Genomic DNA, 72,089 nt, shown 5'->3' with positions numbered 1-72,089 from the left:
GCTTCACATCTGCTGCCCTACTCCCCCCATCACATTCCCTAATTATGTTTGGCAGACACATTCCCAACCCTTGAATTAGCTCCAACTTTACACACCAGAGCAGGTTATCTGGCTGTATGAGTGTGGCTGTGGTCACACTTGCCTCACCAGCCTGAAGACAGAAGGACAGGTGTCCACTCTGGTCTGTGATTCACACAGACCTCCAAGTCGAGACCCACGCAGACCCAGAAGCTACTGTGAGCTACAGGAAAGGGGAAGAGAGAGGTGGAAAGAGGTGGAAAGGAACATCTACTAAAACCTTCCCCAAACTATTCATGTAACGGTGAAGGAGAAAATAAAAATTGTGGCTGGGAGCATACATGGCATTGATGACAAAAGAACAATACACATACACAAAAATAAAATGCTTTCGCTCTTTTTAGACATGGTGACTTAAATATGTTTCCATTGTTTTCATCTCCCTGCTCTCCCAACATGCACAACATGCATTCGCACACACACACACACACACACACACACAAACACACAAAATCCAGACCAGTGACAGAAGACTGGTACATGCAGCACCTGAAATTTGCCAACTGATCGCTCACCTGAGCACAGTCATGCTGTACAAGTTGAAAGATGATCTCTCTCCCTCCCTCTCTCCCTCCATTTCTCTCTCTCTCTCTTTCTTTCTCTCTCATACACACACACACACACACACACACACACACACACAGACTCAGAACAGTGCCTCTCCTGAGTTTGTCAGTTCCTCATCTGGGACAATGTACAAGCTGGGGCATGGGGATCCCTTGTCAGAACCAGGGGATCCCACCAAAGGGGAGCACCACTCTAATAAAAAAGAACCACCCTGCCTCTCCCTTTCTCCAGGGTCAGAATCTTCCTCTTGAGAACAACAAACCTTAACTCCACATAAACCAAAACCCTAGGCCAGGATGCTGGATAGAGTGCTGAGACAGGTGGCTCCTCAGAGCCAGGACAGATAACAAGCAGGGGTTCATGGTTCCCCCAGAGGGGTGTCTGACCTGGGATGGGGGCGGTTTTGGGGAAATGGATGGGCTCCTAAATGTTACATACATGGATGGACTTCCTACTTCCAGCCTAGATGCTTCTGGGTGACTTGGTGCATTCTTGGGGAGGATGAGGAGACCAGATGGACCGGGAGCACCAGCAGATTCTGGCAGAGCTGGGAAATGTGATCACCCTGTGAGAACTGATGACAGCTGGGGTGGGGAGAATAGGCTGGGTGTGGGTGAGAGGGGGTGTGTTTCTCCCAGATATTCATCTTCTATCTGATCCCCAGTGTCCTCACCTCCCTAGTGGGCTTTTCTGGGACCCTCCTCAGGTGAAAGGGTGACCAAGCATAGAGGACAAGGGCTCACACAGCAAGGGGTCTATCTTCTGCATCCAACACCCCCACCCCCAGAAATAAAGGAAAAGACCTGAGAAGGCAGGTTTGGAGATGCTGCTCCCCACCTCTGACTGAAGCCACCAGGTTCAAACCAAGGTGAGGAAGGGTGCAGATGGGTGGCTGTGTGGCTCCATTACTACAGGCCAGGATCTCTCTGGTGCCCCCTCCTCACCCAACCCTGCATCTTCCCGTTTCCTGGGACACTGGCCACTAGGGACATGAGAGGGATCCTCGGGTTGCCACTCACCCCCACCCCCCACACCTGGGGTGCATTTGGGGCAGAGCCAGGGTGTACTATGGGATGCAGGGGAGGCACAGGTGGGACAGGAGAGGGGAGGCAGGAGGTACGGGTCGGATCCGGGTTCGCAGAATGGGGGAGACTGTGAGGGGGGGTCGAGGGGTTCACTGGGCAATGGGGTCCCAGGGTATGGGCCCACAGGGTGACCACTCACGTGTGCTGCTGGGAGAAGCTGTAGGCAGTGGCTCCAGGTGTGGCAGGCCCAGAATCCAAGGACCAGCGACCTGGACCGGGTCACTGAAACAAGCCAGCCAGGGGCACGTTATCTCAGCTGGGCAACTGAGAGAGGCTCACCGGGTCTAGGCTAGCAGTGCCATTTTTGAAACATGCCACCTTGGGGAGGGTCGGGGAGGGAGGGGCGGGATCTGAGGACTCATGGTATGGCAAGCATGGCCTCTCTTCCCCCTCAGCTGCAGACAACTCAGCTCCTGCCTCATCCACAGCCAGACCTGTTTCCGCCGATGCCGCCATCACCCCTGCCACTGCTGCCCCCAAGGCTGCCTCTTTAGCTACCTCCTCCTCAGTGGCCTCCTCCTCTGTGGCCACTGCCACCACCATGATAATTGGAACCTTGGACTTGGGACAGCCCATGGCCACCATGCCACCATGGGGCTGCTTGAGGTGATGTTTCTGCTGTGCTAGCTCCTCATGCTCTGCGCTCCCAGTCAGGAACTTCACTTCAATTGAGGCCTCAGCCAGCCACTGAAGCCACTTCCTCTCATGCATGTACTTACTCCTCTCTGCTCTCTCTCTCTCTCTCTGCTTCCACTCCTCTTGCGGGCCACTTCGACCCCTCCACGCATGCCTGCTTGCCACTGAGAGCCCCTGGCCACTGCTACCACCACAGTGAGCCCTCTGAGCCCTGCCTCCTCCTCCCCACTGCCCCACCCCCTCCTCTCCTCAACCCCCCCTACTCCCCTCATCCCCGCCCTCCACCCTTGCCTACAAGAGCAGCCCCGCCTGGGCCCTAAGGCTTCCAGGCCATGGGAATTGCAGCCTCACCTCAGCTCAGCACTCCCCGCCAACCCTAACACTTGCCCAGGGAATCAAATCTACCCTCAGCCCCACCACTGGAGGAGACTCTCCTCCATTCCTCTCCACTCCACACATCAAGCAGGTACACGGTGACCCCTGTGTGTGTGTATGTAGGTGTCTTTGTGTGTATGTGTTTGTGTGTGTGTGTGTGTGTGAGAGCGAGCAAGCGAGAGAGAGAGAGATTGTTGGGGATAACTACCTCAGAACAAAGCACCCTTTGGGATGACTCAGCACACAGAACACTTCAAAAAACAGCACAAAGCACCCTGTGTAAAAGACTCAACACAGTGTGCCCTTTGAAGCACTTAGCATATAGTAACCTTTGGGATAACTCAACATACAGCTCCCCTTAAAGGAGGAAGTCCATAGCATGCAGTGTATAGGACTCAGTTCATGGCAAGCTTTGAAAAACTCAGCACGTAGAACACTTTTCCAGGACTCAGCACATAGCACCCTGTGTTAAGGCTCCACACACACCACTCTTTGAAGGGCTGAGTATGTAGCACCCTGTGTAAAACATTCAGTGCACAGCACCCTTTACAAAACTCAGCACATAGCAGAGTTTTGAAGGACTCAGTATATACCACCCTGTGGAAGGGCTCAGCACACAGCACCATTTGAAGGACAGTACAGAGCACCCCGTATAAAGGACTCAGCACATAGCACTTGAAAAACTCACCTCATCCGATTCTTCTCAAGGATGCAGCACATTGCATCCATTGGGATGACTCAGCATACAACCCCCTTTGAAGGACTCAGCAAAATTACTCTGTGTAAAGGACTCGGCCCACAGCACCCATTGAAAAATTCACCTGTCCCTCCCTTCTCAAGGGCTCAGCACATAGCACCCTTTGGGATGAATTAGCACACTGCACCTTTTGAAGGACTCAGCATAAAGTACATTCTTTAATGGACTCAGCACACAGCACCCTTTGAAAAACCCAGTAAGGCCCACTCTTCTCAAGGACTCATAATATAGCACCCTTTGTGATGACTCAGCACACAAATGCTTTTGGAGGACTCAGCACAAAACCCCCATGTGGGAAGGACCCAGAAAATAGCACTCTGTGAAGGACTCAGCACATAGCTGTATGTCACAAGTTCAGCTGTCATTAGAATTAGGGTGCTTTCTTCTGTATCACCATTCTTCAGAAACACTTCACAAATCCTACTAGTTCACCTTTAGTTAACCTGTTTTATGGGGGAGGGTCAGCTGGGGGTCTTGAACTCACAGCGTGGGGGCCCTGTCTCTGAGCTCTTTGATTCAATGTTAGAGCTCAACCACTCTGAGACACGGCTCCAATTTTGTTTTTTTGGGGGGTGGGGGTTGTTCTTTGACAGGCCTTACAGTGATCAGGAAGGCCAAGTTGTGGTGTCCATGGACAAAGGCTCTTAGCTTGGCCTGGAGCTGACCTCTCCCTTCCTTGTGTCCCTGGAAGCTGGGCCTCCTGGAGCTCTCTTGGCATAAGATGGAACAGATCTGCTCTGGAATCAGCATTTAGGGTGGGCAAAAGTCAGCTTGGCCCTGGTCACTTCCCCCAATTGAACTCTACATGACGATAGTCCCCCATGATGACACGGGGCCACATGTCCCGCATCTGGCTACAAGGGGGCAGGAGTCACCCACCATAGGGATTGTACCTGGAAGTTGTGTTTACTCTTGCTTCCCTGGGCCCCTATCATGCTTCAAAGCCACCCTGGACAGGAATGTACTTGAGAGTCTTACCTACAATTAACCATCAAAAAGCAAGTGGGGCTGTGGCTCAAGTAGAAGAGCACTAGCCTTGAGCAAGAAAACTCTGGAATAGAGCCTAAGCCCTGAGTTCACACACACACACACACACACACACACACACACACACACACACACACACACACCACATGCATGCAAAATGAGAGATTTCTACACTGCAATCTTTGGGTATTCTCTACCTTTTCCCCACTAAGCCTGGTGGCTCTTGACCTAGGTATTTGATGCATTCAACACCAGCTGGCATCTTTTATTTTGGGGAACAGAATTGCTAGAATATCAGCCTTCCCACATCCCAGCTCCTTGACTGGGTCAAGGTCTATCCAGGCCCTTTGGGGCTCCTTTTACAGAATAGCCAAGATGCCTTCAAAAGGCATCACATGCTGGGCACTGGTGGCACATGCCTGTCATCCTAGCTACTCTGGAAGTTGAGATCTAGAGGACCTCGGTTCAAAGCCATCTTGGGCAGGAAAGTATGTGAGACTCTTATCCTCGATGAACCATCAGAAAACAAGAAGTGGCACTGTGGCTCAAGTGGTGGAGTGCTAGCCATGAGAAAAAGATCTCAAGGACAGTGGCCAGGCACTGAGTTCAAGCCCCAGGATGGGAAGAACAAATCTATCTTTGTTGGAGGCTTGTTTACCCTTTGAAAACTCTTCATTCTTTGCGATAAGCTTAACATGGGCCTCTTCCCTGGCCACGAATGGTCCATTAGATGTCCCTTGAATATGGGCCACCTCCCGGAAGCCTCTGCCCTACCTGACCCTCAGTTTCCCTTCCCATCACCTGGAGATGGAGGCCTGAGAGAAGGCCACCTGGCCACCTACTTGTGGTGGCTGCTGAGGCTTTTAAGAGTCAGTATGTCACATAGAGAGTCATCATCTGCATCAGTCTACAGAATAAAGGGAGGGAATACTCCTTGCCTGAGCCTGTGAGCTGTGGGTGATCTGCATCTGTGGCTTCTGCGGCAGGATTTGCTCCATGGGGGAGTCCTCTATGGGGTAGGGTACCCCGACCTGTCCTTTGGCAGTTTCCACACTGCTTTGAAGTGGCAATTCTTCCAAACCTTTCTGCTCCTCCCTCATTTTGACCACCGTGGAGTCAGAGGTGTCTGAAGCGGTGGTGGTGGCGGGGGACTCAGCCTGTGCTGGCATCTGGTGCCTGCTGTCCATGCCTTCCCCTGAGAGGAATCACAGGGGCTCCCACAGCTCTCTCCTCTTCATCTTCTCCTGGGACAGCCAGCACATGTGCTCAGCTTTCTCCTGGCACAGCTCACAGGACGAACATCTGCTATTTACACGCCACGAGGGAGTCCTCGATGATGCAGATGTGTGCCAACAGATGGCTGCATCCATGGTGGTGCCCATCCACTGGATTTCAGAAGTACACATCAATAGGCAGGTCATGGACAAAGCAGATTTTCTTCTCGGATGCCCACGTGTCCTGCTTCCCATCCTCACGTATGCTGTGGTGCCAGCTCGCAGGGTGGGGGGCCAGTGGCTCCAGTTTCTCTGGCACTGAGCTGCCAAGTGGACTTGGCACCCGCAGTGGGCCTGCAACTCTTGGTGCAGGAATTTCTCCCTGTGGATTTCAGCCATGGAGAGTGCCCCCAGATCCACATCCCTCTCGGTTTGGGGGATGTCTCCATCCTCTGCGATGGTCATGTCTGGGGGAGTTGCCTCCTCACCTTTTGCTTCTCCAGGGCTCTCAACTTTCCCTTCCCCATGGAAAGCCAGGAAGCTCAGCTGGGACTGCAGGCTCTCCTCTTGTGGTCTGGTCACTTCCAGGCATTTGAGGGTGTCCTGCCACTTTGGGGGCACCACCTGGTCCCGACAGTTGGTGGGGCCTGCACTTGTTTCAGCTGCTCCAGCAGCTGGTCTGCCTCTCTAGGTGCTGCTGCAGGGCCTCCTTCTCAGAGCTCAGCTGCTCATTGGAGGTGATGTGCAGCTCACAGGTGGCTCTGAGCTCCTGCATCTGGGCCAGGGACTGCTCCTGCCGCTCCTGCAGCTCCCAAGCTGCTTGACTCTCTCTCTCTCAGCCACCTCTTTCCATTCCTCTATCTTCTTCACTGTGTGGTCCAGCTGTTCTCACAGATGTTTCTTCACCTGCTGCTCTGAGTCTAAGATGCTGGCCAGCTTCTCCTTCTCACTGCTCATCATGTGGAGAGAGGCCCTCAGCAGTGCCAGCTGTTCTTCCATCTGTCCGTTGCACATATGCGCATCATGGGATCTTGCAGATCTTCTGCTGATCCTTGGCCTTCTCCAGTCTCCACAGCTGCTTCTCCTGCTCCGTGTTCTGGAAATGGAGCCTTTGGTTTTCCTGGACCTGGATGTGAAGTTGTTCCTCCAGGTTTTTCAACTCCATCTGTGTGCAATAGGCCTGGGCTTTCATCTGCTGCTTGACTGGAGATGGTCCCGAAGGGGGCCATGTCTCTGCCAGGTTCCTTCTCATTTCCCCCAGCTCCTTCTCTAGGTTAAACACCTGCCTTGCCCCTCGATTCTTCTCCTCTGGCAGTTGGTTCACCCAGTGGGTCAGCCGCCGGGCCTCCTCCTTATGCACAGACCTCTCAATGCTCAGGTCTTCTGTGAAGGTGTCTCTCTCTAGATTCGCTGCAGTCACCATCCAGCTCAGGTTGTCCAGTAGTCTCTTTAGTACCTCACGCCCTGCCAGCACTTGTTGGAACTTGCCGATTCTGCTCTTCATGTTGCTCCACTGTGTCCAGAGTGCTTCCAGCTTCTCTTGCAACTCAGTGTTCACTTGCTCCAAGTCATTGAAACTTCTGATCTTTTCCTTGAGCTGAAGGGTCACATCATTCAGCTGTTCAAAGAACATTTCGGTCTCATTCTGTGAGCAGTGACCACAGAAGCTGCCATCTCCAGCTCTGCCATGTGCTACTCTGCGGTCTGCAGGCAGCTGGTGAGAGCTTCATTGTCCCTTTCTCTATCATTGGTCGCCTGCTGCACGCGGGCTGGTTAACATTGTAAATCACTTTCTTCCCAAACCAACCTCTCTATGGGTGCCTTGTGGATCTCTAGCTCCCTTTTCATTGCTGTGTGCAGTTGGGCTATCTTCTCCTCTCTTACTCCCGTTCATCCTGCAAGTCTGTCTTTTCCTGCTTCAGTGGTTGGATCTTGGCACAGAGCTCCTCTTTTCTTCTTTTGCTGGGATCCAGGGTGGGCACCACATGTCAGTACACCTCTGTAGATCCTTGGTGTTATCGGGACCATTGACACTCTGGACCCTGGTAGCTGTGGCTGTGTCCAAAGGCAGGGGAGGCCCATGGTCAGCATCATATTTGGCTGGACTCTCCTTTGAGTCACACTCCCCAGTGGTGTTTGTCTTGGGGATCCTTCACTTTTTCATGTTCTTAGTTTTCTTGAATGTTGCAGATCTGTTGGGAGGATTCTTCTGCCAGTGTTCTTGTGGCAATTTCTTGCCCGCAGCTCTCTCATGGAATCCTGTTGTTTCAGACATCTGAGTGCTGGGAAAGATGGGCTGGCCACTTTCCCAAGGTATGGAAAATGCTCTATTCACCCACTCACTGTCTAGGACCTCAATTTCCTACTCTACTCCAATGTGGCCTCGAGTATCTTGCTCACCACTCAGCCACCTCTACCTTCCTCAATTGCTAGTAGTGGTGTCAACCAACTGAGGGAATCCAGGTGCTACTGGGCAGCATGGAATTTGGGCGTGTCCACCATTCTTGTTTCCCATTGGTCAGAGAGAAACATAAAAGAATGGGGGTGTGGATGGATACCTGTGATGCAGGCAGAATGGGCAGAGTCAAGATGACAGCACCCCTTTCATATGAAACTCTGTCCAGTCCAGTTGAGGACAAGAGAGTGACCTGCTTTAGCTGGATGGCTGCACAGATTGTTGTGTATGTCTGTTTGTTGCCAGTCCCTGACCTTGAACTCAGGATCTGGGCACAGCCCTTGAGCTGCTTTTGCTCAAGGCTAGCCCTCAACTAGTGAAGCCACATGGCTCTACTTCTGGCTTTGTTGGCGCTGAGGTTGGACAGGGGTCTCAAGGACTTTCCTGTCTAGGGTGACTTTTGACCATGATCCTCCTATCACAGCCTTGTAAGTATCAAGGAGGACTGCTGAGAGCCATTGGTGCCTGCCTAGTCATTGATGTTGCTGATGTTCTTGGACAGACCAGTGATTTCCTTATCCTCAGGTTTAAGTGGTGAGAGTTGGAGCCCACATCCTGGTCCTGCCACCTCCAAATGGCAGGTGATCCTAAAAAACTCAATCCTATCCATATAAATACCAATGGCATGTGATATATGTGATTGAATGGGCAGTTCTTGAATGATTCTAGGATAAAATTATACACAATTATATAATATATTATATTATAAACACAATATATATTATAATTAATATTATATTTATATTGTGTATAAAATTATACACAATTATATTATATTATAATTATATATTAATATAATTAATACTTTATCAAGCATTTAAACAATCACATTCATTAAATGGAGGCAGAATGAAATACCTAAGAATTGGACATCACATAGAACAATTGCCATTTTTTCTGTCAGGACTGGGATTGGAACGCATGGTCTGGGTCACTCTTTTGCACTGTGTGGAAAAGGGAAGCTCACCTCCTTGAAGTCATGAAATTCAAGTCTGTTCCTTAGACCTGAAATCAATCCCCAGCACTAGAAAATATCCTATTCATGTACATTTTAAATATTTGATGTATATTTATATACATAGGTTGACTCCATATAGCTTTCAGTGTTTTCGTTTTTATTTTTTGTTTTATTCATGTATTGGCCATTTATTTTATTGACTATTATGGCACATAGAACATTAATTCCATAGGATATAGGTCTGCATATATGTTCCACTTCATACCTGACTCCTAGGACTTTCACAAAAAAAGAAAACGTTTGTCACCATCAGTTTCTTACTCCACAATTCATTTATTGGAAGTGCTGGCATCTGAAGTATGGCCTACAAGGCCCAATTCATGAATGGGTGAGTGTCAACACGCCATCCTGGGGCAAATCGAGCTGACAGGCAATTCCAAGGACCTTAGATCGAGCCCCAGGGTTTTACAAAATAAGAACAGAGTGACACCCAGAGGTAGTATGCTAATAAATATATATCTTAATAGAGTGCCAGACATGTCTACACAATATTCAGTTATGTAGACTACATTTCTACCAAATTCTTGTGTAATTATTATGCCTCTATGTAATTAATGTTATTGTTTTCATCCTTAATAAACTATTAAGTAAATTAGTGTCCTGAAATTATTGCATCCCTGTGAGAAATAGTATTCTTTTAATGCTTCATAAGATAATTAAATAGAATCAATCAGCTGACTGAAATCATGAAGTCTAATTTTATTCAAGTATCATTCATGAACAACCTATTCAACCATGATATTGATAACATTCCATCGTTATTCCTGTGAATGTGAATGAGTCTCTTAGGATCTCCCACCATCCAGAAGTGGCATGACTGGGATTCGAACTGTAGGCCTATGTTGCCATGCGGGACTATGGCTTCCTCAAAAGCCCACAATTAAAAAAAAAATATTTAGCTCCCTGGTTCGCAATTCGAGCCATTTTTTCTGCCAGGCCAAGGATTTGTACTCAGGTCTGGGTTACCCGATAGTCTGCTAGCCACGGCCAATGCAAAGTGAGGTACCCTTTGTAGCCGTGTAATTTGGACCCAGGTTGGTCACCATGAAAAGGAAGAAAATGTAAAAAATCCATCCTGTGGCTATTTTTCTGTGTGGGGTTTTTTTTTTTTTACTCCTGCAAGGCTTCAGGGCCTAGGATCACAGGGTCGACTATGGGCCTATGGCAGCCCACCTGCCTAAAGTGATCGAAGCTGAGGCAGGGTTGCCATGAAGTGAGTTCAAATCCATTGGTTAGCAAAAAAAAAAAAAAAAAAAAAAACCCAAAAAACAAAAAAACCCTAAAAACTAATAAAGCACTCTAGTTCAGAATTCACACCATTTTTCTGCCACAGCTCAGATTCCAACTCAGGTCTAGGTAACACTATAGCACTGTGGGGGAAGGGGAAGCTTACCATCCTTGAAGACTACAAGGTCAGGCCTGCTCCCAGGGCCTAAACTGAACCCGCAGCACTGGCAAAAATCATATGCCCATCTATTTTAAACATAGGATCTCTATTCACATTCATTCATTCAGTACAATTATTCTTTTTATTGTGTGTCTTAGTCATGGATGCATTTTGTTTATTGAGCATGATGACAGATATAACTGTGCTATCATGGATGACAATCTATTCCCATGTCTATAGAGTTGCTTAAGTCTTCTCCATACTAGCTGAGACCCAGAACTTTCACAGGACAGGAAACAGGTGGATAGATTGGATTCTCATACCTGCATTCCTCTTTTGGCAGTGTTGGGATTTGAACTCAGAGCCTAGCAGGCCCAATTGGAGAAAGGTTCAAGGTCAGGACACCATGATGTGAGCATCTAAGGAACTAGGCTGTTCCCAGGACCTGAGATTGAGCCCTGAGGATAGGGCAGGTGGAGAGCACAATAGTCATCCATTCATAAGCTGAAGATAGTATGCATATTTGTTTAGAGTAGGAGAGATGCCGACCTGTGATGGAATCCAATCTACCTTGTGACTAATGATTCTTGGATCTTTCCCGATGCCTACATTTCATGACTGTGATGATTATGGTCATGTTTCATCAATTCTTCATTAAAAATAATCGATACCCCAGGAATCTTGCCTATCATTTAATACTCACATCCTGCAGGAACTACTCATTCAAGGATGAGATTGATCACATTCCACGACTCTTCCTAGGTCCGGAAACAAGTATCTCAGGATCTCACGCCAATCCTTCAATGTAGGGGGCTGACTGGGATTCGACCTCTGGGGCTCTTTGCCTGGATGGCCTGGGGCTTCCCCAACAGCTGCAGGCCTTCAGCCATTCCAGGTAAACTTCACTCTGTAGGTCGCCGGGTTCAGACCCACCATGGTCACGGTACAAAGGAAAATGAATGTAAAAGCACCAGGTGGAACTTCCCACTGCTTTTTTTTCCCTCGCAGCTTTCTTTTTTTCCTGCAAGCCCTGGGGTCCTAGGATTTGAGGATGGGCTATAGGCCCAGAGGCCACAGCATAGGATGATCAAAGCTGAGGCAGAGTTGCCACTACTTGAGTTCGAGCACGGGGTCTGGTAAAAAAAAAAAATATATACATATATATATATATATATGAAGGAAGGAAGCACCCTAGTGCAGAATTCGCGCCATTATCCTGCCAGAGCTGAGATTTCAGCTCAGGTCTGGGTAACTCTGTTGCACTGTTGGGGAAGGGTAAGCTAAACATCTTTGAAGACTACAAGGTCAGGACGGGTCCCAGGGCCTGAATTGAAGCCCCAGCACTGCCAAAAATCATATGTCCAACTATTTTACACATAGGTTCTCTATTTACATACATATGTGGAATGCATCATGCTTTCAGTGTAGTTATTCTTTTTATTGTGTGTCTTAGCCAGGGATGCATTTTGTATTTTATTGAGTATGATGACAGATATAACTGTGCTGACATGGATGACAACCTATTCCCATGTCCATGGAGTTGCCTATGTCTTCTCCACTCTAGCTGAGACCAAGGACATTCACAGGACAGGCAAACAGGTCAACCTATGGGTTCTCACATCAGGATTCTGCTTTTGGCAATGTTGGGATTTGAACTGAGATCCTAGCAGGCCCAATTGGTGAAAGAGTCAAGGTGAGGAAACCAGCATGTGAACAACTGAGGAGCTAGGCCATTCCCAGGACCTGACAATGAGCCCCAGGGAGGGCCAGGATAGGCATAAATTCATACTTGAAACATAGTATCTGTATTGACATATATGTGTGGGCAACATCTTGTGTTCGGTGCATTTCTTCTCCTTAATTTATGTCTAATTCATGATGGTATTGTGAACTTTACTGAGTATGGTGACAGATATAACTGTACTGACATGGATGATGACCTGTTCCCATGGTTATAAGGTTGCCTATGCATTCATTCTCCATCCTAGCTGAGACCCAGGACTTCCACATTCGAGGAAATCAGGCGCAATGACTGGCTTCTGACATCAGGATGAATCTTTTGTCAGGCCTGGGATTTGAACTCAGGTCTGGGTAACCCCGTTGCACTGGGGGAAGGGGAAGCTCATCATCCCTGAAGACTAGAATGTCAGGCCTGGTCCAGGGTCTTATTCGAAGCCCCAGCAGTGGACAAAATAACAAGCTTACCTTTTTTAAACATAGGATCTCTATTTACATACAGGTGTGGTATGCATCTTGCTTTCAATGTAGTTATTTTTTAAATTTTGAGTCTTATTCATGGATGTATTGTGTATTTTATTGAGTATGGTGACAGGTATATCTGTGCTGCTGTGGATGACAACCTATTCCCATGCCTATAGATTAGCCTATATAGCATTCTCCATCCTCAATGAGGCCCAGGACCTTCACAGGACAGGAAATCATGTGGATCCATTGGTTTCTCACATCAGGATGAATCTTTTGGCTGTCCTGGCGTTTGAACTCAGAGCTTAGCAGGCAGAATTGGGGAATGGGTCAAGGTGAGCACACCAGCATGTGAGCCACTAAGGTGCTAGGCCGTTCACAGGACCTGAGCTCATGCCCTGCTGGGGTCAATATACTCATGAAATCATAATTTAGGGAAAGGAGCTATATTTCCATACATGGGTCGGTGGCATCTTGCGTTCAGTGTACTCATTCTCTTGATTTCGTGTCTTATTCATAGATGCAATATGTATTTTACTGAGTGTGATAACAGTTATAACTATCCTGACACTGCTGGCAACCAATTCCCATGAGTATAGAGTTGCCTATATAGCATATTCCATTCTAGCTGAGACCCAGGACTTTCACATCATAGGAAAACTGGTGCAACTATTGGCTTCTCATATCAGGATGAATCTTTTGGTAGTGCTGGGATTTGAACTCAAGGCCTAGCAGGCTCAAGTGGTGGATGAGGCATGGTGAGCACACCAGCACGTGAGCCACTAAGCATCTAGGTCTTTCCTGGAACCTGAGATCAAGCCCCGGTGGACGCTATAGTAGTCATAAATTCAGAATTTAAACAGACGATCTCTATTTCCATACATGGGTGGGCGGCATCTTGGGTTCAGTGTAGTTATTGTCTTTATCTGGTGTCTTACTCATTGATGTATTGTGTATTTTCTTGAGCATAGGATGACAGATATAACTGTGGTGACCTGGATGACAAGCTATTCCCATGAGTATAGAGTTGCCTATACATTTTGCATCCTAATTGTGACCCAGAACTTGCACAGCACAGAACAGGTGCAACGAATGGTTTCTCACATCAGGGTGAATTTTTGGAAGTGCTGTGATTCGAACTAGGGGCCTAGGAGGCCCATCTGTCCAATGGGTCCACATGAGCAAACCAGCCTGTGAGCCACTAAGGAGCTGGGCTGTTCCCAGGAGCTGAGATCAAGCCCCAGGGAGGCCACAAGAGTCCTCAATCCATCATTGAAACATGGGATGTATATTCACTTCAGTGTGTGGACTTCCTCATGCATTGAGTGTAGTTATCTTCTCTATTTTGTATGCTATTCATGGATGTATTATGTATGTTCTTGAGTATATATGACAGGTGTAACTGGGCTGACATGGATGACAACCTTTTCCCATGGCCACAGGGTGGCCCATGCATTCTCCATCCTAGCTGAAACCCAGAACTCACACAGGAAAACAGGTGAAATGTCTGGCTTCTGACAGGATGAATATTTTGGCACTGTTGGGATCTGAACTCAGCACCTAGCAGGCCCAATAGGCGAATGGGTTCACATAAGCACACCAGCCTGTGAGCCACTAAGGAGCTCAGCCGTTCCCAGGACCTGAGATTGAGTCCCAGGGGAAAGGCAGGGGGAGCACAATAGTCATCTATTCATAAGCTGAAGGTAGTAAGCAAATAAGTACATATCTGTATAGAGTAGGAGATATGGAGACCTGTGTTTGAATCCAATCTACCCTGTGACTACCGATTCTTGGATTTTCCCTAATGCCTCCATTTAATGAGTGTGATGATTATGGTCATGCTTCATCAACTCTTCACTAAAAATAATCGATATCCCATGAGTCTTGACTTTCATTTCCTACTCGAATCCTCAGGAACTACTCATTCAAGGAAGAGATTTATCATATTTCATGGCTCTTCTTAGGTCCAGAATTGAGTATCTCAGGAACTCCTGCCATTCCCTCAATGTAGGATGGCTGACCAGGATTCGACCTCGGGGCCTCCATTGCCCGGTCATCCTGTGGCTCCCCCGACAGCCAGCAGGCCTTCAGCCACACCAGGTCACCTTCAATCTGCAGTCCACCGGGTTTGGTCTCACCATGGTCAACATTCAAATGAAAATAAACCTAAAAGCACCAGTTGGAACTTCCCGCCACTTTTTCTCCTCCGGCTTCTTATTTTTTCCTACAAACACTGGGGTCCTAGGATCCGAGGATGGGCTGTGGTTCCAGAGGCTGCAGCTTAGGATGATCGGACCTGAGGCAGAGTTGCCACAACTTGAGTTCAAGCCCCAGGTCTGGCAAAAAATATTAAAAAATTGAAAAATTATGAATGAAGCACCCTAGCTCAGAATTCGCGCCATTTTACTGCCAGAGCTGGAATGTGAAATCAGGTCTAGGTAACTCTTTTGCACTGTGGCGGAAGGAGAAGCTCACTATCATTGAAGACTGCAAGGTCAGGCCTGGTCCCATGGTCTGAATTGAAGCCCAAGCTCAGGCAAAAATCATATGCCCACTATGTTACACATAGGATCTCTATTTACATACATGTGTGGAATGCATAATGTTTTCAGTGTAGTTGTTCTTTTTATTGTGTGTCTTAGTCAAGGATGCATTTTATATTTTATTGCATATGATGACAGATATAACTGAGCTGACTTGGATGGCAACCTATGCCCATTCCTATAGAGTTTCCTACTCCTCCATCCTAGCTGAGACTCAGGACATTCTCAGGACAGGAAACCAGGTGGATCAATGGGCTTCTCACATCAGGATCCATGTTTTGGTAGAGTTGGGATTTGAACTGAGAGCCTAGCAGGCCCAATTGGCAAAAGAGTCAAGGTGAGGACACCAGCCTGTGAGCATCTAAGGAGCTAAGTCATTCTCAGGACCTGAGGTTGTGCCCCAGTGAAGGCCAGGATAGGCATAAATTCATAATAGAAACAGGATATGTATTGACATATATGTGTGTATAGCATCTTGCATTCAGTGCATTCCTCCTTATTTTGTGTCTAATACATGGAGGTATTGTGTATTTTACTGAGTATGGTGACAGGTATAACTCTGCTGACATGGATGATGACCTGTTACCATTGTTATGAGGTTGCCTATGCATTCATTCTCCATCCTAGCTGAGACCCAGGACTTCCATAGGAGAGGAAAACAGGTGTAAAGACTGGCTTCTAACATCAGGATGAATCTTTTGTCAGGCCTGGGATTTGAACTCAGATCTGGGTAACCCTGTTGCACTGTGGGGAAAGGGGAAGCTCATAATCCCTGAAGACTAGACTGTCAGGCCTGGTCCAGGGCCTGATTTGAAGTCCCAGCAGTGGACAAAATAACAAGCTTACCTTTTTTAAACATAGGATCTCTATTTACATACACGTGTGTTATGCATCTTGCTTTCAATGTAGTTATTTTTAAATTTGAGTCTTATTCATGGATGTATTTGTATTTTATTGAGTATGGTGGCAGGTATATCTGTGTTGCCATGGATAACAACCTATTCCCATGGCTATAGAGTTGCCTATATTGCATTCTCCATCCTCGATGAAGCCCAGGACTTTCACAAGACAGGAAAACAGCTGTAAAGATTGGTTTCTCACATCAGGATGAAACTTTTGGCATTGCTGGGAGTTGAACTCTGGGCCTATCAGGCCCAACTTTCTAATGGGTCCATATGAGCACAACAGCTTTTGAGTTCCTAAGGATCTAGGCCCTACCCAGGACCTGAGATTGAGCTCCGGGGTGGGGTTTGTGCACCATATTCATCCATTCATAAGCTGAAGCTAGTATGCTAATAAATACCTATTTGTATAGAGAAGATGTGGCAAGCTGTGTTGGAAACCTATCTACCATGTGACTACAAATTCTTGGATCTTTCCCAATTCCTCGATTTCCTGAATGTAATTATTATGGTCACATTTCGTGAAGTCTTAATTAAAAATAATTGTTGTGCCAGAGGTCTTGCCTAACATTTCCTATGTGAATCATGCATGAACTTCTCAACTCTTCCCTAGGCCTGAATTCAAGCACCAGCCCGAAAAATGTAACATTTATAGGCATTTTAAATATGTGATTTATATTTACATTTATATATTCAGGCTGTATCGTGTTTGTTCGAGTGATTCATTATATATTATTATTGATTGACTGAATTAACATTTATTTTATGGACTGTGAGTGCACCTATATCATTTATTACATTTATTCCAATCTATTCAGTAGCATGTAGCTTTGCACACATATTATGTACATCATACCTGACACCCAGCACTTGCACAGAAATGGAAAACAGGTGTCTCACTTGGAATCTTACTCCAAGATGAAATTTTTGGCAATGCTGGTACCTGAACTGAGGGCCTAGAAGTCCCAGTTCATGAATGGGTGAGTGTCAGCATGGCAGCCTCTAGCCCATTCAGCTACCAAGTGGATCCCAGGACCTAGGATGGAGCTACAGGTTTGGCCAAAATAGCAGTACCTTTCTATCTGGTATATATAACAGATATATATATATATATATATATATATATATATATATATATATATATATATGTGTGTGTGTGTGTGTGTGTGTGTGTGTGTGTGTGTGTGTGTGTGTGTGTGTGTGTGTGTGTGTGTGTGTGTGTGTGTGCATTTATCTGGTATACAGATAAATATATATTTAGATATTTTGATACTGCCAGTGATGTCTATGTGGAATTAAATGACACATACTACGTTCTTACAGATTCTCAGGTCTTTAGTGAGGACTCCATTTAATGAATAGTATTCTTTTAATGCATAATAAACTATGAATTAAAGTCAATCTGTGTTCTGTGATTATTGGGTCTAAATTTATACTAGACTGATTGATGAACTACTCATCCAACCATGACATTGATCATATTTCTCTGGCGTTCCTATGGACAAGCAATAGATTCTTAGGCTCTCCAGCCCCTTGTAAGTAGCATAACTGGGATTCAAACTCAGGACCTAGGTGTCCTGGTTGGCCTATGGCTTCGCTGACAGCCTGTCAGCCTTCAGCAATGCCAGGTGACCTACAGGTTGCAGCAGTGTTATTTGGACACGGGATGGTCACCATGCAAGGATGGAAAACCAAGAAACTGTCATCCATAGGTGGTTCCTGGCTTTTTTTTTTTTTGTTGCTGTTTTCATTTTTGTTTTCCTGTCAGCCCCCGAGGCCTAGTATCCCAGGATGGTCTGTGGGTCCAGAGGCTGCACCATCCCTGCCTAGGTTGATGTTAGCTGAGGCAGAGTTGCCACGATATGAGTTCAAGCCCCGTGCTGGGCAAAAAAATAAAAAAATAAAAAAAATAAATATTTTAAAAAATATTAAAAATAGCCTGGTGGCAGTTATGGTTCATGCCTGTAATCTTAGCTACTCAGGATGCTGAGATCTGAACATCACGGTTAAAAGTCAGCCAGGTCAGGAAGTCTGTGAGACACTTATCTCCAATAAACCACTAGAAAACCAGAAGTGGTGCTGTGTCTCAAGTATTATAGCACTCGCCTTGAGCTGAAGAGCACAAGGACAGCTCCCAAGGCCAGAGTTCAAGTCCCATGATATATATACATATATATATGTATGTATGTATGTATGTATATACATACATACATACATACATATATACAAACATACAATACTAATGAAGCTCCCTGGCTTGGAATTCATGTCCTTTTTTTCTGCCAGGCCTGGGAATTGAACTCAGAGTCTGGATAACTCTAATTCACTGGGGGGATGGGGAAACTCACCCTATTGGAAGACAAGCAATTCAGGCCTGTTCCCTCGGCCGGAATTCAATCCCCAGGCCTGTTAATGTAATATTCATCCACATTTGAAATAATGATTAATATCTACATACTTATGTTTATTGCAATTTTCTTTGAGTGTATTTATTTTATGTTTTGTATTATTCATTCATTATTTTATTGACTATTATTACACTTATAACATGTATTAAATTGATTACATCTTTTGAGAAATATACAGATTTGCATATGTATTATATATATTATTTCAGACCCAGGACATTCATTGAAATTTTTGAGTAGATCATCCCATGCTTAGAAAAACAGAAAGAATACATCAACCAAATTAATTTATCCCTAGGCACCCCAGTGGCTCACATCTGTAATCCCAGCTACTCAGGAGGTGAGAACTGGAAGATGAAGTTTCAAAGCAAATCCAGGCAGCAAAGCCTGAGAGATATCATCTCCAATTAACTAGCAAAAAGCCAGTCTATAGGTATGGCTGAAGTGGTAGAAAATCAGCTACGAACAACCAAGCCAAGAAAGAGCAAGCTGAGTTCAAGTGCGGGGAGAGGGGGGTAGGGGGATAAAGGGGAGGGAAATCCTCCAAAAACAGAGAACAAAAAAACAGTACACAAATCCCACTTAATTTATGGTACCAACAAACTGAAAGAAAATCAATCTTGTGCATTTGTATAATTTTACATGAGCCCATATGTTCTTAGGTACACTTCAAAGCTATGTTTTTAATAATATTTGTATATATAAATTAATAATGTATATATATATAAATAAACTAAGAAACCAGCCAATGAAAAAATACTTCTAAATTAGTGCCTTAACCATGGCATTATAAATTATTTGTACAAAAAGTATGTTCGAAGTTTCTTTCTTTAGAATCAATCTTAAAATGTTTGTTCATGTATCAGTCATCAGTGGCTCACACCTATAATCCTAGTTACTCAGGAGGCTGAGAGCTGAGGATGGCAGTTCAAGGCAAGCCCCGGGAGACTCTTTCCTCCAATAAACCAGTAGAAAACAGGAAGTGGCAATGTGGCTAAAGCTGTAGAGTGCTTGCAAAGAGCTGAAGAGCACAGGGATAATGTCCAATCCTTGAGTTCAAGCCCCACCACCGACAAAAAAAAAAAAAGGAAAGAAGTTTGTTCATACAAAACCCTAACATTCTGAGCCTTAGGAAACTTTTCTTCCAGGATCTTATGCTCTTTAGGCAACTATTCCACAACTGAGCTACATCTTAGTACCAATGTTTTTGTTTTTCATTTTAGAATCCATTCATTCCCAAAATGCTTACAAGTAACTACTGTCCTCACAGAAGTGAATGTTTATTCAGAAACTCAACCTTTGGTGGTATGAGGACTCCCCTAGTCTATTTCGTGGTAGGCACTGAGGAAAACTCACAGGACACAATTGCAGACATTTTATAATTACAAAAATTACTCTAAATAGAAATAACATCAACTGCCGGGCACAGGTGGCTTATGCCTATAATCCTAGCTACTCAGGAGGTTGAGATTTGAGGAAGGCGACTCAAGGCTAGCCAGGGAGAAAAGACTGTGAGACTCTTATCTCCAATAAACCTCTAGAAAACTGGAAGTGGTGCTGTGGCTCAAGTGCTTGAGCGTTTGCCTTGAGCATAGGGACAGCAACCAAGCCCAGAGTTCAAGCCCCACAACCGACAAATTAAAAAAAAATAGAAAAAATAAGAAATAACATCAACTGTCCCGAACTTCTAGGGAGAAATGATATCCTCATTTTCATTCTCACTCTTCATGGCAGATGGTCAAAAACACCAATGTGCTATGCTGAAATGTAAAAATTTCAACACGTTTTTTGAAAAAATCTCATGTTATAAAATCAAAATGTTTCAAATAAAGGCAAAGTGAACTTTAAAAAAATATTAAAAATGCTAATGAAACTCCTTAGCTTGGAATGTGTGATTTTTATCTGCAAGGCCTGGGATTTGAACTTAGGGACTGGGTAACTATGTTGCACTGTGGGGGAAGGGGAAGCTCACTGTGCTTGAAGACCAGAAATTCAGGCCTGTTCCATAGGCCTGAATTCATGCCCCAGTCATACTCCTTATATATGTTTTAAAGTTAGGATTGAACTTCCATATACATGTTCAGTCTATATCATGTTTGGTGTGGTTATTCATTGTATTTGTTGTTTTATTCATTTATTTACCATTTATTTTACCGATTGTAAGAACACGTAAACATATGTGACATTGTTTACATACTATCAAATTGCATCTAGATTTGTAAACTTGTTCTCCATCATGCCTGACACCCAGCACTCTCCCAGAAAAGGAAAACAGGTGTCACACTTGACTTCTTACTCGAGGATGAAATTCTTGGCAGGCACTGAGATCAAGCCCTAGAGGTATCCAAAATAGCCATACATGGATAGGCAAGTGGTACTATGCCAATAAATGCATATTAGTAGAGAGTGCCAAAGCCGTGTATCTAGTATTCAATGGTATCTACTATGTTCCTACGAAGTCTTAGGCATTTAGACAGCCAAGATATTATGGAGAAAGAACATATAACCGTCCAAGAAAAGTCCAAGAAATATGATAGATCTTTTCAACAGTTGGAAAACACCATCAGAAGGCTTAATCAGAGGATAATGTGTGTAGAGAAGCACCTAGAAACAGAAGTTAATGGTCTAGGAAATTTGTTTAACAGGATCCTAGCAGAGAACTTCCCAAACATGCAAAAAGATAGGCCTATTCAGATACAAGAAGCCTTTAGAACCCCAAATAGACCAGACCAGAATAGGACAACCCAGCATCACATTATAATCTTCACAGGATCAAATCAGACCAAGGAAAAGAACCATAAAGCTGTCAAGGAGAAAAGATCAATCACCTATAAAGGGAAACCAGTTAGGATCACCTCAGATTTCTCAGCAGTGACAAACAAAGCAAGAAGAGCCTGGAATGATGTATGCCATACCGTAAAGACAAACAACAATCAACCAAGAAAACTGTACTCAGCTAAACTCTCCTTCATAAACGAAGGTCAAATAAAAACCTTCCATAGCAAAGAAAAAATGAAACAATATATCTCCACAAAACCAGCCCTACCAAAGATTCTTAAAGATGTCTTACACATAGAAAACCAACAAGACCACAAAAAGGCCAAGAAAACGCAGCCAAACTGAGAATCCAAGAACCACAGAACGAACCCAGTTGCCACAGCCCCCAAGAAGGTGGATAAAATGGCAGAAACTCCCAAACACTTCTCAGTTCTATCTCTCAACATTAACGGACTTAACTCTCCAATTAAGAGACAGACTGTCTAGTTGGATTAAAAAGCAAGAACCTTCTATCTGCTGCCTTCAGGAGTCACATCTTGCCCATAAAAACAAACACATTTTCAATGTTAAAGGCTGGACCAAATTCTACCAGGCAAACGGCCTCCATAAAAAGGCATGAGTTGCAATCCTAATATCAGATAAAATAGAATTCAATTTAAAATAAGTGAGAAGAGTTAAAGAAGGTTGCTACATACTAATTAATGTCTCTCTCCTTCAGGAGGATATTACAATTCTAAATATCTATTCACCAAACGGAGCACCCAAATTTATCCAAGAAACCCAACTTTCCCTCAAATCCCACATAGATCCAAAGACATTAATTGTTTGGGACTTTAACACACCACTATCCCCACTAGATAGATCAACTTGGCAAAAACTCAACAAAGAACGTGCATATCTAAACAACTGCACAGATCAACTAGATTTAACAGACATCTTCCGAAGATTTCACCCAGCAGCACCAGAATACCCGTTTTTCTCAGCAGCATATGGAACATTTTCCAAAATAGACCACATTTTAGGCCACAAAGCAAACTTGTCCAAATTCAGAAACATTGAAGTTATACCTTGCATTCTCTCAGACCACAAGGGATTAAAAGTAGGACTCCACACCAAAAGCCACTAAAGAAAGTCCTGTAACACATGGAGGCTGAACAACACTCTGCTGATAATCATGAGTGCATCATGGAAGATATTAGAAATGAAATTCAAATATTCATGATATTCAACAAAAATGAGCACACAAATTACCAACTCCTCTGGGACACAGCACAGGTAGTACTCAGAGGCAAGTTTATAGCTCTGAGTTGCTACATCAACATATTGGAGAGATCTGAAACCAACAATTTAATGAGACATCTGAGCCTCCTTCAGAAAGAGCAGCAGAATAAACCCCAACCCAATGGACAGAGAGAAATAATTGAAATTAAATCAGAATTGAATGAATTAGAATCCAAAAGAGCCATATAAAGAATCAACAAAACAAACAGTTGGTTCTTCGAAAAAATTAACAAAATTGACAGACCCTTAGCAAATCTTATCAGAAAAAGAAAAGAACATACCCAAATAAATGAACTCAGAGATGAGAATAGAAACATCACCAGAGAAACCACCAAGATTCAGAACATTATAAGGAAATACTTCTCAAAACTTTATGCTAATAAGTTTGATAACTTGGCAGAAATGGACCTTTTCCTAGCAAATACTGACATGCCAAAACTAAACCAAGATGAGTTAAATCACCTTAAGAGACCCATATCAAGCACTGAAATATAAACAGTAATAAGAGATCTCTCATCTTAGAAAAGTCCAGGTCCAGATGGTTTCACAGCGGAATTCTACAAGGTCTTCAAAGCAGAGCTCACATTAATACCCCTCGAAATCTTCAATGAAAGTGAAAGACGAAGTTCACTACGGAACTCATTCTATGAAGTCATCATAACCCTCATCAAATCCAGGCAGGGTCTTATCAAAGAAAGGGAACCATAGACCCATTTCTAGGATGAACATTCATGAAAAACTTCTCAACAGAATTTTGGCCAATCGACTTCAACAATTCATCTGAAAAATCATACACCAAGATCAAACAGGATTCATTTCAGGGATGCAAAGCTGGTTCAATATACGCAAATCAATTAGTATAATTCATCACATCAACAGGAGCAGGGATAAGAACCACATGGTTATATCATTAGATGCAGAAAAAGCATTTGACAAGGTCCAACACCCCTTTATGATGAAGGTTCTGGAAAAATTAGGAATCCATGGAACATTCCTCAATACAATAAAGGCTGTATATGACAAACTTACAGCCAGCATTACAGTTAATGGTGAAAAACTAAAGCTATTTCCTCTTACCTCAGGAAAGAGACAAGGATGTCCACTCTCTCCACTTCTCTTCAATCTAGTATTAGAATGCCTAGCTACAAATAAGACGAGATGCAAACATAAAGGGGATCCAAATAGGGAAAGAAGAAGTAAAACTCTCCTTCTTTGCAGATGACATGATCTTGTGTTTAAAGAATCCCACAGACCCCACTCCCAAATTACTCAAGCTGTTTCAAAACTTTGGCAAAGTAGCAGGATATAAAATTAACCCTCAAAAATCAATGGCTTTTCTGTATGCCAACAAAGAAATAGTGAGGCTGAAATTAGGAAAGCAACTCCATTTGTAATAGCCCCACAAAAAATAAAATACCAAGGAATTAACTTAACCAAAGAAGTGAAGGATATCTATGAAGAAAACTTTGAAAACGTGAAAAAGGAAATCAAAACAGAACTTAGAAAGTGGCAAAAACTCCTATGCTGCTGGATTTGAAAGATCAAGATCGGGAAAATGGCCATGCTTCCAAAGGCTATCTCCAAATTCAATGCAATACCTATCAATATTCCAACCTCATTCTTCAAGGAATTAGAAGAGACAATTCAAAAATACATATGGTACAGTAAAAGACCCCGAATAGCCAAAACAATCCTCAACAGAAAGAGCAGGGCTGGAAGAATATCAATACCAAATTTCAAACTCTACTACAAAGCCATAGTAATCAAAACCGCATTGTACCTGCATAAGAACAGACCTCAGGACCAATGGAACAGAATTGAAAACCCAGAAATGAACACACAGACCTATAGCCAACTAATCTTCGATAACGGAGCTCAAAAAATAGAATGGAAGAAAGACACCTTCTTCAGTAAATGGTGCTTTCTAAATTGGTTAACTACTTGTAGAAAATGAAAGCTAGATTCTTATATATCATTCTGCACCAGAATCAACTCCAAATGGATCAAAGACCTCAGAGTCAAAGCAGACAATCTGAAAACATTACAGGTTGGTATAGGAGAAACCCTAGGTCTCCTTGGCACAGGCCGAAATTTTCTTAATAGAGACTTAGAAACACAACAAATCAAAGAAAGGTTGAACAAATGGGATTGCACAAAAGTGCAGAGCTTCTGCATGGCCAAGCACATAGCTAGCAAGATCAATAGAAAGCCCACAGATTGGGAGAAGATCTTCACTAGGCATACAACTGACAAGGGTCTCATATCTAAAATATACCCGGAACTCAAAAAATTAAATCCCCACATAACAAATCTCCAAAGAAACAGCTGCCCAATAAATAAGTGGGCTAAAGACTTACAGAGAAACTTCTCTGAAGAGGAAAGAAGGATTGCCAATAGACACATGAAGAAATGCTCAGCCTCTCTAGCCATAAAAGAAATGCAAATCAAACCATAGAGATATAACCTCACCCCAGTTAGAATGCCAATAATCAAGAACTCTAATAACAACAGATGCTTGAGGTGATGCGGAGAGAAGTGAACATTACTACATTGTTGGTGGGAGTGTAAACTTGTTCAACCACTTTGGAAAGCAATATGGAGGTTCCTCAAAATACTCCACATAGAGCTCCCCTATTTCCCAGCAATCCCACTTTTGGGCATTTACCCAATTGATCACAAATAAGACCACACTAAAGCTACCAGCACGACTATGTTAATTATTGCAGCATTATTTACCATAAGTAAGATATGGAACCAACCCTGATGCCTCTCAGTAGATGAATGGATCAAGAAAATGTATGTATATATACACAATGGAATTCTATGCCTCCATGAAAAGTAATGACATTGCTCCATTTGTTAAGAAATGAAAAGGCTTGGAAAAAAATATATTAAGTGTATTTGTTAGATTGGAAGTTAAACAAATGATATTATTGTTAATATTAATTTTATTGCAATTTCAGGGAACTCTCCTGTCTCTGAACTCCTAACACTTGTATTTTGGGATTTGTCCCTGAAATCTAGGATTCAGCAGGACTCAAAATAAGCCAAGATCTTGCCCATGTAGTTGTAACTCCTTTGTGTAGTATTCTCACAATTAAAAAAATAAGCCAAGTGTATATGAATTCTACTACTAAGCTTTAATGAAAGATCTTTACTGATCTTTCTCTTAAGTGTGTTGTAGAAACCAAAGCTGAAATTAACTTGGACTTTTGTGGTGGATGTAAATGTCTTAACTACCATCTCTGGTAGTTGGTACCATTAAATTTCAATTAGCCATCACAGGCTCAAGCTTGTAATCCTAGCTACTCAGGAGGCTGAGATCTGAGGATCGTTATTCAAAGCCAGCTTGGATAGGAAAATCCATGGGACTCTTACTCCAATTGACTGCCAAAAAGACTAGAGGTGGAGATGTGTCTCAAGTGGTAGAGTGCTAGCCTTGAGGGACAAAGCACAGGTTATGAGTTCAAGCCTAGATACTGACCATCAATTAAAAAATTCAGAGTTTCCACTGTGAGTGCTATATTCTTTTAGAGACTGAAGTAGTTTTTTTGCATAGTCTTTCAAACATCAGCATCTCTAATGGTGAATCATTCTAGATCCTTCTTTTCCACTTGATTAATTGTTAGTCTCCAGGTGTAGAGTGGCCAAGAGGCTTGCAGATCAAGAACTCGGATATTAAATTGGCTAAAAAGAGATAAAATTAAAATTTATTCTTTGGTTGCAAATACCACATTTTTGGTATGTGTTTGCTAGCCCTGGCACTTGAACTGAAGGCCTGGGTGTTGTTCCTGAGCTTTTGTGTCCAAGACTATTGCTCTACCACTTGAACCACAACTCCACTTCGGGCTTATTGGGGGTTATTGGAGATAAAAGTCTCACAGACATTCTGGACCTGGGTGGCTTCAAACTAGAATGCTGAGTAGCCAGGATTACAGGTATATGCCACCAGCATCTGGCTCAAATACCACCTATAACGTTAAAAGTCAAGGATATCTGTTAACATCTATCTCTGACAGATGTACAATATTTTACTCCTCACTGAATGAATGTTCCTTTGAACAGGGTTGCATCAAATGTAGTGGACTCAAGCTAGGTCTTGAACACCAACAATCTGGTTTGGTGGAAGTGGCCTTGTTTTTCTGCACTTATTTGGCCATTGGTGTGGATTGTAGAAAAAAAGACAATTCAGTAAAAACAAATTCAAAGAGTCTGAGACACTTACACAAGTTCTGGACATCACTTCCTCATGGGCTGCTGTTGTGCAGGCCTAATATTTGATCTGAAGAGAAACTTGGAATTACAAAAGTTAAAACCCAAAGTCTAGTAACCTCTAAAATGCCTGTGTAACTCCTTGGTTCTCTACCTGATACTAAATATTGCAGACTTCTCCCTTAGTGTTATCAACTTCATTCCTGGTTCCAGCACAGACTTGGCTCAGGTCTGTGAACCTGACTGTAGACGTTTGAATCTTCATAGTGTGAATGGAAATTTGGCCTCCTACTAAGATAGCAGTTTGAGGGACTTGGATAGCTGTGGGCAAGTCTCTTTTTAATAGGCTGTTCTTTGTACACATTTGGTTTAGATGCAGGGATTCATAACTAACTAGTCGCAGTGGTCACCTCAGGGTAGAGCAAGAGAGACAGAGTAGAGGGACAGTGATCAAGCTCACGCCATCTGCCATTTTATGCTGCTTTAATTGACATGTTCTTCATGTATTTTAATAATTCAAGAATAAAAATTAACATTACATATAGATTTTTTAATTGCTTCTTTGTTTCTGACAAAAATTAAAAGTAAATATGAATTTAAATAGAAAGGCAGTATGATAAGAGCAGGGAAAAGGAATGGAACAATGATCATGGGCAGCTCCTGAAGTCCAACCTAGAGGTTTTATTTACCAACATTGGGGAATAAAATGAAACTATGTAACAAGACAGGCCTGCCTGCTTTTTCTCAGCAACAAGGCAGCCCTGTCTGCTTTCCTTAGCAACACAACAGCCCTGCCTGTGTTCTCTCATTTATGCCAGAGTCAAAGGGATCAATAGACCATGACTAAGAGAGGAAATTAGAGCTGTCATTGAAAGATCAAAAAGAACAAGCCCTGGATATGTCTGGAAACCTATAAAGCATCTGAAGCCTTAAACACTTAGGCCTTTCAGAGAGAAAGCCAAGATGTGCTCTGAAGTCTGTAGATTCCCTTACTCAGAGAACACACAGACCTCCCAATGAAAGAATCATCCCTGCCAACAATAGAAACTTCCTAGTGAGGCTCAGGGAAGAAAAGACACATTAAACTTTTCTCACTGTCAGAAACCATCACACACTCAGAGGGCACCAGGACAATACAAGAGGGAGGGCTCAGCCCTATTACAAACAATGGATGAAGTTCAGATGCCCACACATAATCTCATGATGTACTCAGACCTCCTAAAGGTTCAACGGCTTCCAGATGATGTCGCAGCCCTTCAGAAAGATCAATCTGTGATGCCCAGCTCTAAAGCCCACCCTGTGTTTAGGGGCCCCCTGAGCTCAGCTTCTGCTCCTGAACCTGTCCATGTATTCTGTAAAGAGCCCAGAGGAACCCTTGGCATTTGTTGTGCCTCAGAATTCAAGCCACAGTGAGGCTTCTGCAGCCCCCACCCTTGCTCCAAGCATAACCACCAACAAGGGAACACCCCCAGGTTCCACCGCAGACCTCTAATTTGTAATAAAAAGAGGCTGTGCTTGTGCTGACACAGTCACCAGTCAGCAGTCCAGGCAAAGGGGCATCTGCTAAGGCCACCTCAAGTATCTGTGGAGTTCTGACATCAAGAGAGAGGAAGGCAGGTGCACCCATAGAGGCTGCCTTTGAGAAGCTCCTCTTCCAAGTGCAGGCCTGCCTGGTGGCCTTTGAAGCAGAGTATGACACTGCAAAATTTCACAGCACACTAGAAGGACCAGACAAGCAATGGCCCTGTGCTCAGAGACCTAACCAAGGCAGGAAATGAGAGAGAGAGAGAGAGAGAGAGAGAGAGAGAGAGAGAGAGAGAGAGAGAGAGAGAGAGAGGCTATCTGTGCTTAATACCTATTTCAATATCCTTGGCGAGTAATGCATATTTTTATCAAGAAATAAAGAGGAAAACTTCAAACTCTAACTGATGCAGTAGTTAGGATGAGTCTAAACTTCCTACCATAAACAATCACAAAAGTGGAAGCTATATAAAACTATATATGTATATAAATGTATATATAATATAAACATGTAGGCATATATATGTATATTCACGTATACAATGTGAATATATAATGTATAATATATATATATATATATATGTATACAGAGGGAAAAATAGAAATACATAGTATTTGAAGGAATAAAAACAAATACCTTCCCAATTTTAATTGAAAGCATGAACCTTCCATGCAGGAATCTATCAGCTCAAAAATGTCAATTAACATAATTACACAGGTCCACATCAAGACACATTCTAATTAAACAAAAACAGAAAACTTCCCAAAGCACAAAGACAAAATTCATCATACACAAATAATCTTCAATGATATTAAGACTAATTTCTCATCAGAAACTAGATACACTATTAGACAGCAAGGGCAACAAATTTAAAGTGTTAAAAGTACACATCTAAAAACCACCTTTCTAACAAATATACTTCCTCCAAATGTAAGAGATGAGCTAAGTACCTACCGATGGCTCAGGCATATAATCCTAACTACTCAGGAAGGTGAATTGTGAGGGTGGTGGCTCAAAGCCACTCTGGAACTTGTCCCCTCAGGAGGAAGTTGTAGGACACAGCTGTCCTTGAGAAGGGCGGAGGCCTTTGTGCAGTGCTATTGCTGGAAAAAGACATTGGATAAGGTGGCCATCAAGAATGGAGGCTATTAACTAGTGTCTACAGAGAAGCAATTTATAAGATTCAGTAGTCCTCTAGAAAATCAGAGGATTTTGACCACTGTCCTAGTAGTTTCAGAAATGCCACGAGAATGACCAAAGCAACCTTAAGCCACATGGATTCCTTAGCAACAGTCTTTGAGGTCCAAGAGCTAGAGTGTCAATGCTGAAAGGCTGTGATTGGTCCACTATTTCTCTGACCTCACTGCACCAGACTCTGATTGGTCTATTTCTTCTATGACATCACTATGCCTGGTTGTGATTTCTCCATTGTGTGAGGTCATGAAGGATATATAGGAAACCACTGTGCTCCAACCTATGTTAGTTAACAGAGCTTGGAGCTCTTGCTTAATGACCCACTGGACTGAATCAAATTTAAATGATTTTTTTGGTAGTGGGGACGGGCTGTTATTTGGATTTTGGTATTTCTTTTTACTCTTTCTGGGTTTTCCTTTATTTTATTTAATTTATTTAGGTAGACTAGCTACTTGCTATTGTAGCAGAAGGATGGAAGTACAGAAAGAATCAATCTCAAGCTCCTTGAAGGAGGAGATCATCAAACAATACCAGAAGAAAGAGCTCTTCCACACAGGTACCATTGAAAAGTGAAGCTGGCTCATTCCCTCCTCACAGACAAGGACGTGGAATTTAAAATACTCTGGAAGTGAGAGTCCTCATCATTGGGTAAAGAATGAGATGGACATTTTTAAGAATATATGGCACAAACACATCATCAGGTTGTACCAGGTAATGGAGAAGGAAGGGTATGTGTATCTCATCATGGAACTGGCCACTAGGGGATACCACCTGGGGTGGATCTGAAAATTCGGCCGCCTATATGAGGATGAAGCCAGGAGGCTTGTCCCACATGTAAGTGCAGTTCACTACTTACACCAAACAAAATCATACACGAAAACCTTAAGACCAACAATATCCTTTTGGACACCAAAGACAGTATCAAGGTCAGTGGATTTGGTCTGAGCTTCTGGCTCACCCTGGGGCAGTTGCTAATGAATGTATGTAGTACTTCTATTCCATCCCCCTGACATGTTCTTGGAAGAAATGATGGCCTGGTGCAGGTGTCTCTGTAATCCTAGCTATTCAGGAGACTGAGATCTGAGGATCATGGTTCAAAGCCAACCCGTATGACTCTACCCTCTGAGAAGACTCAAACTGATTCCAAAGACTAATTTGAGTAGGAATGGCAGAGGATAGAGGTGGCTAGCAAAATAGCTACGATTCTTCTCAGAACAAGCTGCTGAATGTGGGCCCAGATGAATTGGTTTATAAAATGTGAGGTGTGCATAAATTATGACTCATCCACAAAAGGCTGCAATTAATATATGTCGGTCATGGATGGACACAAAATAATCTATTTATGTGAAATATATTGACTAAAGTTCATAAGGGAAAAAAGATTTAAAGTTTCTGGTGCTGGGGGACAGTGGCTGACACCTGTAATCCTAACTACTCAGGAGGCTGAGATCTGAGGATCACAGTTGAAAGCCAGCCCTGGCAGGAAAGTATGTGAGACTATTATCTCCAATAAAACACTAGAAAACCGGAAGTGGCGCTGTAGCTCAAGCGGTGGAGAACTCGCCTGGAGCTGAAGAGCACAGAGACAGTGCTCAACCCAGAGGTCAAGACCCATGACAGACCAAAAACCAAACCAAACAAAACAAAAGTTTCTGGTGCAGGTCATTGTGTGGATTCCATCAGTATTGAAAAGAAAGTTCATAAGCAGAGGTAATGGTTAAAAATAGTGTGCGGATATAATTAATGTCACTGAATTTTATACTTAGCAAGCATGAGGCCCTGTGTTCAAACCCCTGCACTTCAAAAAAATGCTAAATCTTCCTTCTGTTACCTACCTTAAGTGGTAGGTGCTCTTCTACTGTTATGATTGTATTGCTCAGAGCTTCTCTGGTGGATGTTTATTCATGCTTTTACATATAATCCATTATTTGAATATTGATATTGAGTTTTAAAGTTTGAATATTGATGTTGAGTTTCAAATACAGGCAAAGCCTGTATTTCTAACTCAAGAGGCTAAAGTAGGAAGATGCCTACTCAGTCAAGGTTGCATAGAGAGGTCTTTCCTAAATTCTGATGCTAGAGCTGAAACTGGAGGGACAATTGTTTGTAAGCAATTACAAGTGAGAGATAAGTTTCTGATCATATTAGGTTTTGGTCATGTCAGTTTGGATATAATATTTACATGAATTTTAAAAATTTTCACTTTCCCCTTACTCTCTGTATGTCATTTTGAAACTTTATAGTACGTTTTTGTTTGCTGCACTTAAAAAAAAAAATAACAGTTTTCCTTTGTATCATATTAAACATGATTTTTTCTGTATTACAATTTATTATTTATTTTTGAAATTTTTTATGTTTTTTTTCTCCATCTAGGGACTGGCCACTGTCTCAGAGATTTTGCTCAGTTCTGCCAATTGAGCCACAGCTCAACTTCCGGCTTCTTTCTTTTTGAAGAGTCTCATACGAACCCCAGCACTACTAAGGAGGGTGAAATCTGAGGATCTTGGTTTGAAGCCAGTCTGAGCAGCAAAGTCTGAGGGTTTTTTTTAATTATTATTTTGCCATTGGTTATGGGCCTGAAAACTAGGCTTTGGCACTGTCCATCAGCGTTCCAGCTTAAGGTTAGTGCTCTATCAACTGAGCGGCAGCAACATTTTCGGCTTTTCCTGCTTATGTGGTTCTGAGGAATCAAACCCAGGTCCTCATGCATGCAAGGCTAGCACCCTACCACTGAGCCAACTTCCCAGATGAAGTCTGAGATTCTTTTTCTTTTTTTATTTTATTTTATTTTTTATTTTTTTTAAATTTAATTTTATTTTATTTGTGAACATACTGTACAGAGGGGTTACAATTACATGGGCAGGATATTGCATACATGTCTTACCAAGCATTGCAGCCTCCTTTGTTTACCCTTCACATCCCTTCCCAGCCTCCCTCCTCCCCCGCCCAATCCCAATCCTTCTCCTTCCCCCCCTTCCCCCCCCCCCCCCCACCGATGTTGTAAAGCTCGTTTTGGACATGACAACTTGTACTTCTCATTGTTGCAACAGGTCCACCTGTATCCTTAAACAACTGGTTTTTCCCCATGTCCTCCACAAGTTATACTGACATCAAATATAGTGAAAGCAGGTTTTATACTGTGGGGGAGGGACATACAAAGCAACAAAGAGATAATCTTATAAATGCGTCAGAAACACATGCATGAAAGAAAAAAACATTAAAATACATATCTAAGGGTTCATTTTCTTAACGTCACATTATCTGACCTTTTCCGCTTGACTCATACATATACTAGATATTGCAAATAAGGGAAACCATGGGGCCTATGTTTTAGCCTCTTGAGGAAACAGAATTACAGTTATGAGCCACCAGTAATGGGCTGATTGGCTCATTGCAGCCTCAGTTATTGGTTCTTCTTTTTCTTCTAGTCTTCTTTGCATTTCATTATTTGTGAATGTGCTAGTGCTGGAGCCAGAACTCATGCAAGGCCTGGCCTGTTTCAGGATGCTGAAATCTGACCATCATGGTTCAAAGCCAGGCTGAGCAGGAAAGTGTCAGATCCTTACCTCCAATTAACTGCCAAAAATCTGGGAGTACTACAGTTCTAGCCCCAGGATGGCCCACAAGCAACTGTCTTGTGGACTTTCCTGCTAGAATTGGCCTTTACACTGGATACCCATATTTCTGCCTCCTGGAGAATTACAGGCATGAGTCCCAAGCCCCTGGTTCTCTTCTTATTTACATTTTTGTGATCCTGAGGCTGGATCTCTTAGCAAGGGCACTGTTTCATAGCTTTCTCACTCAAGCCTGGTACTTTACAACTCCATCACGATTCACTACTGTTTTCTTGTTTACATGTTTTGCTGGTGATTTGAAGATTAGAGACCATAGCCCTCAGATTTAATCTATCTTAGTATTTAGGATTACACACAAAAGAAGTGGCACTGTAGCTCATGTGGTAGAGCACTAGCATTGAAATGAAGAGCTGAGGGACAGAGCTCAGGCCCAGAGTTCAAGCCTTACAACCGACCAAAAAAAGAGGATTATACACAAAAACCAAAATCTCATCACTCATTAAAAAAAATTAATTGAATTTTCTTATACATTTTTTAATTTCTACTTTTTATTTCCATATGTATGCTGGGCTTGGAGCTATAAATCAGTGCCTAGGTATTGTCCCAGTTCCTTTTTTTTTGCCTGTCATGGAGCCTGAACTCTGGGCCTGGGCGCTGGCACTCAGCTCTTCAGCTTGAGGCTAGAGCCGTACCACTTGTGCTACTGAGCCACTTCTGATTTTTCCTGCTTATGTGTTGGTGAGGAATTGAGCCCAGGGCCTCATGCATGCAAGGCAAGCACTTTCCCACTGAGTCACTTCCCAGTCCCCTCTCAGTACATTTTTAAAACTAGCCCTCTAATATGTGAGACACAGCACAATTCGGAGCTTCTAAAAAAAAAACTGTAATTGGCTAATTAGCGTAGAGTTCATGGACTCCCCTGCCTTAGCTGGCCTTGAGTACTGATCCTCAGATCTGAGACCCTTGAGTAAGTACAGTAACAAGTGTGAGCTAACTCAATTTTGCTCATTTTAACCTCTGAAATCGGCTCTCCCTTTTCTTCTTCCAACTTTCTTTTCATTTATTTATTTTATTCTTGTGTGTGCTGGTCCTGGAGCTTGATCTCAAGGTGTGGGTATTGTCCCAGAAATCATTGTCTCATTTCTGCCATTGGGGCCACATCTCAACCCCAGGTGTTTCTTGTTTTTTTGTTTTTCTTCTTTTTGGTGGCTCATTGGAGATAAGTGTCTCATGCAAAGCACAGAATGTCTCAGGAAGCCGAAATCTGATTATCAGTTTGAAGTCAGCCTGCACAGAGAATTCCATGAGACTCTTTACCTCTAATTAGCTGGTAGTCATCCCACCGATTAGCTGAGAGTAATAGAACACCAGCCTTGAATAAAGTAGAACAAATTCAACCCCCATGACTGGCACACACAGAAAAAAATGTTCCATGTACTTTCCTGCCTGGAATTGCCTTTAAATGTTTTTTTTTTTGATGAGTTCTGGGAAGATGGTGGAGGAGAAGCTGCATGCTAAACAAGCTCTTGCATAGAAAGCAATTTTAGTGTTCCAATAAACAGTCCTAAGCCAGAGAATCACACCAAGTGTGCCATCACAGGACAGAGAGTTAGCCCAGAGAGGGAAAATCCAGGCAAGGAGACAGATATAAGTACTTGCCAGTGGCCACGGATGTGGCGGCAGCGGAGGCAGCCATAGCCACCGTACCTGCAACAAAGAGAGTCTGGGACTTAAGCGTCAGATGCGGCAAGAGAGCGGTTTCTACTCAACACCAGCAACAACTGACAAGGGGCACACATCTTCATCCTGAAGTTCGCAGACCAGAGATGAGCCAGGAACCAAGACTCTGGCATGAGTAGAAGCCTCACATCCTCACTCCTTCTCAGGGAGGAGAGGAGGGAAGGCCAACCCTCCCCCACCCCATTACCGGAGATTTCCATCTTGGATACTGAAGAAGCCTGGCTGTTCAGCTAGCTCCAACTCAGGCCTTGGAAGAAAACAAGAGTTATTTAGCAGGTCACAGGAACCTAACCTGACCTGCCAGGCTCAGCTCCTCCCTGGGAAAATCACCCAGCTTGAGCAGCCAGCCCCAAGAGTGGCTTTCTTCGCTGGGTAAAGAGAGCCAGAGGCTGCCCCTCCCTACAGGAGCCTTGACATTCAATTGAAATTCAGTAAACATAAACCCTGAGAATGGCTCCAGGCTGGGCTCTGTGAGTTTCTCAGAAGCTAACTCCTCAGGGAAAAGCTGCTGTTTGCTGAAAGGCCTCAACTTTACCCAGAACCTAGCCTCATCACAGCATCTCCAAACTAGAGGAAAGAGCCATCTCCCTCTTTTGTGAAAGTCAAAGTAGATCTCTGTCCCATTGAACTAGTCTGGGAGTAGGATCACAAAATCCTTGGTAAAGCAGAGCATTTTTCTGCCTGCTCAAACAAATTGACTAAAGAAACCATCCAAAGCACAGGAAAATCAAACATCACAAGCAGACCAGATAATCCAACAAGAGACTGGTTATGGACACAAGGGAGATACATGAACATTCCATCCCCCCAAAAAATCAAAGATCTTTTTTTTGTACCTTTTATAATTTTTTTTCTAAACCTTGTTTTAGATTTTTAACTTTAAAAATTTTTGTTTTCTATTAACATTTTTTTCTTCCTCATAAATTTTGTTTTGGAGTTATATGTCTGTGTGTTTTTTTTTCTTTTTTAGAAATTATTTTCGTTTTTTTTCTTTTTTTATGCGAACATACTGTACAGAGGGGTTACAATTAAATGGGAAGATGAGTACATTTCCTATCAAGCATAGTAGCCTCCTCCTTTGTTTACCCTTCACATCCCTTCCCAGCCTCCCGATGTCGATGTCCTCCCACCCAATCCTCCCCCCACCCCACCAAAGTTGTAAAGTTCGTTTTCGACATGACAACTTGCACTTCTCATTGCTGCAACGGGTCCACCTGTGCCCTTATTTGAACGACTTATTTTGCCCCTTCCCCTCCACAAATTATACTGACATCAAATAGAGTGAAAGCAGGGTTTATACTGTGGGGGAGGGACATAGAAAGCAACAAAGAAATAATCTTATAAATGCGTTAGAAACAAATGCTTGAAAGAAAAAAAACCATTTAAATACATATCTTAGGGTTCATTTTCCTAACTTCACCTTATCTGACCTTTTCTGCTGGACTCATACATGTACTAGATATTGAAAATAAGGGAAACCATGGGACCTATGTTTCTTTGGGCTTGGCTTACTAAACTTAATATAATTTTTTCCAAGACTTTGAATTTCCTAACAAATGGGGCAATGTCATTCTTTCTGATGGAGGCATAGAATTCGATTGTGTATATATACCACATTTTCTTGATCCATTCATCTACTGAGGGGCATCTGGATTGGTTCCAGATCTTAGCTAAGGCAAATAATGCTGCAATAAACATAGTTGTGCTGGTAGCTTTAGAGTGGTTTTGTTTGTAAAAATTTGGGTAAATGCCCAAAAGTGGGACTGCTGGGTCATAGAGGAGCTCTATGTGGAGTCTTTTGAGGAACCTCCATACTACTTTCCAATGTGGTTGAACAAGTTTACACTCCCACCAACAATGAAGTAAGGTTCTCTTCTGTCCACATCCCCTCCAGCATGTGTAGTTGTTAGAGTTCTTGATTTTTGACATTCTAAATGGGGTATCTCAATGTTGTTTTGTTTTGCATTTCTTTTATGGCTAAGGAGGTTGAGCATTTTTTCATGTGTCTATTGGCCATCCTTCCTTCTTCTTCAGAGAAGTTTCTCTTTAAGTCTTTAGCCCACTTATTTATTGGGCAGTTGTTTCTTTGAGGATTTGTTTTTGGGGGATTTAATTTTTGACTTCCATGTATATTTTAGATATGAGTCCTTTGTCCGGTGTATGGCTAGTGAAGATCTTCTCCCAATCTGTAGGCTTTCTATTGAGCTTGCTAGCTATGTCCTTTGCCATGCAGAAGCTCTGCAACTTCATGCAATCCCATTTGTCCAAACTTTCTTTGATTTGTTGGGTTTCAGGGTCTCTATTCAGAAAATTTTGACCTGCGCCAAGGAGACCTAGGGTTTCTCCTATTCCATCCTGCAATGCTTTCAGAGTGTCTGCTTTGACTCCGAGGTCTTTGATCCATTTGGAGTTGATTCTGGTGCAAGGTGATAGATAAGCGTCTAGTTTTAGTTTTCTACAAGTATTTAAACAATTTTGCCAGCACCATTTACTGAAGAGGCTTTCTTTCTTCCATTCTATTGTTTGAGCTCCCTTATCGAAGATTAGACGGCTATAAGTCTGTAGATTCATTTCTGGGTTTTCAATTCTATTCCATTGGTCCTGAGGTCTGTTCTTGTGCCAGTGCAAAGCTGTTTTGATTACTATGGATTTATAGTAGAGTGTGAAATTTGATATTGATATTCCTCCAGCAGGGTTCTTTCCATTGAGGAGCGTTTTTGCTATTCGGGGTCGTTTATTGTTCCATATGAATTTTTGGATTGCCTCTTCTATTTCTTTGAAGAATGAGGTTGGAATTTTGATAAGTATCACATTGAATTTGTAGATAGCCTTGGGAAGTATTGCCATTTTCACAAGATTAATCTTTCCAATTCAGGAGCATGGGAGGTTTTGCCATTTTCTAAGTTCTGTTCTGATTTACTTTTTCAAGTTTTTAAAGTTTTCATCATAGAGGTCCTTCACTTCTTTGGTTAAGTTAATTCCTATTATTTTACTTTTTGTGGGGCTATTGCAAATGGAGTGGCATTCTGAATTTCAGCCACACTTTTCACATTGTTGGCATACAGAAAAGCCATTAATTTTGGGGGGTTAATTTTATACCCTGCTACTTTGCCAAAGTTTTGAATCAGCTTGAGTAATTTGGGAGCCGATTCTATGGGATACTTTAAATGCAAGATCATGTCATCTGCAAAGAGGGAGAGTTTCATTTCTTCTTTCCCTATATGGACCACCTTTATGTTTGCATCTTTTCTTATTGCTGTAGCTAGGCTTTGTAATACTAGATTGAAGAGCAGTGGAGAGAGTGGACATCCTTGTCTTGTTCCTGAGTTAAGAGGAAATGGGTTTAATTTTCACTATTAAGTATAATGCTGGCTGTAGGTTTGTCATATAAAGCCTTTATTTTATTGAGGAATATCCCATGGATTCTTAATTTTTCCAAAACCTTCATCATAAAGGGGTGTTGGATCTTGTCTAATGCTTTTTCTGCATCTATTGAGATAACCATGTGGTTCTTATCCTTGCTCCTGATGATGTGATGAATAAAATTAATTGATATGCATATATTGAACCAGATTTGCGTCCCTGAAATGAATCCTGTTTGATCGTGTTGTGTGATTTTTTTGGATGAATTGTTGACTTGGATTGGCCAAAATTTTGTTGAGAAGTTTTGTATCAATGTTCATCAAAACATGGGTCTATAGTTCTCTTTCTTTGATGAGTCCCTTCCTGGTTTGGGGATGAGAGTTATGAGAGTTATGATGGCTTCATAGAATGTGTTTGGTAGTGAACTTTGTCTGCTTTAAAACCGTCTGGTCCTTGACTTTTCTTAGCTGAGAGGTCTCTTATTGCTGTTTCTATTTCAATGCTTGATATAGACCTGTTAAGATGGTTTAACTCATATTGGTTTAGTTTTGACATGTCAGTATTTGCTAGGAAAAGGTCCATTTCTGCCAAGTTCTCAAACTTACTAGCATAAAGTTTTGAGAAGTATTCACTTATAATGTTCTGAATCATGGTTGTTTCCGTGGTGATATTTCCATTCTCATCTCTGAGTTTATTTATTTGGGTGTGTTCTCTTCTTTTTCTGATAAGATTTGCTAAGGGTCTGTCAATTTTGTTAATTTTTTCAAAGAACCAACTCTTTGTTTTGTTGATTCTTTCTATAGAGATTTTGGATTCTAATTCATTTAATTCTGTTTTAATTTTAATTATTTCTTTCTGTCTACTGGATTGGGGTTTATTTGCTGCTCTTTTTCAAGGAGGTTCAGATGTCTCATTAAATTGTTGGTTTCAGCTCTCTCCAATATGTTGATGTAGGAACTAAGAGCTATAAACTTGCCTCTGCTCACTGCCTTTGCTGTGTCCTAGAGTTGCTGGTAATTTGTGTGCTCATTTTTGTTGAATAGCATGAATATTTGAATTTCCTTTCTAATCTCTTCCATGACCCACTCGTGATTCAGCAGAGTGTTGTTCAACTTCCCTGTGTTACCAGACTTTCTTTGGTGGCTTTTGGTGTTGAGTTCTAATTTTATTCCCTTGTGGTCTGAAAGAATGCAAGAAATAACTTCAATGTTTCTGAATTTGGACAAGTTTGCTTTGTGGCCTAAAATGTGGTCTATTTTAGAAAATGTTCCATGTGCTGCTGAGAAAATCGTGTATTCTGATGCTGCTGGGTGAAATGTTCGGTAGATGTCTGTTAAATCTAGTTGATCTATGCAGCTGTTTAGATCTGTAGTTTCTTTGTTGAGTTTTTGCCGAGTTGATCTATCTAGTGGGGAGAGTTGTGTGTTAAAATCCCCAACAATTAATGTCTTTGGATCTATGTGGAATTTGAGGGAAAGTAGTGTTTCTTGGATAAATTTGGGAGCTCCGTTGTTTGGTGAATAGATATTTAGAATTGTAATATCCTCCTGAAGGAGAGATCTTTTAATAAGTATGCAGCGACCTTCTTTATCTCTTCTAACTAATTTTAATTTGAAGTCTACTTTATCTAATATTAGGATTGCAACTCCAGCTTGTATATGGAGGCCATTTGCTAGGTAGATTTTGTTCTAATCTTTCACATTGAAAATGTGTTTGTTTTTATGGGCTAAATTCCTGAAGGCAGCAGAAAGTATGATCGTGCTCTTTAATCCAGCTAGACAGTCTATGTAGCTTAATTGGAGAGTTAAGTCCGTTAATGTTCACAAATAGGAGAGAGAGGTATTTGGGAGTTCCTGTCATTTTATCCACATTTTTGGGGGCTGTGGCAACTGTGTTCTTCCTATGGTTCTTGGATTCTCAGTTTGGGTGCAGTTTCTTGGCCTATATTCTGGTCTTGTTGGTTTTCTTTGTGTAGGACATCTTTAAGAATCTTTTGTAGGGCTGGTTTGGTGGAGATGTATTGTTTCAATATTTCTTTGCTATGGAAGGTTTTTATTTGGCTTTTAGTTATGGAGAGTTTAGATGGGTACAGTATTCTTGGAGGATAGTTGTTTGTTTTTAGGGCATGGCATACATCATTCCAGGCTCTTCTTGCTTTGATTGAATCTGCTGAGAAATCTGAGGAGATTCTAATTGGTTTGCATTTATAGGTGATTGATCTTTTCTCCTTGACAGCGTTAAGGATCTTTTCCTTGTTCTGAGTTGATCCTGTGTGGATTATAATGTGACTGTGGGATGTCCTATTCTGGTCTGGTCTATTTGGAGTTCTAAAAGCTTCTTGTATCTGAATAGGACTATCTTTTTACATGTTTGGGAAGTTCTCTGCTAGGATCCTGTTAAACAAATTTCCTAGGCCATTAACTTCTGTTTCTAGTTGCTCCTGTACACCCATTATCCTTAGATTAGGCCTTCTGATGGTGTCTTCCAAGTGTTGGATAGATCTATCATATTTCTTGGACTTGGATAGTTGTATGTACTTTATCTATAATATCTAGGCTGTCTTCAATTCCCAAGATTCGATCTTCTACATGGTCTAACCTGCTGTCAAGACTTTCTACTTTGGTTTTTATTTCTTTTCCTTCTAATTGGTCAGTTTTGATAGCTTCAAATTCTTTGTGGAAGCTTTGTTTTAGACCTTGAATGGACTTCTTTACTTCCTTAATTTGGTGTTCAGTGTTTATTCTCAAATCACTTAGTTGATTGGTTATGGTTTCCTTGGACTCCCATTCCTTCTGTTGGTTTCCATTCAGCATTCCCTTTGTGGTCTACCTGACTTCCTTCAGCTCTTTGTTAATGGATCCCATGAATGCCTTTAGTGATCTTTGTGTAGTCTCATCCTGCTCTCTCAATTCCTGTATTACTTTTTGCTTAGCTTCCTTCTGTTCATGCCATTCCTGTAGTTCTCTTTGAGTGTTCTCAGCCTGTTCAAGCCATTCCTGCCTTTCTCTTTGAGTATTCTCAAGCTGCTCACGCAAATCCTGTATCAGTTTTTGAGTAGCTTCCTCACGCTCATGATATTCCTGTATAAACCTTTGGATTGCCTCCTCTCTCTCCCTCTCACTCTCATGCAGAGTCCTTTGTCGGTTTTCAATCTTTCATTTATCATGTTTTGCTGCAGTGTTTATTAGAGCTTTTTGGGAATTCTCCTCTGGATTATTCATTATCCGTTATGTCCCCTGATTATCATGAGTGGGAGTTGAGATTCCCAGACTTGCCATTTTTCTTGTGTTTTTCCAGCTTACTCTGCCCATTTGGGATGAAAATAACACCAGTTTTCTGCTAGAACACTAACTTAAGTCAAGCATCAACCAAAGTCTGCATTTGCACAGTCCATAGTCTGCAGATAAAATCTAGTTCAACAGATACATCTATTAAACATCAAACAACTATATATTAATGGGCTACGAACGGCAAAGAAGAATTTGGAAAATCAGAAATTATTAGGGGTAGGGAGAGATGTGTGTAAAACCTAGGAATAGAGAGATGTGGGAAGAGACAAGGAGAGCTAACTAAGTCCTAATCACAAAGCAGGAAATAGGTTGGGTAGTATGAAAGTAGAGAAAGAGAAAAAAAGAAGAAAGAGAAAGGGAAAAAAGAGACCAGAAAAAATAGAAAAGAAAAATTTAAAATATTATGCAGAATCGAAAACAAACTATCCAGAGAAGAACGTGAATATAATGAGAGAAACAGAGGGATATAAATGAGATGGTAAAATCTTAGAAATTATAATACTTAAAATATTATATAGGTATAAAGAGGTAGTACTGCTATTAAGGAATTTAAGTCTCAGAGGTTTTGAATTGAGTAATAAATTTGTGTATTAAGTGTGTTCACAATTGGGGATAGGATCTAATAGTCAACTACGGGTTTATCTGAGGATGTGCAGAACAACAATTAAGTCACATAAAGAATGAAAGAGAAGAAAAGGTGAAAAGGGTAAGAGAGAAAGAAAAAAAAGATCAGAAGTTCAGTAGAGGTAAACAAAAAGAATTTTTTTAAAAAAAAAACAAAGAAAAAAAAAGAAAGAAAAACGCACACACACATGTACTCCTATAATAAAAATTATAAGAGGAAAAAAGTTACTAGAAAACAATTTTTTTCAAAAAATTTAAAAATTAAAAATTTTTAGAAAAGAAAAAAAGTTTTTTATAAAAGGTACAAAAAAAATGAAGAAGAGAAAAAATAGTTCTTTCGTTTTTCTGGGAGAGTTGGGAAAAATCCTGCATATCCCTTGCGTCCGTAACCAGCCTCTTGTTGGAGTCTCTGGTCTGCTTGTGGTTCTGTGGCTTGGTTGGTTTCTTAAGTCAGTTTGTTTGAACAGGCAGAGAAATGCTCTGCTTTACCCAGGATTTTGCGATCTTCCTTCCAGTTTAGTTCAATGGGAGGGAGATCTGCTTTGAGTATCACAAAAGAGGGAGATGGCTTTTTCCTCAAATTTGGAGAAGCTGTGATGAGGCTAGGTTCTGGGTAGAGTTGAGGCCTTTCAGCAATCAGTAGCTTTTCCGGGGGGCTAATTTGTGAGAAACTCACAGAGCCCAGCCTGGAGCCATTCTAAGGGTTTATGTTTACTGAATTTCAATTGTCAGTGCTGCTAAAGGGAGGAGCAATCTCTGGCTCTGATTACCCAGCGAAGAAAGCCACTCCTAGGGCTGGCTCCCAAGCATGCTGACTTTTCCCTGGGTGAAGCTGAGTCTGGCAGTTCAGCTTAGGTTCTTGTGACCTGCTAAATGACTCTAGTTTTCTTCCAAGGCCTGAGTTGTAGCTAGCAGCTCCGCTGAGCTTTGTCGATATCCAAGATGGAGATCTCCAGTACTGGGGGGGAAGGGTGGCCTTCCCTCCTCTGCACCCTGAGAAGGAGTGAGGACATCAGACTTCTACTCACGCCAAGTCTTGCTTCCTGGGTTGTCTCTGGTCTGCGAACTGCAGGGTGAAGAATTCCACTCCTTGCTGGTTCTTGCTGGTGTTGAGTAGAATCCGCTCGCCCACTGTGTCTGGATCCTTCGTCCCAGACTCTCTGTGATTCAGGTATGGCGAGTTCGGCCACCGCCGCCACAGCTGCTACTGCAGCGGCGGCAGCAGCTGGCAAGAGCTCAGATCTGTCTCCTTGTCTGGATTTTCCCTCTCTGTCCTAACTCTCTGTCCTGTGATGACACACTTGGTGTGATTCTCTGGCTGAGGACTGTTCACTGGAACTCTAAAACTGCTTTCTATGTGAATGATTGTTTTACCTCCAGATTCTCCTCTGCCATCTTCCCAGAACTCTCTCTTTTTATCTTTTAAAATAATTTTTTTTTATTTAGCTCTAGTGACCATTTGATCCTTTTCTTTTTCCTTCTTGTTCTTTTCACGTTTTCTTCTCTTTCATGCGTTGCATGACTTAATTGCTGTTCTCATCCTCATATATACCCGTAGTTGATTATTTGACTTTAGCCACATTGTGCACACACTTAATCCAGAAATTTATTACTCAGTTTAAAGATGCTTAGACTTAACTTCCTTAATAGCAGTACTACCTCTTAATAACTATATAATATTTTTAGCATTTTTATTTTTAAGTTTTCCACATCTCCTTTCCATCCCTCCTGTTCTCTTATTCTATCCACATTCTTCTCTGAATATTATGTCTTCAATTTGCATAATTTTTAAGTGTTGCACTTCTTAATTTTTAATGTTTGTTTTCCTGTTTTTTCTTGTCTTTTTTCTTTCTCTTTCTTCTTTTTTTCTCTCTCTACTATCATTCTATCCAAGCTATTTCCCGTTTTGAGTTTAGGATTTGTTGTGTTAACTCTCCCACTGCCTTTCCACATCACTCTATGCCTATTTTTTACCACATCTCTCCCTAAACCTAATAATTTCTGTTTGCCAACTTATTCTTTGCAGTTCGTAGCTCAATTATACTTAGTTGTTTGAAGTTGAATAGATATATCTATTGAATTATATTGTATCTGCAGACTTTTGACTGTGCAACTACAGACTTTGGTTGATGCTTGCCTTAAAATAGTGTGCTAGCACAAAGCTGGTTTATTTTCATCCCAAATGGGTAGAGCAATCTGGAAAACACAAGAAAAATGGCAAGTTCAGTTATCTCAACTCCCACTCATAATAATCAGGGGACAAAAAAGATAACGAATAATCCATAGAAGTGTTCCCAAAAAGGTCTACAAATACTACTGGTAAACATGGTAGATGAAAAGATTGAAAACCTGTGAAGGACTCTGTATGAGCGTGATAGGGAGAGAGAGGAGGCAAAACAAAGAATATCATGAGTGTGAGGAAGCTACTCAAAGTTTGATACAGGAATTGCGAGAGTAGCTTGAGAACACTTAAAGAGAAATAAAGGAATTGCATGAGCAGGCTGGGATCAGTCAAAGAGAAAGTCATGAGTGGCGTGAGCAGGCTGAAAACACTCAAAGAGAACTACAGGAACTGCGTGAATATGAATAAGCTAATCAAAGAGTAATAGGGGAATTGAGAGTGGGGGGATGAGAATACAGAAAGATCACTAAAGGCATTCAAGGAATCCATAAACAGAGAGCTCAAACAAATCAGGGAGACCACAAAAAGAAATGCTGAACGTAACCCAACAGAAGGAATGGGAGTCCTAGGAAACCATAACTAATCAACTAAGTGATTTGTGAATAAATACTGACACCAAATTAAGGAAGTAAAGAAGTCCATACAAGATCTAAAACAAAACTCCAACAAGGAATCTGAAGCCATCAAAAGCGACCAACTAGAAGGAAAAGAAATAAAAAACAAAGTAGAAAGACTTGATAGTAGGTTAGACCATCCTGAAGATCGAATTTCAGGGATTGAAGTCAGCCTAGTTATTATAGAAAAAGAACATACAACCATCCAAGACAAATCCAAGAAATATAATAAAGCTATTCAACAATTGGAAGACACCATCAGAAGGCCTAATCTGAGGCTAATGGGTGTAGAGATAGAAGTTAATGGTCTAGGAAATTTGTTTAACAGGATTCTAGCAGAGAACTTTCCAAACATGCAAAAAGATAGGTCTATTCAGACACAAGAAGCTTTTAGATCACCAAATAGATGAGACCAGGATAGGGCATACCACCATCACATTATAAACTACACACGTTCAATTCAGACCAAAGAAAAGTTCCTTAAAGCTGTCAAGGAGAAAAGCTCAATCACCGGTAAAGGGAAACCAATTAGAGTCACCTCAGATTCCTCAGAAGAAACAATTAATGCCAGAAGAGCCTAGAATGATGTATGCCATGCCCTAAAGACAAACAAATATCAACCAAGAATACTGTACCCAGATAAACTCTCCTTCATATCCAACTAGATCACAAAAAAGGCCAAGCAACAGTACCCAAACTGAGAATCCAAGAGCCATAGGAAGAACCAAGTTGCCGCAGCCACAAGAAGGTGGATAAAATGGCAGCAGCTCCCAAATACCTCAGTCGTATCTCTCAACATTAACGGACTTAACTCTTCAATTAAACGACATAAACAGTCTACTTGGATTAAAAAGCAACATCCTTCTATCTGCTTCTTTCAGGAGTCACATCTTGCCTCTAAAAACACACATTTTCAATGTGAAAGGTTGAAACAAAATCTACCAAGCAAATGGCCCCCATAACCAGGCAGGAGTTGCAATCCTAATACCAGATAAAATAGACTTCAAATTAAAATAAGAGAGAAAGATTAAGAAGGTCTCCACATACTCATTAAGAGATCTCTCCTTCAGGAGGATATTACAATTCTAAATATCTACTCGCCAAAAAATGGAGCTCCCAAATTTATCCAAGAAACACTACTTTCGCTCAAATCCCACATAGATCCAAAGACACAGGCTGAAATTTTCTTAATAGAGACCCAGAAGCACAACAAATCTAAGGAGGGTTGAACAAATGGGATTGCATGAAATTGCATAGCTTCTGCATGGCAAAGGACATAGCTAGCAAGATCAATAGAAAGCCCACAGATTGGGAGATGGTCTTCACTAGCCATACAACAGACAAGGGTTTCATATCTAAAATATACCTGTAACTCAAAAAATTAAACCCCCCAACAGCAAACCTTCAAAGAAAAAACTGCCCAATAAATAAGTGGGCTAAAGACTTAAAGAGAAACTTCTTTGAAGAGGAAAGAAGGATGGCCAATAGACACATGAAGAAATGCTCAACCTCCCTAGCAATAAAAGAAATGCAAATCAAAACAGCATTTAGATACCACTTCACCCCAGTCAGAATGGCTAGAATCAAGAACTATAATAACAACAGATGCTGGAGGGCATGTGGACAGAAGGGAACCTTAATACATTGTTGGTGGGAGTATAAACTTTTACAACCACTTTGGAAAGTAGTATGGAGTTTCCTCAAAAGACTCCACATAGGGCTCCCCTATGATTCAGCAATCCCACTTTGGGGCATTTAACCAAATGTTCACAAGCAAAACTATAAGAAAGTTACCAGCACAACTATGTTTATTGCAGACTTATTTACCATAGCTAAGATCTGGAACCCACCCAGATGCCCCTCAGTAGATGAATGGATCAAGAAAATGTGGTATATATACACAATGGAATTCTATGCCTCCATCAGAAAAAATGACATTGCCCCATTTGTTAGGAAATGGAAAGATTTGGGAAAAATTGTATTAAGTGAAGTAAGACAGGCCCAAAGAAACATAGGTCCCATAGCTTCCCCTATTTGTAATAACTAGTATCAGTCTGAATCAAGCAGAAAAGGTCAGATAAGTCGATTTTAGGGAAATGAACCCTAAGATATTTATTCAAATGTTTTTTTTCTTTTATGCAATTGTTTCTAAAACAATTATAAGATCATTTCTTTGTTGCTTTGTATGTGCCTGCACAACTTTAGAACCCCTGTTTTCACTGTATTTGATGTTGTTATCATTTGTGGAGGGGAAGGGAAAAAACAAATCATTTAAACAGGCATACAGGTGGACCCATTGCAACGAGATGTACAAGTCATTATGTCAAAAACGAACTTTACAACTTTGGTGGGGGATTGAGGGTTGGGTGGTGGGACGGGGGGAAAATGGGATGGGAAGGGGAAACAAAGGAGGAGGCTACAATGCTTTATGAGAAATGTACTCATTGTCTTGCCCATGTAATTGCAACCCCTCTGTACAGTATTTTCACAATAAAATAAGTGGTCTATTTTGGAAAATGTTCCATGTAGTGATGAGAAAAAAGTGTATTCTGATGCTGCTGGGTGAAATATTCAGTAGTTGTCTGTTAAATGTAGCTGATCTAGGCAGTTCTTTAGATCTGCATTTTCTTTATTGAGTTTTTTCGAGTGTGGATAGTGGTCTGTTAAAGCCCCCAACAATTCTTATCTTTGGATCAATTTGAGATTTTGGGGAAAGTAGTATTTGTTGGATAAATTTCGGTGATCCATTGTTTGGCGAATAGTATTTATTATTGTAATATCCTCCTGAAAGAAAGATCCCTTAATTCGTATGTAGTGACCTTCTTTATCTCTTCTCACTAATTTTAATTTGAAGTCTATTTTATCTGATATTACGACTGCAATTCCTGTCTGTTTATGGGGGCCATTTGCTTGGTAGATTTTGTTCCAGACTCTCACGTTCAAAGTGTGTTTGTTTTTATGAGCAAGGTGTGATTCCTGAAGGCAGGAGATAAAAGGATGTTGCTTTTTAATCCATCTAGACAGTGTATGTCGCTTAATTGGAGAGTTAAGTCCGTTAATGTTGAGAGAAAGGACTGAGAAGTGTTTGGTAGTTTCTGCCATTTTATCCACCTTCTTGGGTGCTGTGGCAACTTGGTTCTTCCTATGGTTTTTGGATTCTCAGTTTGGATGCCGTTTCTTTGCCTTTATTGTGGTATTGTCAGTTCTGTCTGTGTAGGACATCTTTAAGTATCTTTTGTAGGACCAGTTTGGTGGAGATTTTTTTTTTTCAGTTTTTCTTTGCTATGGAAGGTTTTTATTTCACCTTTGGTTATGAAGGAGAATTTAGCTGTTTACACTATTCGTGGTTCATCCTTCGTCTTTAGGTCATGGCATGCATCATCCCAGGCTCTTCTTGCTTTAATTTTCTCTGCTGAAAAAAATGAAGTTATTCTAATTGTTTCCCCTTCATAGATGATTGATCTTTTTTCCTTGACAGCTTTAAGGATCTTTTCCTTGGTCTGAATTGATCTTGTGCATATTATAATGTGATGGTGGGATGTCCTGCTCTTGTCTGGTCTATTTGGGGTTCTAAACGTTTCTTGTATCTGAATAGGCCTATCCTTTTGCATGTTTGGGAATTTCTCTGCTAGGATCCTGTTAAACAAATTTCCTAGACCATTATCTTCTCTCTCTAGGTGCTCCTCTACACCCATTATTCTCAGATTAGGCTTTCTGATGGTGTCTTCCAATTGCTGAATATATCTATCATATTTCTGGATTTGTCTTGGATAGTTGTACATTCTTTCTCTATAATATCTAGGCTGTCATCATTCACCGAAATTCGATCTTCTGCATGGTCTAACCTACTGTCAAGGCTTTATTCTTTGTTTTTCATTCATTTTCCTTCTAATTGTTTAGTTTTGATGACTTCAAATTCTTTTTGGGAGCTTTGTTTCAGATCTTGTATGGACTTCTTTACTTCCTTAATTTGGTGTTCAGTTCTTATTCTCAAATCACTTAGTTGTTTGGTTATGGTTTCCTTATACTCCCATTCCTTCTCTCGGGTTCCAATCAGCATTCCCTTTGTGGTCTCCCTGAATTCGTTTATGGATTCCATGAATGCCTCTATTGATCTTTGTTTATTCTCGTCCCTCCCTTGCAATTCCTGTATTACTCTTTAATTAGCTTCCTCATGTTCATGCAATTCCTGTAGTTCTCTTTGACTGTTCTCAGCCTGTTCACGCAATTCCTGACATTCTCTTTGTCTCTTTTCAGCCTGCTCATGCAATTCCTGTATTTCTCTGACAGTTCTCAGCCTGTTCACACAATTCCTTTATTTCTCTTTGAGTGTTCTCAACCTGTTCACACATTTCTGTATCAACCTTTGAGTAGCTTCCTCATGCTCATGAGATTATTGTATTGATCTTTGGTTTGCTTCTGCTCTCTCCCTATCATGATCACACTGAGTCCTTTGCAGGTTTTCTATCTGTTCATTCACCATGTTTCCCAGTAATATTTATTGAGCTATTGGAGAACTCTCCTCTGGAATACTGGTTATTATGAGTGAGAGTTGAGATACCAGGACTTGGATTTTTCTTGTATTTCTCTGGCTTGTTCTGTCCATGTGATATGAAAGTAACACCAATTTTCTGGTAGAATATTTTTTTAAAGGCATGCATCAACCAAAGTCCTGTAGTTGCACAGGCAAAAGGACTCAGATATAATCTAGTTCAACAGATACAATCTATTCAACATCAAACAACTATGGATTAATGGGCTAACAACAGCAAGGATGAATTTGGCAAACCAGAAATTATTATATTTAGGGACAAATATGAGGAAAAAAAGGATTAGAAGAATGTGGAGAGGTAAAAGGAGAGTGAATTTAACCGAGTTCTAATCTCAAAGAGGGAAATGGATTGGCCAGAATAGTAGGAGAGAGAAAAAAAAGACAAGAAAAAAATGGGAAAAACAAATATTAAATTTATGAAATGAATCTTTAAAATTATCTAAGTTTAAGGTGGTATTGAGAGAAGAAAAAGATACAATGAGAGGAGGGGAAGGATAGAAAGGAGACATGAAAAACTAAAAACTAAAAATTCTCAAAAATTATATAGCCTAAAGAGATAATACTGCTATTACATTATTTAAGGCTAAGAAGTTTTGAATTGAGTAATAAAATTCTTGATTAAGTGTGTATACAATGGGGGTAAGGTCTAATATTTGACGACGGGCATATATCTGAGGATGAGCAGAATAGCAAATAAGTCACACAAAAAACAAGGAAACAGAAGAAAAAATGAAAAGAATGAAAAAAAAAAGAAAAAAGGACCAAAAGGTCATTAGAGATTTAAACAAAGCACACTCACACACACATACACCTAAAATAAAAATTAGGAGGGAAGAAAAAAAGATTAATAGAAAACAATTTTTTTAAACTAAAAATTAGAAAAGGTACAAAAAAGAGTTCTTTTTTTTTTGGGGGGGGGAGAAGTAGATGGGAAGATCCTGTATCTCCCTGTGTCTGTAACCAGTCTCTTGGTGGAGTCTCTAGTCTGCTTGTGGTGTTTGGTTTCCCTGTGGCATGATTGGTTTCTTAAGTCAATTTGTTTTAGCAGGCAAAATATGCTCAGGATTTTGTGATCCTCCTCCCAGGATAGTTCAATGAGAGGGAGATCTGCTTTGAGTTTCACAAAAGAGGGAGATGGCTGTTTCCTCTAATTTGAAGATGCTGTGATGAGGCTAGGTTCTGGGTAGAGTTGAGGCCTTTCAGCAAATTGTAGCTTTTCCCTGAGGGGTAGCTTCTGAGACACTCAGGGAGCCCAGCCTGGAGCCATTCTCAGGGTTTATGTTCACTGAATTTCACTTGATTGTTTAGGCTGCTGTAGGGAGGGGCAGCCTCTGGCTCTGTTTACCCAGTGAAGAAAGTCACTCCCCTCGGGGCAGAGCTTTGTCTGCCTGGGCTGGGTGACTTTTCCTAAGGAGGAGCTGAGCCTGGCAGTTCAAGTCAGGTGCCTGTGACCTCATAAATGACTCTTGTTTTTTTTCCCAAGGCAAGGCCTGAGTTGGAACTAGCTGCTCAGCTGGGCCTTTTCAATATCAAATATGGAGATCTCCAGGGGTGAGGGCGGGAAGGGTGGCCTTCCCTCCTCTGTTCCCTGAGAAAGAGTGAGTATGTCAGGATTCTACTCACGCTGGAGTCTTGGTTCCTGGGTTGTCTCTGGTCTGTGATCTGCAGGATGAAGATATCTGCTACTTGTCAGTTCTTTCTGGTTTGAAGTAGAATCCCGTCACCTGCTGTCTGGCACCATTGTCCCAGACTCTGTGTTGTTCTTTTGGCGGCTCGGCTGCTGCGGTTGCCACCACCACCGCAGCTGCAGCTAATGGCAAGTGCTCAGATATGTTTCCTTGACTGGATTTTCCCTCTCTGGCCAAACTCTCTGTACTGTGATGGCACACTTCGTAATTGTCTGGCTAGGACTCTTCACTGGAACACTACAACTATTTTCTATGTGAGAGCTTCTTTAGCATCTAGCTTCTCCTCCTCCATCCTCCCCTAAAGTAATCTGTTGTTGCTTTTTAAAAAACTGGTGCCAGTGTCTCATGCCTATAATCATAACAACTTAGGTGGCTGAGATCTGATAATCGAGGATTAATAACAGTCTGGGTAAGAAGGTCTGTGAGACTATTATCTCATTAACTGGTTACCAAGAGACTAAAAGGAGCACTGTGGGCCAAACTAGTAGAGTGATAGCCTTGAGAACAAGAGAACAGCAATTTCAACCAGGCCCTAAATTCAAGCTTCTCATATTAAAAAAACGTTAAAAACAATTTGCCATCATTTGTAATTTCAGCCAATTTGTAATTTAAACCAATTTGCATCTCAGTTTGCACGTATATCAGTGGGGGAACTAAACTTATGTAACAGTTAAAAGGAAAAAAAAATGAGCACAAGTGTACAGGTGGCTCACGCCTGTAATCCTATCTTCTCAGGAGGCTGAGAAATGAGGATGGTGGTTCAAAGCCAGCCCTGGGCAGAAATGTTCCCATGAGACTGCTATTTCCAATTAACCACTAAAAAACAAGAATGGCACTATGGTTTAAACTTGTATGGTAGAGTACTAACCTTCAGCAAAGAAGCTCTGGGACAGCACCCATGCCCTGTATTCAAGCCCCATGTCTGAAGGAAAAAATAAAGATTTCAGGGCTGGGAAGGTGGCTAAGTGGTAGAGTGCTTGCCTTGCATGTATGAGCCTTTGGGTTCGATTTCTAAGTACCACATAAGCAGAAAAGCCAGAAGTGGCACTGTGGTTCAAGTGGTAGAGTGATATCTTTGAGGTGAAGAGCTAATGGACAGTGCCCAGGCCCAGAGTTCAGGACCCATGATGGACAAAAAACAAACAAAAAAAGAGTTTAAACAAACGATGTGCACAATAGACTATACACTAAAGATGAAAGATTAAATTAATAAATTAATAATTAAAATGATGAACATTGTTTCAATTTTGTAGGTGATGAATGTAGCAGAAAAAGTGATAAGAAATGATTCATTTCTAACAACTCTTCCATTTTTTAACCTCATTTACTACTTTTAAACTAAAGAGGCATGTATCACTTTACAGAAAAACAAAATTGTACATGTATTTTAGCCTGAATTCCACATTCTATAATTTGCCTTTTAGTAAACAATCAGTATCTTTTCATATAAAATAGCTGTGATACCTTTATTTAATACTTCACATCTTTCCAGTATTTGGTTATATCAAAATTCCTCCTTTCCTTCTTTTCTTCTTTCCATTCCTTCATATCCTTTCCTCCTTTCAATCCTAGCAATTAAACTCAGGGCTTCATGCATTTTAGGTAGGTGCTCTACAAAGTGAGCCATACACCTGCTCTTTTCGCTTTAGTCACTTTTGTTTTTGTTGGTCATGTGGTTTGAACTTTGCACCTGGACACTGTCTCTGCACTCTTCAGCTCAAGGCGAGTGCTCTACTGTTTCAGCCACAGTGCCGCTTCTAGTTTTCTTGTGGATTATTGAGATAGGAGTCTCACACACTTTCCTGCCTAGATTTGCTTTGAACTGGGATCTTCAAATCTCAGCCTCCTGAATAGCTAAGATTAAAAGCATGAGCCACCTGCGCTCAGTGCTGCTTTAGCCATTTTTATGACAGAGTTTTCTGTTTATGACCAGGCCACCATGGATCACAATCCCTTGATGACAGGGAGGGTTGTGTGTAGCAAGTCAGATACAGTGGGGAAACAACTTTCTCTGCCCATCACAGGGAGAATTTTGGAGTATTGTATTAGAAATTTCTAGAAGTGGGTTGTGAGGAGCATTCTGCTTCCAGGAGTCTCTTCCCACTTCCCAACATTCTAGTCCTGCCAGAAAAGGTCTATAGTAGAAGGCTCAGGATGGAGATAGCAGACTCTCATTTTCCTTGTCACCAATATGCCCACAGAATCGATTGTTCCATCTTAACTATTTGGATGGACATCTACCCTGATGATTTTTATGAGCACAAGAAACTTGACATCCTGAAAAAACTTACACAGTATGACAAGCTCAACATGCCCTCTTCAGACTTGCTGTTCTGCTTACATATTCTTCTGGACCAGCTGGAGCAACGCATGGCCTGTGAGACCAAGAAAAAGAGTAAATAATCCTTGTTTAGATGCCTTAGAGCTTGTGAGTAGGGATAGATCCTAGGTCTCAAGGGATGGGCCTGCTTGGCCAAAAGCCCTTTGTACTACCCAGCTTGGCAAAATGTCCTTTTATGGATGTTCTATGCCGGGTAATGTCTGTTCCATTTTTAAAAGAACTTGGACATAACCACTCATTAGAAACACCCTACCTTCTCATCAGTGTTCAGTCCAAACTCAAGTTCTACAGCTTCTCCTACTAAATCCTCATAGAAGTTTAGTCACACTTTAACTTCTAGAGTGTACTCTAAGACTCCTGTACCGGTTTCCATTCTTATGTTTGTGTCACTGTAGAGAACTTCCTGCTGAACTCCAGATAAAGAACCCATCAGTGATGTCGCCTATGGTGACTGATGGAGATTGGAAGCCAACACTGGACTCCAGAAAGCATGTGAACATAGAGGCTTTTTTCAATTGTAGAAAGACCCAACTAGGTTTTGAGTCCTGTGGACATCCCACTGGTTCTGAACTCCACATGTTATGTAGGTGTACCTGCACATACCACCAAGGAAGAAGATGATCCATAATGTCTTCCATTGACGTTCACAATTCACCTAGATCACATCCAAACCAGTAAAAAATGTTTTGGTCTTGGAGTGCAGCGTAAATATGTGCTAATGGAAAATGACCCCAGTCTATGTTCAGGAAAACCAATAAGTTAGGTCCAAAGTCTAGATTCAGTTGAGGAAAGGGAATCTGTTCTGACAGAATATCCAGACCAATCTGTCCTTCTGCTGGGGATCCAATTTCCAGTTGAGAAATAAGATCTGTCCCTCCCTAGACTCAGGAAGAAAATACTGCCTTTAATGAGGAAGTAGATCATTTTGAGGACTCTGAGGCAGAATTTGTGTCTGAAGGCAACTTAGAAGACAATCCAGATTTAGAGATTGCTTCCCTCCTTATTTAGAAAATCTTTATATTTCTTTTTGGTCCTGATTGTTGTAAAATGATCATTCTAGTTATTTTTCTAACGTTATTAAAATGTCAATGTTTATGTTATGTTATACAATTCATGAGCCTTAAATGTGTTTTTTTTTTCAACCTACAATGTAAAGCACCATGCACATGTGTTTTGTGTGTGGGAAAACAGAGTGACAGGGGGATGAACAAGAGAGCCTACTGGATATAAAGGGAATGGTTAAATGCACAGGGAGTTGCAAGGAAGCCAGGCCATGCCTGCATGTGGTGATAAGTTGGCTACAACAGATCTAGGACATACCAGATCAGATGACCTAGAAAGCTGTTCTGTCAATTGGGACATATGCTACAATACTCATACTGGTATGTGGGACTTTCTTACAACAGTGAGCTCAAGTCTGTATACATATTCATTGTGCTTTGGGAAATATTGAAGAAAAAATTGGCTCCATTAACATAAAAATTCTACTTACTGCTGAATATATTTGACAAAATACATAAGAAATGTCGACACTGGAAAGTATAAGCCATCATCAATAGAAGAAAGAAGGTTTACATAGATGGACAAACAAAATCAGGAAGCAATTAAATCAGTTATATGGAAATACATGTTATATTCATTACATTTTATATAGTATATTATATGATATATAAGATCGAATATGATTTTTCATACTACAAGGGCTTTTAACTTTTTCAATCTTAAGTATTTTTTTCACATAATATTAGTGTAAAACATTATTGGGGAAAGCGGTAATATAACTTTGATTATAATTATATGAATACATATTTTTGTGTTTCTAGATATAACACTGATTATAAATAGATGAATAAATATAAACATATATTTGTATATCTGTCTATGAGGTGAATATAATGAAACAGGCTACACGATGTATAAAAAGGCGGTTATGAGTTAGTATATGAGACTCAGGCCTGTAATCCTAGTGATGTGGGAAGCTGAGTTCTGAGTTTTAGTTTCTCTTACTCCCATGCCATTAGATTTTCAGAGGAGACCTGGTCCCTCGAGTGTAGCCAAGCGACACGTATGCAGTTGGATCACACTCTGTGTGCTATGACACTCTTATGCTATGACAGTCTACTCAGTTCCTGTGCCAAGATGGCCATCTGTAGAACATCAGATGGAAAGTTGGCATTCCCTCCCAAAATGTTTTTGACTATCCTGAATTAAACCTTATTTCCCTTCCCAAGCTGCAAACACATAGAAATATGTCAAGGGCTCAAGAGAGATGGACAAAGACTTACAAATACATAAAATTATATACTTTTGGGGGGTGCCCAGTTGTCAGCTTGAACTCTGGGCCTGAGTGCTATCCCTCAACTCTTCAGCTCAAGGCTAGTGCTCTACCACTTGAGCTACAGGGCCACTTCTAGCTTATTTTCTTTTTGCTTATGTGGTTCTGAGGAATCGAACCCAGAGCCTCATGCATGCAAGGCAAGCACTCTACCACTGAGCCACCTTTCCAGCCCCCAAATTATATACTTTGTTTCAGTAATTCAATGACAAATCATGAAAGGCATATCTTGATTTTTCTTTTTTCAATGGAAATGGGAATATACACTGAGTGCATTAGGGAGTAAGTGATAGTTTGGATGCTGAGTTGTGGAATGCACTCCTGGGCATGGGAGACACTTGCCTTTGAGAACTTGTGTGGGGATGCGTCTCCGCACACAGCTTCACAAAACAATGCCCATAACTTATATGGTGTCATAGCCATCTTTCCATAACAGCAAATAGGTGTCAGGCACTGATCTTTCTCTGAAGTGGACTCAGCAACACAGAAAGGCACAAAGAATGAGAGAGAATGACTGCTAGCCACCAGATATCAGCTTCAAGAGCTGTCCTGACCAGAATCTAGGATAAATTGAGCTGGAGAAGGCTGATCCCCATGCAAGGCTCCTGAGCACTAAGGACCAGGCACTATTATAGGTGTTGGAGAAACAAGTGAATGTGGCTCTCTCCTTATCAATTTCATGCTGAAAAGAAAACAAGAAATCATAATGATAATTTTTGTAAATCAGAGACATGACATTGGTAGTTTTGTGGCAACAATTTCACAGCGGGTATGTGAGGAGACATCCCTGAGGAGGAGATAGTTAACCTGAGAGCCATCATCCATGCAATTAACTAGAAGCAGGTACTCCAGGCAGTAAGAGCAGCAACTACATCCCTCAGTGATGGGAAAGGACGTAACTTGCTTCAGAAAAGGAAAACATCACTGACGTGCTTGCTTGTGAAGTAAGAAAAAAAGGTACAACGAAGAAAAAAAGATCAGACATGAAGATCAGAATAAATTATATAGACATTGGATGCTGCGAGTTACTAGGAGAAAAATTCTGATGTTATTCTAAATCTGACATGACCCACTGGAACCAAAGTGCTCAAATAGTACCTAGACACATCTGATTCACCTATATACTTTTAAAATGTGATTCTAGCCAGGCTCTGGTGGCTCACAACTGGAATGCTAGCTACTCGGGAGGCTGATACCTGAGGATCAGGTTTGAAGCAAGCCCAAAGAGGAAATTTGGAAAGACTGATCTCCAATTAAACACCAAAATTATGGACATGAAGCTGTGTTCAACTGGTAGAGCACTAGCCTTGATACAAAAATAAGGGACAGCACCTAGGCTCTAGGTTCAAATCCCTGGACTTCACAAAACAAAGAAGTCAACAAATAAAATTTGGTGCTCAGTCGATCAGCACTTAGCATTCTACTTCAATGTATTTAGTATGAGCCTAGGAAGTTACATCCTTAGCAAATGCTCTCCCCTCATATTCTGCTTCATTACCAGTATTCAAATGCCTGGCATTAACAAAGTCTCCTCCCAGTTAGCATAGCAGTCTACCACTGGGAATTAATAGATATATTTTGATTAATCATGATCTATCCACACACATCAAATGAGTGGTAGCCACATTCCACTATTCTGAATGATTTTGCTCCCCCTTTGAGTTAATAAGGCTTACCATTAAAAGCTATAGAATACTTATCAAATTAAGTCAACAATCATCATTCTTCGACCCAATCTTGTAACCTATGTTATGTGTGTGTGTGTGTGTGTGTGTTTTTTTTTTTTTTTGATGTCGATGCCCTGTATCTTGTATATACATTTCTCTAGCTTTGGGGGGAGAAGGGAAAAAACAAATGCTTAACTAGGGATACAGTATGACCCATTTTAACAATGAGATCAAGACACTATGTTCAAAAACGTACTTTACAATTTATGCAGGGAGTGGGGAGGTGGGATGGAAAGGAGTAGTTGTGGAGGTGGAAGGGTAGGGATGGTAGGGGAAAAACAAAGGAGGAAGTAACAATGCTTGAGAGGAAATGAACTCATTACCTACTTTATGTAACTGTAATTCTTTGTACATTATTTTTACAATAAAAAACGTATTAGAAAAGATGAAAAGACCCAGAAATAAAACTACATACTTACAATCATCTGATATTCGACAAAAGAGCGAAAGATGTAATGTGGAAAAAACATAGCCTTGCTGGGTGCCTGTGGCTCATGCCTTTAATCTAGCTACTCAGAAGGCTGAGATCTGAGGATGGTTGTTGAAAGCCAGCAGGGCCAGGGAAGTCCATGAGACTCTTAGCTCCAATAAACCTGAAGAAAATGGGAAGTGGAACTGTGGTTCAAGTACTAGCCTGGAGATGAAATGCAAAGGGGTAGCTCCGAGGCCCAGAGTTCAAGCCCCACGACCAACACACACACACACACACACACAGACACACACACACACACACACACACACACACACACACACACATACACACACATCATAGCCTCTTCAACTATTGGTGTTGGGAAAACTGGACATCCACAGGCAGAAAACTAGAAGTGGATCTCTGCTTGCACTAACATCAACTCAAAATAGATTAACTATATTAAAATCAGCAATGTGATGCCAATGCGCTGGCTCAGTGCAGGGGTGTGCCGATCTGGTGCCCGAGCCAGGCTCTGCCTGCTGCCTGACATGTGCTCTGCCCTAGGGCCAGCCGTGCGGTGTCTACACCCAACGCTGCAGCTGCAGCTAGGGGCTCAGCTGCCAGCTGCCACTGGGCAAGCCGTGCCCACTGCAGGCTCTACTGGACGGCTGCAGGTTCTCCCCCAATGCCAGCATCCTGGCCAGCTGAGGCTTACCTGCTGCTGGTGCCCTCCGCCTCAGGAAATACTAGTGAGTTGGAGAAGGACCGAGGCACAGGGAGCGTGGAGAGCCATGCCCTGCCCAGCACACATAGGGTGCCTGACTCCAAGTTCCATTCCATTCACGCAAAGCTGGACACCATCAAGAAAGGTCACGCGAAGGACAACCAGCGCTATAAAGTTGACTATGAGTCCCAGAGCATGGACACCCAGACCTTCTCCTCGGAGTCCAAACAGGAGACAGAATATGGTCCCTGCCTTAGAGAGATGGAAGACACCCTGAATCACCTGAAGTTCCTCAATGTGCTGAGTCCCAGGGGTGTGCACATCCCCAACTGGGACAAGAAAGGATTTTATAAGAAGAAGCAGTGTAGCCACTCCAAAGGCAGAAAGCGGGACTTCTGCTGGTGCGTGGACAAGTATGGTCAGCCCCTCTCAGGCTTCAAGAGCAAGGGCACCGATGACGTGCACTGCCTTGGCATGCAGAGGCAGTAAACCCCACTGCATCAGTTAAATTGGAGCTCCAATACGCCTTACTTTGCACAAAAGACTGCCACGGACAGAACAGCACCTGCCTACAGCCTCAACTTATATTTCTTTTTGTGATGACTTGGTTTTGTGTGTGTGTGTTTTTTTTTTAAGAAAACCAAAGTTTAGACAGAGATTTTTGAAATGTCTATTGTTCCTTTAAATGGTAAACTTGAGCATCTTTCCACTTTTCAGTAGTCAGAAAAGAAAATTAATTTCTCTGTTGCTTTCTGTAAAAATAACTGATACTCCTGCCCAAAGCATAGGATTTGATCCCCTTCTAGAATCCTCTCCACATCTGCCCATTGGAACAGCTGACCTTCTGCCTCCCTCACTTCAGTGGCTATTGTAGAAGACACCTCTTTGCCCTCCGCCCTGCTCAGGCCTCATGGAGAACAGGAAACTCAGAAACTCCAGTCACCTGGACAGGACATCTCTACCATACATGAGACCCCTGGCCCTCCTGGAACTATCTGATTCCAAGGCATGGATCCCTGGGCCACAAAGCTTCTTCATTATCTGCAAGTGACTTGATCTGCTTGGAAAATACTGGAGACATTGAGGTGGAATATAACTGACCAAGAAAGTTCTATAAAACTGACCAAAAAAGTTCTAGCACATTTTGGGAAACTTGTAAATGCAGATCTTTCTGACTTCCCTCCATTAGGTAGCTTTTCAAGGATGGAGCCTAGTGGAAGGCCCAGGATGGCCTTGGCTGTGGTCCAGCAGGGCATGGAGGAGGCTGGGAGTACACCCCACACCTCACCACTAATGGAGTAATCGCTCTGGAGACAACAACAACAACAACAAAATGTTTTCTAATTTAACTCCTAGTTTGGGGTTGAGGATAATAAACTATTTAAAGGCAAAGGTTTATTTTCACCCCTCATCTTTATTCTTGACCTAACAAAACAATGGTGTTTAATGTTATCTAAACAGGAAAGATGAACAGCTTGTTGAGAAGCCTCATAGGGACACTGGGAGCACATAGAGAATAACTTGTGTTTGTTGAACTTGGAGTCCAACTTATACTTTACAATTCACACATATATGCAGAGAGAGTTATATGTTCTCAATAGTTAACATTGTATACAGCATAGCCCAACTATAATAGGATCCATACTAGATAATCCTAGACAGTGTTAGATACTGGAAGGTGTCACTATGGCAGTGACCAGGAGAGGACACTCAGTCCAGGCTGGGCTTTTCTCTCCCCAAGGCCAAACCCATGGCAACGTTGGGTGTGTGGCGATTGTCCTGTCCTACACTGCAGAGAGCTCTCCTTAAGAACAAAAAGAGGCCTCAAGACAGTCTGCCTACTTATTATGAGCTTTCCTTTATTTTTTTAATTTTTTTGGGGGGGAAAGTATTTTTTGAAAAGTTTTGTCTTGCGATGTATTTATAAAAGTAAATAAAGTTTTTACCATTAAAATAATAATTAAAAAAGAACTTATAGGTACTGGCAGGAACTTCCTGAATAGAATCCCAGGGGCATAATAGATAGGAAAGAGACCCAACAAATGGGACTACACCAAAGAAAAAACCTACACAGGCTAGAGACATAGCCACTAAATTAAAAAGACAGCCAACAAATTGGGAAAAGATATTTACCTGCAATACATCAGACAAAGGGCTAATTTTCAATGTATACATGGATCTCAAGGAACAACTCCTCTGCAAACTAATAAACCAATCACCAAATGGGCAGAGGAGCTAAGGAGAGACTTCTCATAAGAAGAGGTAAGAATAGCAAAGAAACATATCAGGAAAAGGTTCATCATCCCTGGCCATAAAGAAAATATAAATCAAAGTAATCCTGAGATACCATCTTATCCAAATATCTTGAATTAGACAACAAATGTTGGTGGGGAAGTGGAGAAATTAGAAAATGGCAAGGACATTTGTACAACCATGTTCCTTGCTGCTCAATTCACAGTGACAAGAAATGTATACAACCCAGATGCCCCACAATAAATGAATGGAACCAATAATTATGCCATCTATATACAATGAAATTTTACAGAGCCATTAGAAAGGATAAAATAATGTCACTTGCAGGGAAATGGAGACACTAGAATAAATCATGTTAAGAAAGTTAAGAGAACATCAAATTGACAAATGGTACCTGTTCCCCTGATATGTGGAAGAAAGGTTTAAAACACAATGGGATATGACATACTGTACAGGACTCTAGGCATCATTTACAGTAAGAACAGAAGAGGAAGCATTTGGAGAAAATCACAAAGTTGTAATACCCAAGCACCTTTTCTATATAATACTATATATATATATATATAGAGAGAGAGAGAGAGAGAGAGAGAGAGAAAGAGAGAATTGAATTGCAATGATAAGGAAACAAAGGAACTTTTCTTAATTTGTCTTTTCATTTTCTGATGAATCTGTATTCTTCACCTAATATACAGGGAAGATGGGGGAAGGGCACAGAATTAGTGGGAAGTGGGTGCAAAAAATGCAGCACCAGAGCCCTCTGGCTGTACTGGACATTGATGAAAGTGAACCATGCAAGTCGAGGGTCAAGATGGGAGGGAGGGTATGGAAGAGATTGTGGGAACAGAAAGGTAACCCTGCTCTATATCACCGCTAAAACAATTTTTTTTAAAGAAGAGGGTTCCCAAATGAGAACATATGAGAATAGGAAAATACAGAGCAGATAATTCTTTTTTTATGTCCTTGGTATCTGATAGTTTCAATCAATATCTATTGTCCTACCAATTGAGTCATACCTCTAAACCCAAAAGTCCTTACAATATTCAAATTTTTCATTGATTTCTTCATATTTTCTATTTACTTTTTGGTTTGTGTGTGTGTGTGTGTGTGTGTGTGTGTGTGTGTGTGTGTAAGAAATGGAGTTTGATCGCAGGATCTAGGTGCTATCCCTGAGCTTCTTTTTTATTCAAGAGTACACTCTACCACTTGAGCCAAAGCTTCACTTCGGGATCTTCTTGAAGAGTTTATGGGAGATAAAAGATTCACAGAGACGTTTTTGCACCGCTAGATTCAAATCATCATCTTCAGATCTCAGCCTCTGGAGTAGGTAGTATTATAGGCATGAGTCAAGGCTTCTGACTTATGAATTGTTGTCCCTTTTTAAAAAAGCTGGTGTCAGTGGTTCATGCCTGTAATCGTAGCACCACATGAGGCTGAGATATGATAATTGAGTTTTAAAGACAACCTGGGTAAGAAAGTCTGTGAGACCATTATCTCATAATCTGGTTAGCAAGAAACCAGAAGGGGCACTGGCTCAAACTGGTAGAGTGATAGCCTTGAGCACAAAAGAACAGGGACTGCCCCCAGGCCCTGAGTTCAAGCCCCACATATAAAAAAATGTAAAAAAATTGCAATCACTTGTAATCTCAACATCCTCAATTGGTGGTGTATCTAAAGTTAATTTGCATCTCACTTCGTATGTATTTGAGGGGGAACTAAACATATAACATTTTTAAAAAAAAATGAGCTGTTGGGTTCAGGTGGCTCATGCCTGTAATCCTACCTTTTCAGGAGGCTGAGAAATGAATATGGTGGTTTAAAGACAACCTGGGCAGAAAAGTTCCCATGAGACTGCTATTTCCAATTAACCACTAAAAAACAAGAAATGACACTGTGGTTTAAACTGGTAGGGTAGAGTACTAGCATTGAGCAAAGGAGTTCTGGGACAATACCCATGCCCTGTGTTCAAGTCCCATGTCTGAAGGAAAAATAGAAATCAGGGCTGGGATGTTGGCTCAGTGCTAGAGTGCTTGCCTTGCATGTTGAACCTTTGGGTTCAATTACTCAGTACCACATAAGCAGAAAAAGCCAGAAGTGGCATTGTTCCTCAAGTGGTAGCTGCTAGCCTTGAGGTGAAGAGCTAAGGGACAATGCCCAGGCCAGAGTTTAAGATACATGATGGATAAAAACAAACAAACAAAAATAGTTCAAACATTTAAATGATGTGCACAATAGACTATATACTAAAGATGAAAGATTACATTAATGAATTAATAATTAAAGTGATCAACATTGTTTCGATTTTGTAAGTGGTGAATATAGCAGAAAAAGTGATAAGAAATAATGATTCAGTTCTAACCACTCATATTGTTTTAAACTTATTTCTACTTTTAAACTAAAGGGGCTCATAAGTATCATTTTACAAAAAAACAAAAATTGTACATGTATTTCAGCCTGAATTCCACATTTTATAATTTTCCTTTTAGTAAACAATCAGTATATTTTCATATAAAATACTTGTAATGCCTTTATTTAATACTTACCATTCTAGTATTTGATTATATCATAATTCCTCCCTTAATTCTTTTCTTCATATCCTTTCCTCCTTTCTATACTAGCAGTTAAATTAAGGGATTCATGCACTTAAGGTAGGTCCTCTAAAAATGAGCCACACGCCTGCTCTTTTTGCTTTAGTCACTTTTGATTTGTTGGTAATGTGGCTTGAACTCTGGGCCTGGAGACTGTCATTGCACTCTTCAGCTCATGGCAAGTGATCTACTGTTTGAGCCACAGTGCCACTTCTGATTTTCTGGTGGTTTAATGGAAATAAGAGTCTCACAGACTTTTCTGCCTAGACTGGCATTGAACTGTCATCTTCAGATCTCAACCTCCTGAGTAGCTAAGATTACAGGCATGAGCCACCTGCACCCAGCTCTGCTTTAGCCTTATTTTTTTGGGGGGGGGCTCAACTCTGGGCCTGGACACTGTCCCTCAGCTCTTCAGCTCAAGTATAGCAATCTACCACTTGAGCCAAAGTTCCACTTCCAGTATTTTTTTATTCTGCTTATGTGATGCTGAAGAATGGAACACAGGGATTCATGCATGCAAGGCAAGCGCTCTACCACTGAGCCACCTTCCCAACCCTGCTTTATCCATTTTTATGGCAGGGTTTTCTGTTTATGACCTGGCCAGCATGGTCCACTATCCTTCTTTTTACCTTTTCTGAGTAGATAAAATATAAAGCACAATGCATTGGGTTCAGATATTGATTGAGATCCAATATTGTGAATGTTTCCCTGGGCTAGCTTCAAATCATAATTCTCTCTGTATCAGTCAAGACCTAATAGCTAACATTACAACTATGAGCTCTCATGCGTGGCTCAAATTTCTGACCACTAAAACATATGAACAAAGTTTTAATAATTTTAAATGTTCAATTTGAGGACAATGAGTGCTCTTAATTGCCTAGTTTCAAATTTCACCAAAAAACACAAATATTAACTTTTGATTTCCTAGATTAAATAAGCAGATAAACTTTAAAAAGCAATTAACTATTTAAAGAAAAAAGCTAGGGCTGGAAAGGTGGCTCAGTGGTAGGGCGCTTGCCTTGCTTATATCTGACTTGCTTTGGAAACAGGATTATTCTTCCATTCTACTTTCTACAAAGTTGCATGATTAGCAAACATGATTTAGAATGAGAATGGCCTCATACTTCATGTTCCACGTAGGAGTCTTCCTTTCTGTATATCACTCCCATAAATCTACATACTGGACTTGGCTTTATTGTTTCAATGTTGTCTTATTTGTAGTCTTCTATACTGTATTGAACCCTTATACTTAAACTCAGAACTTCTCTTTCTCCTATTATTGCTATTGTTTCCCTTACTGTTAGCTCATGTACACTTGGGAAATTATGAACAGCACGTACACTCACAAAAAGAATGTTCTGAAAGCCTTCTTCCCATTTAAAATTCCCTTAATTCACAGAGAACTTACAAAGTTTGAGCTCAATGTACTCATGTATAATGTATTTATAAGCAATATAAATTTCACATTTTCTCTTTATTAAATTGTCTCTGAAACATGTGTTACCTCAGGTCCAAAGTGTCCTAGTGTTATTTCAGTGAAGCCAGAAAACATTCATTATACCTCAAGCAGCACAATCGATTGTTACTGGAAGTAACTGTTACTGGATGTGGAAACTGACCCCAAGAGAGGAATGGAACATAGAGGAATAACAAAGTTCAAATTATCTTGTGCTTTCCTTTTTACTGTACAGGAAAAGTATCCCAAGGCTTGAAGGAAACTCTAACCCTGGCTTTTCAGAGTGTGTTCTTTGCTCATATAAAAGTTTTCGGTAAACTTCTAGTTGAGAGTATTACAAAAGGAAATAATGAACCATTTGAAGGCCAGCATAGAACAAAAGGAAATAATGTTGTTTTAAAAGTGTTCTCCTGCAAAGGAACAAAGACATGGAGGTTTTAAAGTGTCTTATGGATGGATATTTCACCCCTGAGATGATTCTCTTGATGCAGAAGTCAGTTATCAATTCCTTTGGTCTCGTCCTGAGTTCTCCAGAGCAATGAGGATTCCAAAAAAGCAGGATCCAGTGAATATGATCAACAAAAGGACCCTCTTCTCTGAACAGTACACCTTTAAGATCTTTCCCAAAGAAATATCTGGGATTTTTGTTTGCTTGTTTGTTTAGTTTGTGCTGGTTCTGGGGATTTAATCCAGAGGCTGGATCCTGTCCCTGAACAGTTGTCTTTCCTGCCCACCTGCCCCCAAAGCTAGTACTCTACTGCTTGAGCCAAAACTCCACTTCTGTTTTTTTGGTGTTCAATTTTTAATAAAAGTTTGACAGACTCAACTGCCTGGTTTGGCTTTGAATTAAGACAGTAAGAAAGCTAAGTGACAACAATTGCCTAGACTTCTCTTTTGAAACAAGAAATATTAGATGAAGTTTATTGTAAAGCTAATATTTGACAATTTTCAAAGGAAGAGAATATGTCTAGCAAAGAAGCCATAACTTAAATAACTCAGCAAAAGTAGGTGCACTGAATCATTTTCAAATTATTTTTTCTGCTTGAGAAGATTATTGATCTTGTCCTTCCTTTTGGGGAAACTTAAGGTAATATTTGCACTTTTTGTTGGTTGTCAGGCTTAATCCTAGGCGCATTCCCTCAGCTCTTCAGCTCAAGTTGAGCGCTCTACCTCTTAAGCTACAGCAGCACTTCCGGGTTTCTGGTGGTTAATTGAAGATAAGGGTCTCATGAACATTCCTGACCAGGCTGGCCTTGAACCACAATCCTCTGGTCTCAACCTCCTGATTAGCTAGGATTACAGGCATGAACCACCAGCACCCACCTCATATTTGCCCTTATGTGCACTGAATGACACTATGTAGACAAATAATGGAAATTTGAATCAAATGATGGCATTGCAGCTTTTCAGAAAATTTGAGGTAGCAATAAATATGTCCTCCTTTCCATGTTGTTTCATTAATGACTCATGAGCTATGGGACCCTTACATTTGCATCCTCTGCCATCTGTGTAGGTGTATTTAGTATCAGGAAATGTTCATAGAGAAATACAGAAAGACAGATTTTTAGAAAGCAAAGAAGATAAGATATGAAAGAACAGCACAGAAGGAGATACATTTATTACACAGAAATTAAGAAGTAGCCTAAGAAATTTAGAATGCTAAAGGCATTGAGGAATAAGACTAGTTGATAACTATTTGTTCAATAACCAAAAATGGTTCTCTAAAACGATTTCTGGTATACCTTAGTTACTGTCCTTTATTCATTAACTCTGGAATTATGCCTTCTCTTCTGTCACAACTGTTAATTTGCCTCTGACGTTTTGATGCCATAAATGACCAAAACTATTTCCAAATCTCACTTAGACTACCCTTCTCATTGTGATTAGCAGTGACCGTTCAAAAACCTGGAGTCTTTGGGCTGGGAAGGTGGCTCAGTGGTAAAGTGTTTGCTTTGCATGCATGAGGCCCTGGGTTCGATTCCTCAGCACTACATAAGCGAAAAGAAAAAAGCCAGAAGTGGCGCTGTGGCTCAGGTGGTAGAGCGCTAACCTTGAGCTGAAGAGCTGAGGGACAGCGCCCAGGCCCAGAGTTCAGGCCCCACAATCTGACCCTCCCCCCCAAAAAACCTGGAGTCTTTGAATTTCCAGAATGAATCTTCACCTGACATCTAAGCACATTCAAGCCATTAATTGCTGTGACCTAATGAACAAAACTTTTTTTTTCAACGCAATATCCTAATATAAGTAAAGTACATGAATTAGGGACTATTGTCAGGAGTCAGTATGGCAGGAGCAATTACATATTCCGAGTATGGGTTCCTTATTTTGTATTTACTATCTAAATGTTTTTTTGGTTTTGTTTAGTTTTTTGTTTTTGCTAGTCAAGGGGCTTAAACTCAGGGCTAGGGAATAATTCCTGAATTTATTTATTTATTTTGCTCAAGCCTATCACTCTACCACTTGAGGCACAACACCACTTCCAGTGTTTTTCTGTTTATGTGGTACAGAGGAATAGAACTCAGGGTTTCATGCATGCTAGACAATCACCGTATCATGAAGCCACATTCCCAGAACCCTAAATGACTTTCTTAATTTGATATTATATTTTCATTCCATAAATATGTACCATAATATTGGCCAGGTGCTAGAAAATGATGTAGAAAAGAATACAATAAAATAAATCCAGTAAGGCTACTTGGACAATGAATAACCCTCACAGTCTAACAAGGGCACAGAGGGCTTACCTCATGGTGATGTATCAACACGCTGAGTGAGACCATTCCTGAACCACAGCCCACTTCCAGAACCAGAATGAGTAGGCCATCTTGGGTTCCAGCAACCTGGGGATGTTGGACCACCTCCTACAGCACCCATTCAATCAGTTCCAGAGAGAGAGAGAGACAGAGAGACAGAGAGACAGAAAGAGAGAGAGAGAGAGAGAGAGAGAGAGAGAGAGAGAAAGTGAACCAGCTTTATAGTTAAATCCGGTGCCAGTGGCTTCGAACTCTAATCCTAATTAAACAGGAGGCTGAGATATGAGAATCATGGTTCATAGACAGCCCAGGCAGGAACATCTGTGAGAATCTTATCTCCAAAGAACCACCAGAAAACTGGAAGTGGCAATGTGGGCTCAAGTGATAAAGCGCTAGCCTTGAGCTGAGGAGCTCAGGAACAGTGCCCAATCCTAGAGTTCCAGACCCACGACTGAAAGAAAGTGGACTTCCCACCACAAGAAGTGGACTGAATAGCGCCCATTGTCCTAGGGAGCGTGGTAGAGAAGTCAGGCCGAGCTGCCTTTGAACTTGAAGTCATAAGTAGGTCACCTGGCTTCTCTGTGCCTCGATTTCCCCAGCTGCAAAACTGAACAAAGTGAAGGATCCCCTTCCTCATTGGGATAGGGTAATAATGAAAGAGAGCCATGTTTCAGTTCATAATCCCACACCTGTGGTACGATTAATAACAGGCCCCACTTGAGCCCTTTCTGGTATCTTCCTGTCATCTGCTCACAGAATTGCCAAAAACATATCTGAAGGTCGCTCCCTCTCTGCCTAGCCATTCTCCAGAGTTCTGTCTGTATAAATCCCTTGTTTCCTCACAACTGTCCTGTGAGGAGAATCAGGTCCAATGGTTGAGGCCATACCAAGAGCTTCACATGTGGTCAAGAATCGGCTGCTGTTCACTGAGTTTGGGATAATCCATCAAAACCAATGACTGAGCATGGTGCCACATGTCTACCATCCCAACTAGAGAGGACCAGGCCTGGTGGAGCATATCTTTCACAGGAGGACTGCGATCCAGCCCAGCCTGAGCATATATTTATTTTCTATCTCAGAAATGCTCAAGACAGAAAGGCTGCTCATCAGAGCCGGGAGAGGAAGCAATCAGGGGAGTCATGGTGCCCCCAGAGGGGTGTTTGACCTGGGTTGGTGTTGGGGCGGCCACTCACCTGTGCTGCTGAGAGAATCTATTGGCAGCTGCTCCAAGTGGGGCAGCAGCGATGGCAGCAGCATTGGGGACACATGGGCCCAGAGCAGATGACTAGGGGCAGAGAACAGGTTGGGGACTTAGGCCTGCTGGCAGCACGCCATTGCCTGAGGTTTGAAACCTGGCACCGCATGAAGGAGGGAAAGGGCCATGTGGGGGTGTGAGCATCAATTGGCTACTATACATCAATGTCACCTTGAGTCTCTTCCTCACCACTCAGCCACCTCTACCTTCCTCAACTACTGGTAGTGGTGTAAACTAATAGAGGGAATCCCAGTGCTACCTGGCAGCATGGAATGTGTGCGTGGCCAGCATTCTTGTGTCCCGTTGGTCAGAAAGAAGCATGAAAGAATGGGGGTGTGGCCAGAATCCTGTGAAGCAAGTAGAATGGGTGAGTGTCAACAGGCCATCTGGGGCAATTTGAGCTGCCAGGATGTTCCCAGGACATGAGAACGAGCCCCAGGGGTTAACAAAATAAAAACAGATGGACATGCACATGGCAGTATGCTAATAAATACATATCTTTATAGAGTACCAGAGATGTCTAAACATTATTCAGTTATTTAGACTATATTCCTACCAATTCTTGAGTATTCATTATGCATCCATGTAATTAATGTTACTGTTTAAATCCTTAAAGTATTAATGAAAGCACAGTGTCTGAAATTATTGTGTTCCTGTAAGTAATAATATTCTTTTAATGCTTCATAAATATTAAATAAAATCAACCAGCCTTCTGAAATGATGCTGTTTAATTTTATAAGATCATCATGCACCATGAACTCATTCAACTGTGACATTGAGTAAATTCCAGTGTTATTCCCTTGGATGGGAATAACATCCCATCTTAGTATCTTAGTATCTCCTGCCATTGGCTGGTGTCAGGACGGGGATTCGAAATGAGAGCCTAGGTTGCCACGTGGGCCTATGGCTTCCCTGATAGTCTGTCAGCCTTCAGCAATGCAAGGTGAAGTACCCTTTGCAACAGTGTCATTCAGACCCAGAAGGGTCACTGCAAAGGAAGAAAACATAAAAGGCCACATTTTTTCTGTGCATTGTTTTCCCTGAAAGACCTGGGGTTCTAGGATCACAGGAGCACCTGCGTGTCCAATGGCTTCACCCCATCATAGGGTGATCGAAGCTGAGGTGGACTTGCCAAGACCGGAGTTCAAGCCCCATGCTGAGAAAAAAAAATTAGCTCCCTGGCTTGCAATTCACACAGTTTATTCTTACAGGCTTTGGATTTGAACTCAGAATCTGGGTAAATCTGCAGCAATGTGGATGAAGGGGAAGATCGCCTTACATGAAGATAAAAAAGTCACGCCTGTTCACTAGTCCTGAATTCAAGACCCAGCCCTGGAAAACATGCTATTTATATATATTGTAAAGATAGGATTTATCCTTACCTATAGATGTTCAGTCCATACATGTTTGGTGTCGTTGTTCCATACATGTTGGTGTCGTTATTCATTTATTTATCATTGATTTTACTATGATGAAACCCATTGTGTTTATTACATTGATGACAACCTATCACAGAACATCTAGATTTGTAGAAATGTTCTCCATCATGCCTGACCCCCAGGATTCTCAGAGAAAAGGAAAAAAGTTTCACACTCTCTTTCTTACTCCACGATCCACTTGTTGGTAGTGCTGGGATCTGAACTTAGGGCAGAGCAAAACCAATTGGCCAATCAGTCAAGGTGATCATACAAATCTGTGAGCAAATAAGGAGTTTGGCCATCCCCAGAATCTTGATCCCCAGGGTGGTCCACTATAGTCAGAAATTCATAATTTAAACATAGGATCTAAATTGACATACATGTGTAAACAGCATCTTGTGTTCAGTGCAATAATTTTCGTTATTTTGTCTCTAATTAAAGAGGTATTTTGTATTTTAATAAGCATGGTCACAGGTATAACTGTGCTGACATGGATGACAACCTGTTCTCATGGTTACAGGGTTGCCTATGTATTCTCTCACAGGAGAGGATAAAAGGCACAACGACTGGCTTCTGACATAAGGATGAACCTTTGTCAGTGCTGGGATTTTAGCACAGGTCTGGGTAACTCTGTTGCACTGTGGGAGAAGGGGAAGCTCACCATCTTTGAAGAGTAGAATGTCAGGCCTGATGCAGAGCCTGATTTGAAGCCCCAGCAATGGACAAAATAGCAAGGCCACCTTTTTTAAACATAGGATTTCTCTTTACCTGCAGGTGTGATATGTATCTTGCATTCAGTGTAGTTATTCTTTCTATTTTGTGTCTTTTTCAAGGATGTATTGTGTATATTATTGCATATGAGGTGACAGATATAACTGTGCTGACATGGATGACAGCCTATTCCCATGGCCAAGAGTTGCCTATATAGCATTCTCCATCCTCAATGAGACCTAGGACATTCACAGGACAGGAAAACCTGTGCCACCATAGGCTTCTCACATCAGAATGAGTCTTTTGGTAGTGCAGGAATTTGAACTCAAAGCCTATCAGGCCCAATTGGTGAATGGGTCATGGTGAGCACAGCAGGCTACGAGCCACTAAAGAACTAGGCCATTCCTGGGACCTGGGATGGAGCCCTGGTGGGGGCCAATATAGTGATAAATTCATAATTAAATAGAGGATCTATATTTCCAAACATGGGTGGGCAGCATCTTGCGCTTGGTGTAGTCATTCTCTTTGTTTTGTGTTTTATTCATTGATGTATTATGTATTTCCTTGAGTATACGATGACAGATATAACTGTGGTGAACTGGATGACAACCTATTCCCATGAGTATAGAGTTGTGTATATTCCCCCACACCACTACCAGCCTACTGGGAGTGGGAAATGCAGCCAGGGGCCCAGCTGTGAAAAAGACAGGACACAGCATGAGTCACCCTGGTTACCAGAGGCAAGAGAGAACATATGCCAACCCGCCCTGAGGACCCAGAATCCCCTGGATAATGCCAAAGATATGGACAGCCAGACTTGGGTCCCAAGGAAAAGCTGGAATATGCAGGTCTCTGGCAATTTAGGATTCATTGTAGACCATGATAGG

At 41.5% G+C, this 72,089-nt stretch overlaps 1 pseudogene; it reads left to right on the top strand.

Annotated features, from left to right (window-relative positions):
• Window positions 1-43,366: 43,366 nt before the first annotated feature.
• On the top strand, window positions 43,367-59,363 carry LOC122106438 (annotated as a pseudogene).
• The last annotated feature ends 12,726 nt before the right edge of the window (window positions 59,364-72,089 follow it).

This window comes from Dipodomys spectabilis, unplaced genomic scaffold (genome assembly GCF_019054845.1).
Source record: "Dipodomys spectabilis isolate Male_0828 unplaced genomic scaffold, ASM1905484v1 ptg000041l, whole genome shotgun sequence".
NCBI lineage: Eukaryota > Metazoa > Chordata > Mammalia > Rodentia > Heteromyidae > Dipodomys > Dipodomys spectabilis.
This window is presented reverse-complemented; position numbering and strand designations above follow the sequence as displayed.